Source organism: Crinia signifera, chromosome 5 (genome assembly GCF_055691185.1).
Source record: "Crinia signifera chromosome 5, ASM5569118v1, whole genome shotgun sequence".
Lineage (NCBI taxonomy): Eukaryota > Metazoa > Chordata > Amphibia > Anura > Myobatrachidae > Crinia > Crinia signifera.
In genome coordinates, this window is record NC_139221.1 from 224,370,246 (window position 1) to 224,442,334 (window position 72,089).

Here is a 72,089-nt window from a genome sequence, read left to right on the forward strand (position 1 = left end):
GTTTTGAAAAGATGTCAAAATCAATTATGACATCATCAGTGATGTCACAATTGACATTATCGGTTTTAAAATTACTGTCGTAGATGAAGTCTGTGCCATCCGTGAGTTCAGAAGCGTCAATTTTACAGTTTTGAATAGATGGTTAAAATCAATTATGACATCATCAGTGATGTCACAATTGACATTATCGGTTTTAAAATTACTGTCGTAGATGATGCTCGTGCCATTCGTGAGTTCAGAAGCATCAATTTCACAGTTTTGAAAAGATGTCGAAATCAATTATGACATCATCAGTGATGTCACAATTGACATAATCGGTTTTAAAATTACTGTCGTGGATGATATCCGTGCCATCCGTGAGTTCAGAATCGTCAAATTTACAGTTTTAAAAAGATGGTTAAAATCAATTATGACATCATCAGTGATGTCACAATTGACATTATCGGTTTTAAAATTACTGTCATATATGATGTCCGTGCCATTCGTGAGTTCAGAAGCATCAATTTTACAGTTTTGAAAAGATGTCGAAATCAATTATGACATCATCAGTGATGTCACAATTGACATTATCGGTTTTAAAATTACTGTCGTAGATGAAGTCTGTGCCATCCGTGAGTTCAGAAGCGTCAATTTTACAGTTTTGAAAAGATGGTTAAAATCAATTATGACATCATCAGTGATGTCACAATTGACATAATCGGTTTTAAAATTACTGTCGTAGATGATATCCGTGCCATCCGTGAGTTCAGAATCGTCAAATTTACAGTTTTAAAAAGACGGTTAAAATCAATTATGACATCAACAGTGATGTCACAATTGACATCATCGGTTTTAAAATTACTGTCGTAGATGAAGTCTGTGCCATCCGTGACTTCAGAAGCGTAAATTTTACAGTTTTGAATAGATGGTTAAAATCAATTATGACATCATCAGTGATGTCACAATTGACATTATCGGTTTTAAAATTACTGTCGTAGATGATGTCCGTGCCATCCGTGAGTTCAGAATCGTCAAATTTACAATTTTGAAAAGATGGTCAAAATCAATTATGACATCATCAGTGATGTCACAATTGACATTATCGGTTTTAAAATTACTGTCATAGATGATGTCCGTGCCATTCGTGAGTTCAGAAGCATCAATTTTACAGTTTTGAAAAGATGTCGAAATCAATTATGACATCATCAGTGATGTCACAATTGACATTATCGGTTTTAAAATTACTGTCGTAGATGAAGTCTGTGCCATCCGTGAGTTCAGAAGCGTCAATTTTACAGTTTTGAATAGATGGTTAAAATCAAATATGACATCATCAGTGATGTCACAATTGACATAATCGGTTTTAAAATTACTGTCGTAGATGATGTCCGTGCCATCCGTGAGTTCAGAATCGTCAAATTTACAGTTTTGAAAAGATGGTTAAAATCAATTATGACATCATCAGTGATGTCACAATTGACATTATCGGTTTTAAAATTACTGTCATATATGATGTCCGTGCCATTCGTGAGTTCAGAAGCATCAATTTTACAGTTTTGAAAAGATGTCGAAATCAATTATGACATCATCAGTGATGTCACAATTGACATTATCGGTTTTAAAATTACTGTCGTAGATGAAGTCTGTGCCATCCGTGAGTTCAGAAGCGTCAATTTTACAGTTTTGAAAAGATGGTTAAAATCAATTATGACATCATCAGTGATGTCACAATTGACATAATCGGTTTTAAAATTACTGTCGTAGATGATATCCGTGCCATCCCTGAGTTCAGAATCGTCAAATTTACAGTTTTAAAAAGACGGTTAAAATAAATTATGACATCATCAGTGATGTCACAATTGACATTATCGGTTTTAAAATTACTGTCGTAGATGATGTCCGTGCCATCCGTGAGTTCAGAATCGTCAAATTTACAATTTTGAAAAGATGGTCAAAATCAATTATGACATCATCAGTGATGTCACAATTGACATTATCGGTTTTAAAATTACTGTCATAGATGATGTCCGTGCCATTCGTGAGTTCAGAAGCATCAATTTTACAGTTTTGAAAAGATGTCGAAATCAATTATGACATCATCAGTGATGTCACAATTGACATTATCGGTTTTAAAATTACTGTCGTAGATGAAGTCTGTGCCATCCGTGAGTTCAGAAGCGTCAATTTTACAGTTTTGAAAAGATGGTTAAAATAAATTATGACATCATCAGTGATGTCACAATTGACATTATCGGTTTTAAAATTACTGTCGTAGATGATGTCCGTGCCATCCGTGAGTTCAGAATCGTCAAATTTACAATTTTGAAAAGATGTTCAAAATCAATTATGACATCATCAGTGATGTCACAATTGACATTATCGGTTTTAAAATTACTGTCATAGATGATGTCCGTGCCATTCGTGAGTTCAGAAGCATCAATTTTACAGTTTTGAAAAGATGTCGAAATCAATTATGACATCATCAGTGATGTCAAAATTGACATTATCGGTTTTAAAATTACTGTCGTAGATGAAGTCTGTGCCATCCGTGAGTTCAGAAGCGTCAATTTTACAGTTTTGAATAGATGGTTAAAATCAATTATGACATCATCAGTGATGTCACAATTGACATAATCGGTTTTAAAATTACTGTCGTAGATGATGTCCGTGCCATCCGTGAGTTCAGAATCGTCAAATTTACAGTTTTGAAAAGATGGTTAAAATCAATTATGACATCATCAGTGATGTCACAATTGACATTATCGGTTTTAAAATTACTGTCATATATGATGTCCGTGCCATTCGTGAGTTCAGAAGCATCAATTTTACAGTTTTGAAAAGATGTCGAAATCAATTATGACATCATCAGTGATGTCACAATTGACATTATCGGTTTTAAAATTACTGTCGTAGATGAAGTCTGTGCCATCCGTGAGTTCAGAAGCGTCAATTTTACAGTTTTGAAAAGATGGTTAAAATCAATTATGACATCATCAGTGATGTCACAATTGACATAATCGGTTTTAAAATTACTGTCGTAGATGATATCCGTGCCATCCCTGAGTTCAGAATCGTCAAATTTACAGTTTTAAAAAGACGGTTAAAATAAATTATGACATCATCAGTGATGTCACAATTGACATTATCGGTTTTAAAATTACTGTCGTAGATGATGTCCGTGCCATCCGTGAGTTCAGAATCGTCAAATTTACAATTTTGAAAAGATGGTCAAAATCAATTATGACATCATCAGTGATGTCACAATTGACATTATCGGTTTTAAAATTACTGTCGTAGATGAAGTCTGTGCCATCCGTGAGTTCAGAAGCGTCAATTTTACAGTTTTGAAAAGATGGTTAAAATCAATTATGACATCATCAGTGATGTCACAATTGACATTATCGGTTTTAAAATTACTGTCGTAGATGATGTTCGTGCCATTCGTGAGTTCAGAAGCATCAATTTCACAGTTTTGAAAAGATGTCGAAATCAATTATGACATCATCAGTGATGTCACAATTGACATTATCGGTTTTAAAATTACTGTCGTAGATGATGTCCGTGCCATCCGTGAGTTCAGAATCGTCAAATTTACAATTTTGAAAAGATGGTCAAAATCAATTATGACATCATCAGTGATGTCACAATTGACATTATCGGTTTTAAAATTACTGTCATAGATGATGTCCGTGCCATTCGTGAGTTCAGAAGCATCAATTTTACAGTTTTGAAAAGATGTCGAAATCAATTATGACATCATCAGTGATGTCACAATTGACATTATCGGTTTTAAAATTACTGTCGTAGATGAAGTCTGTGCCATCCGTGAGTTCAGAAGCGTCAATTTTACAGTTTTGAAAAGATGGTTAAAATCAATTATGACATCATCAGTGATGTCACAATTGACATTATCGGTTTTAAAATTACTGTCGTAGATGATGTCCGTGCCATTCGTGAGTTCAGAAGCATCAATTTCACAGTTTTGTAAAGATGTCGAAATCAATTATGACATCATCAGTGATGTCACAATTGACATTATCGGTTTTAAAATTACTGTCATAGATGATGTCCGTGCCATTCGTGAGTTCAGAAGCATCAATTTTACAGTTTTGAAAAGATGTCGAAATCAATTATGACATCATCAGTGATGTCACAATTGACATTATCGGTTTTAAAATTACTGTCGTAGATGAAGTCTGTGCCATCCGTGAGTTCAGAAGCGTCAATTTTACAGTTTTGAAAAGATGGTTAAAATCAATTATGACATCATCAGTGATGTCACAATTGACATAATCGGTTTTAAAATTACTGTCGTAGATGATATCCGTGCCATCCGTGAGTTCAGAATCGTCAAATTTACAGTTTTAAAAAGACGGTTAAAATCAATTATGACATCATCAGTGATGTCACAATTGACATCATCGGTTTTAAAATTACTGTCGTAGACGAAGTCTGTGCCATCCGTGACTTCAGAAGCGTAAATTTTACAGTTTTGAATAGATGGTTAAAATCAATTATGACATCATCAGTGATGTCACAATTGACATAATCGGTTTTAAAATTACTGTCGTAGATGATATCCGTGCCATCCGTGAGTTCAGAATCGTCAAATTTACAGTTTTAAAAAGACGGTTAAAATCAATTATGACATCATCAGTGATGTCACAATTGACATCATCGGTTTTAAAATTACTGTCGTAGACGAAGTCTGTGCCATCCGTGACTTCAGAAGCGTAAATTTTACAGTTTTGAATAGATGGTTAAAATCAATTATGACATCATCAGTGATGTCACAATTGACATTATCGGTTTTAAAATTACTGTCGTAGATGATGTCCGTGCCATCCGTGAGTTCAGAATCGTCAAATTTACAATTTTGAAAAGATGGTCAAAATCAATTATGACATCATCAGTGATGTCACAATTGACATTATCGGTTTTAAAATTACTGTCATAGATGATGTCCGTGCCATTCGTGAGTTCAGAAGCATCAATTTTACAGTTTTGAAAAGATGTCGAAATCAATTATGACATCATCAGTGATGTCACAATTGACATTATCGGTTTTAAAATTACTGTCGTAGATGAAGTCTGTGCCATCCGTGAGTTCAGAAGCGTCAATTTTACAGTTTTGAATAGATGGTTAAAATCAATTATGACATCATCAGTGATGTCACAATTGACATAATCGGTTTTAAAATTACTGTCGTAGATGATGTCCGTGCCATCCGTGAGTTCAGAATCGTCAAATTTACAGTTTTGAAAAGATGGTTAAAATCAATTATGACATCATCAGTGATGTCACAATTGACATTATCGGTTTTAAAATTACTGTCATATATGATGTCCGTGCCATTCGTGAGTTCAGAAGCATCAATTTTACAGTTTTGAAAAGATGTCGAAATCAATTATGACATCATCAGTGATGTCACAATTGACATTATCGGTTTTAAAATTACTGTCGTAGATGAAGTCTGTGCCATCCGTGAGTTCAGAAGCGTCAATTTTACAGTTTTGAAAAGATGGTTAAAATCAATTATGACATCATCAGTGATGTCACAATTGACATAATCGGTTTTAAAATTACTGTCGTAGATGATATCCGTGCCATCCCTGAGTTCAGAATCGTCAAATTTACAGTTTTAAAAAGACGGTTAAAATAAATTATGACATCATCAGTGATGTCACAATTGACATTATCGGTTTTAAAATTACTGTCGTAGATGATGTCCGTGCCATCCGTGAGTTCAGAATCGTCAAATTTACAATTTTGAAAAGATGGTCAAAATCAATTATGACATCATCAGTGATGTCACAATTGACATTATCGGTTTTAAAATTACTGTCATAGATGATGTCCGTGCCATTCGTGAGTTCAGAAGCATCAATTTTACAGTTTTGAAAAGATGTCGAAATCAATTATGACATCATCAGTGATGTCACAATTGACATTATCGGTTTTAAAATTACTGTCGTAGATGAAGTCTGTGCCATCCGTGAGTTCAGAAGCGTCAATTTTACAGTTTTGAAAAGATGGTTAAAATCAATTATGACATCATCAGTGATGTCACAATTGACATTATCGGTTTTAAAATTACTGTCGTAGATGATGTCCGTGCCATCCGTGAGTTCAGAATCGTCAAATTTACAATTTTGAAAAGATGGTCAAAATCAATTATGACATCATCAGTGATGTCACAATTGACATTATCGGTTTTAAAATTACTGTCATAGATGATGTCCGTGCCATTCGTGAGTTCAGAAGCATCAATTTTACAGTTTTGAAAAGATGTCGAAATCAATTATGACATCATCAGTGATGTCAAAATTGACATTATCGGTTTTAAAATTACTGTCGTAGATGAAGTCTGTGCCATCCGTGAGTTCAGAAGCGTCAATTTTACAGTTTTGAATAGATGGTTAAAATCAATTATGACATCATCAGTGATGTCACAATTGACATAATCGGTTTTAAAATTACTGTCGTAGATGATGTCCGTGCCATCCGTGAGTTCAGAAACGTCAAATTTACAGTTTTGAAAAGATGGTTAAAATCAATTATGACATCATCAGTGATGTCACAATTGACATTATCGGTTTTAAAATTACTGTCATATATGATGTCCGTGCCATTCGTGAGTTCAGAAGCATCAATTTTACAGTTTTGAAAAGATGTCGAAATCAATTATGACATCATCAGTGATGTCACAATTGACATTATCGGTTTTAAAATTACTGTCGTAGATGAAGTCTGTGCCATCCGTGAGTTCAGAAGCGTCAATTTTACAGTTTTGAAAAGATGGTTAAAATCAATTATGACATCATCAGTGATGTCACAATTGACATAATCGGTTTTAAAATTACTGTCGTAGATGATATCCGTGCCATCCCTAAGTTCAGAATCGTCAAATTTACAGTTTTAAAAAGACGGTTAAAATAAATTATGACATCATCAGTGATGTCACAATTGACATTATCGGTTTTAAAATTACTGTCGTTGATGATGTCCGTGCCATCCGTGAGTTCAGAATCGTCAAATTTACAATTTTGAAAAGATGGTCAAAATCAATTATGACATCATCAGTGATGTCACAATTGACATTATCGGTTTTAAAATTACTGTCGTAGATGAAGTCTGTGCCATCCGTGAGTTCAGAAGCGTCAATTTTACAGTTTTGAAAAGATGGTTAAAATCAATTATGACATCATCAGTGATGTCACAATTGACATTATCGGTTTTAAAATTACTGTCGTAGATGATGTTCGTGCCATTCGTGAGTTCAGAAGCATCAATTTCACAGTTTTGAAAAGATGTCGAAATCAATTATGACATAATCAGTGATGTCACAATTGACATTATCGGTTTTAAAATTACTGTCGTAGATGATGTCCGTGCCATCCGTGAGTTCAGAATCGTCAAATTTACAATTTTGAAAAGATGGTCAAAATCAATTATGACATCATCAGTGATGTCACAATTGACATTATCGGTTTTAAAATTACTGTCATAGATGATGTCCGTGCCATTCGTGAGTTCAGAAGCATCAATTTTACAGTTTTGAAAAGATGTCGAAATCAATTATGACATCATCAGTGATGTCACAATTGACATTATCGGTTTTAAAATTACTGTCGTAGATGAAGTCTGTGCCATCCGTGAGTTCAGAAGCGTCAATTTTACAGTTTTGAAAAGATGGTTAAAATCAATTATGACATCATCAGTGATGTCACAAATGACATTATCGGTTTTAAAATTACTGTCATATATGATGTCCGTGCCATTCGTGAGTTCAGAAGCATCAATTTCACAGTTTTGAAAAGATGTCGAAATCAATTATGACATAATCAGTGATGTCACAATTGACATTATCGGTTTTAAAATTACTGTCGTAGATGATGTCCGTGCCATCCGTGAGTTCAGAATCGTCAAATTTACAATTTTGAAAAGATGGTCAAAATCAATTATGACATCATCAGTGATGTCACAATTGACATTATCGGTTTTAAAATTACTGTCATAGATGATGTCCGTGCCATTCGTGAGTTCAGAAGCATCAATTTTACAGTTTTGAAAAGATGTCGAAATCAATTATGACATCATCAGTGATGTCACAATTGACATTATCGGTTTTAAAATTACTGTCGTAGATGAAGTCTGTGCCATCCGTGAGTTCAGAAGCATCAATTTTACAGTTTTGAAAAGATGTCAAAATCAATTATGACATCATCAGTGATGTCACAATTGACATAATCGGTTTTAAAATTACTGTCGTAGATGATATCCGTGCCATCCCTGAGTTCAGAATCGTCAAATTTACAGTTTTAAAAAGACGGTTAAAATAAATTATGACATCATCAATATCCGTGCCATCCCTGAGTTCAGAATCGTCAAATTTACAGTTTTAAAAAGACGGTTAAAATAAATTATGACATCATCAGTGATGTCACAATTGACATTATCGGTTTTAAAATTACTGTCGTAGATGATGTCCGTGCCATCCGTGAGTTCAGAATCGTCAAATTTACAATTTTGAAAAGATGGTCAAAATCAATTATGACATCATCAGTGATGTCACAATTGACATTATCGGTTTTAAAATTACTGTCGTAGATGAAGTCTGTGCCATCCGTGAGTTCAGAAGCGTCAATTTTACAGTTTTCAAAAGATGGTTAAAATCAATTATGACATCATCAGTGATGTCACAATTGACATTATCGGTTTTAAAATTACTGTCGTACATGATGTTCGTGCCATTCGTGAGTTCAGAAGCATCAATTTCACAGTTTTGAAAAGATGTCGAAATCAATTATGACATCATCAGTGATGTCACAATTGACATAATCGGTTTTAAAATTACTGTCGTAGATGATATCCGTGCCATCCGTGAGTTCAGAATCGTCGAATTTACAGTTTTAAAAAGATGGTTAAAATCAATTATGACATCATCAGTGATGTCACAATTGACATTATCGGTTTTAAAATTACTGTCGTAGATGATGTCCGTGCCATCCGTGAGTTCAGAATCGTCAAATTTACAATTTTGAAAAGATGGTCAAAATCAATTATGACATCATCAGTGATGTCACCATTGACATTATCGGTTTTAAAATTACTGTCATAGATGATGTCCGTGCCATTCGTGAGTTCAGAAGCATCAATTTTACAGTTTTGAAAAGATGTCGAAATCAATTATGACATCATCAGTGATGTCACAATTGACATTATCGGTTTTAAAATTACTGTCGTAGATGAAGTCTGTGCCATCCATGAGTTCAGAAGCGTCAATTTTACAGTTTTGAAAAGATGGTTAAAATCAATTATGACATCATCAGTGATGTCACAATTGACATTATCGGTTTTAAAATTACTGTCGTAGATGATGTCCGTGCCATTCGTGAGTTCAGAACCATCAATTTCACAGTTTTGAAAAGATGTCGAAATCAATTATGACATCATCAGTGATGTCACAATTGACATCATCGGTTTTAAAATTACTGTCGTAGACGAAGTCTGTGCCATCCGTGAGTTCAGAAGCGTAAATTTTACAGTTTTGAAAAGATGGTTAAAATCAATTATGACATCATCAGTGATGTCACAATTGACATAATCGGTTTTAAAATTACTGTCGTAGATGATATCCGTGCCATCCCTGAGTTCAGAATCGTCAAATTTACAGTTTTAAAAAGACGGTTAAAATAAATTATGACATCATCAGTGATGTCACAATTGACATTATCGGTTTTAAAATTACTGTCGTAGATGAAGTCTGTGCCATCCGTGAGTTCAGAAGCGTCAATTTTACAGTTTTGAATAGATGGTTAAAATCAATTATGACATCATCAGTGATTTCACAATTGACATTATCGGTTTTAAAATTACTGTCGTAGATGATGTTCGTGCCATTCGTGTGTTCAGAAGCATCAATTTCACAGTTTTGAAAAGATGTCGAAATCAATTATGACATCATCAGTGATGTCACAATTGACATAATCGGTTTTAAAATTACTGTCATGGATGATATCCGTGCCATCCGTGAGTTCAGAATCGTCAAATTTACAGTTTTGAAAAGATGGTTAAAATCAATTATGACATCATCAGTGATGTCACAATTGACATAATCGGTTTTAAAATTACTGTCGTAGATGATGTCCGTGCCATCCGTGAGTTCAGAATCGTCAAATTTACAGTTTTGAAAAGATGGTTAAAATCAATTATGACATCATCAGTGATGTCACAATTGACATTATCGGTTTTAAAATTACTGTCATATATGATGTCCGTGCCATTCGTGAGTTCAGAAGCATCAATTTTACAGTTTTGAAAAGATGTCGAAATCAATTATGACATCATCAGTGATGTCACAATTGACATTATCGGTTTTAAAATTACTGTCGTAGATGAAGTCTGTGCCATCCGTGAGTTCAGAAGCGTCAATTTTACAGTTTTGAAAAGATGGTTAAAATCAATTATGACATCATCAGTGATGTCACAATTGACATAATCGGTTTTAAAATTACTGTCGTAGATGATATCCGTGCCATCCCTGAGTTCAGAATCGTCAAATTTACAGTTTTAAAAAGACGGTTAAAATAAATTATGACATCATCAGTGATGTCACAATTGACATTATCGGTTTTAAAATTACTGTCGTAGATGATGTCCATGCCATCCGTGAGTTCAGAATCGTCAAATTTACAATTTTGAAAAGATGGTCAAAATCAATTATGACATCATCTGTGATGTCACAATTGACATTATCGGTTTTAAAATTACTGTCATAGATGATGTCCGTGCCATTCGTGAGTTCAGAAGCATCAATTTTACAGTTTTGAAAAGATGTCGAAATCAATTATGACATCATCAGTGATGTCACAATTGACATTATCGGTTTTAAAATTACTGTCGTAGATGAAGTCTGTGCCATCCGTGAGTTCAGAAGCGTCAATTTTACAGTTTTGAATAGATGGTTAAAATCAATTATGACATCATCAGTGATGTCACAATTGACATTATCGGTTTTAAAATTACTGTCGTAGATGATGTTCGTGCCATTCGTGTGTTCAGAAGCATCAATTTCACAGTTTTGAAAAGATGTCGAAATCAATTATGACATCATCAGTGATGTCACAATTGACATAATCGGTTTTAAAATTACTGTCGTGGATGATATCCGTGCCATCCGTGAGTTCAGAATCGTCAAATTTACAGTTTTAAAAAGATGGTTAAAATCAATTATGACATCATCAGTGATGTCACAATTGACATTATCGGTTTTAAAATTACTGTCATATATGATGTCCGTGCCATTCGTGAGTTCAGAAGCATCAATTTTACAGTTTTGAAAAGATGTCGAAATCAATTATGACATCATCAGTGATGTCACAATTGACATTATCGGTTTTAAAATTACTGTCGTAGATGAAGTCTGTGCCATCCGTGAGTTCAAAAAGCGTCAATTTTACAGTTTTGAAAAGATGGTTAAAATCAATTATGACATCATCAGTGATGTCACAATTGACATAATCGGTTTTAAAATTACTGTCGTAGATGATATCCGTGCCATCCGTGAGTTCAGAATCGTCAAATTTACAGTTTTAAAAAGAAGGTTAAAATCAATTATGACATCATCAGTGATGTCACAATTGACATCATCGGTTTTAAAATTACTGTCGTAGATGAAGTCTGTGCCATCCGTGACTTCAGAAGCGTCAATTTTACAGTTTTGAAAAGATGGTTAAAATCAATTATGACATCATCAGTGATGTCACAATTGACATTATCGGTTTTAAAATTACTGTCGTAGATGATGTCCGTGCCATCCGTGAGTTCAGAATCGTCAAATTTACAATTTTGAAAAGATGGTCAAAATCAATTATGACATCATCAGTGATGTCACAATTGACATTATCGGTTTTAAAATTACTGTCATAGATGATGTCCGTGCCATTCGTGAGTTCAGAATCGTCAAATTTACAATTTTGAAAAGATGGTCAAAATCAATTATGACATCATCAGTGATGTCACAATTGACATAATCGGTTTTAAAATTACTGTCGTAGATGATATCCGTGCCATCCGTGAGTTCAGAATCGTCAAATTTACAGTTTTAAAAAGAAGGTTAAAATCAATTATGACATCATCAGTGATGTCACAATTGACATCATCGGTTTTAAAATTACTGTCGTAGATGAAGTCTGTGCCATCCGTGAGTTCAGAAGCGTCAATTTTACAGTTTTGAATAGATGGTTAAAATCAATAATGACATCATCAGTGATGTCACAATTGACATTATCGGTTTTAAAATTACTGTCGTAGATGATGTCCGTGCCATTCGTGTGTTCAGAAGCATCAATTTCACAGTTTTGAAAAGATGTCGAAATCAATTATGACATCATCAGTGATGTCACAATTGACATAATCGGTTTTGAAATTACTGTCGTGGATGATATCCGTGCCATCCGTGAGTTCAGAATCGTCAAATTTACAGTTTTAAAAAGATGGTTAAAATCAATTATGACATCATCAGTGATGTCACAATTGACATTATCGGTTTTAAAATTACTGTCATATATGATGTCCGTGCCATTCGTGAGTTCAGAAGCATCAATTTTACAGTTTTGAAAAGATGTCGAAATCAATTATGACATCATCAGTGATGTCACAATTGACATTATCGGTTTTAAAATTACTGTCGTAGATGAAGTCTGTGCCATCCGTGAGTTCAGAAGCGTCAATTTTACAGTTTTGAAAAGATGGTTAAAATCAATTATGACATCATCAGTGATGTCACAATTGACATAATCGGTTTTAAAATTACTGTCGTAGATGATATCCGTGCCATCCGTGAGTTCAGAATCGTCAAATTTACAGTTTTAAAAAGACGGTTAAAATCAATTATGACATCATCAGTGATGTCACAATTGACATCATCGGTTTTAAAATTACTGTCGTAGATGAAGTCTGTGCCATCTGTGACTTCAGAAGCGTCAATTTTACAGTTTTGAATAGATGGTTAAACTCAATTATGACATCATCAGTGATGTCACAATTGACATTATCGGTTTTAAAATTACTGTCGTAGATGATGTCCGTGCCATCCGTGAGTTCAGAATCGTCAAATTTACAATTTTGAAAAGATGGTCAAAATCAATTATGACATCACCAGTGATGTCACAATTGACATTATCGGTTTTAAAATTACTGTCGTAGATGATGTTCCTGCCATTCGTGTGTTCAGAAGCATCAATTTCACAGTTTTGAAAAGATGTCAAAATCAATTATGACATCATCAGTGATGTCACAATTGACATAATCGGTTTTAAAATTACTGTCGTAGATGATATCCGTGCCATCCGTGAGTTCAGAATCGTCAAATTTACAGTTTTAAAAAGATGGTTAAAATCAATTATGACATCATCAGTGATGTCACAATTGACTTAATTGGTTTTAAATTTACTGTCATAGATGATGTCCGTGCCATTCGTGAGTTCAGAAGCATCAATTTTACAGTTTTGAAAAGATGTCGAAATCAATTATGACATCATCAGTGATGTCACAATTGACATCATCGGTTTTAAAATTACTGTCGTAGATGAAGTCTGTGCCATCCGTGACTTCAGAAGCGTCAATTTTACAGTTTTGAATAGATGTTTAAAATCAATTATGACATCATCAGTGATGTCACAATTGACATTATCGGTTTTAAAATTACTGTCGTAGATGAAGTCTGTGCCATCCGTGAGTTCAGAAGCGTCAATTTTACAGTTTTGAAAAGATGGTTAAAATCAATTATGACATCTTCAGTGATGTCACAATTGACATTATCGGTTTTAAAATTACTGTCGTAGATGATGTTCGTGCCATTCGTGAGTTCAGAAGCATCAATTTCACAGTTTTGAAAAGATGGTTAAAATCAATTATGACATCATCAGTGATGTCACAATTGACATAATCGGTTTTAAAATTACTGTCGTAGATGATATCCGTGCCATTCGTGAGTTCAGAATCGTCAAATTTACAGTTTTAAAAAGATGGTTAAAATCAATTATGACATCATCAGTGATGTCACAATTGACTTAATTGGTTTTAAAATTACTGGCGTAGATGATGTCCGTGCAATCCGTTAGTTCAGAATCGTCAAATTTACAGTTTTGAAAAGATGGTTAAAATCAATTATGACATCATCAGTGATGTCACAATTGACATTATCGGTTTTAAAATTACTGTCGTAGATGATGTCCGTGCCATTCGTGAGTTCAGAAGCATAAATTTTACAGTTTTGAAAAGATGTCAAAATCAATTGTGACATCATCAGTGATGTCACAATTGACATAATCGGTTTTAAAATTACTGTCGTAGATGATATCCGTGCCATCCGTGAGTTCAGAATAGTCAAATTTACAGTTTTAAAAAGACGGTTAAAATCAATTATGACATCATCAGTGATGTCACAATTGACATTATCGGTTTTAAAATTACTGTCGTAGATGATGTCCGTGCCATCCGTGAGTTCAGAATCGTCAAATTTACAATTTTGAAAAGATGGTCAAAATCAATTATGACATCATCAGTGATGTCACAATTGACATTATCGGTTTTAAAATTACTGTCTTAGATGATGTCCGTGCCATCCGTGAGTTCAGAATCGTCAAGTTTACAGTTTTGAAAAGATGGTCAAAATCAATTATGACATCATCAGTGACGTCACAATTGACATAATCGGTTTTAAAATTACTGTCGTAGATGATGTCCGTGCCATCCGTGAGTTCAGAATCGTTAAATTTACAATTTTGAAAAGATGGTCAAAATCAATTATGACATCATCAGTGATGTCACAATTGACATTATCGGTTTTAAAATTACTGTCATAGATGATGTCCTTGCCATTCGTGAGTTCAAAAGCATCAATTTTACAGTTTTTAAAAGATGTCGAAATCAATTATGACATCATCAGTGATGTCACAATTGACATTATCGGTTTTAAAATTACTGTCGTAGATGAAGTCTGTGCCATCCGTGAGTTCAGAAGCGTCAATTTTACAGTTTTGAAAATATGGTTAAAATCAATTATGACATCATCAGTGATGTCACAATTGACATTATCGGTTTTAAAATTACTGTCGTAGATGATGTTCGTGCCATTCGTGAGTTCAGAAGCATCAATTTCACAGTTTTGAAAAGATGGTTAAAATCAATTATGACAGATGGTTAAAATCAATTATGACATGTGATGTCAGTGATGTCACAATTGACATAATCGGTTTTAAAATTACTGTCGTAGATGATGTCCGTGCCATCCGTGATGTCAGTGATGTCACAATTGACATAATCGGTTTTAAAATTACTGTCGTAGATGATGTCCGTGCCATCCGTGAGTTCAGAATCGTCAAATTTACAATTTTGAAAAGATAGTCAAAATCAATTATGACATCATCAGTGATGTCACAATCGTCAAATTTACAATTTTGAAAAGATGGTCAACATCCGTGAGTTCAGAATCGTCAAATTTACAATTTTGAAAAGATGGTCAAAATCAATTATGACATCATCAGTGATGTCACAATTGACTTAATTGGTTTTAAAATTACTGTCGTAGATGATGTCCGTGCCATCCGTGAGTTCAGAATCGTCAAATTTACAGTTTTGAAAAGATGGTTAAAATCAATTATGACATGTGATGTCAGTGATGTCACAATTGACATAATCGGTTTTAAAATTACTGTCGTAGATGATGTCCGTGCCATCCGTGAGTTCAGAATCGTCAAATTTACAATTTTGAAAAGATGGTCAAAATCAATTATGACATCATCAGTGATGTCACAATTGACATTTTCGGTTTTAAAATTACTGTCGTAGATGAAGTCTGTGCCATCCGTGAGTTCAGAAGCGTCAATTTTACAGTTTTGAAAAGATGGTTAAAATCAATTATGACATCATCAGTGATGTCACAATTGACATTATCGGTTTTAAAATTACTGTCGTAGATGATGTTCGTGCCATTCGTGAGTTCAGAAGCATCAATTTCACAGTTTTGAAAAGATGGTTAAAATCAATTATGACAGATGGTTAAAATCAATTATGACATGTGATGTCAGTGATGTCACAATTGACATAATCGGTTTTAAAATTACTGTCGTAGATGATGTCCGTGCCATCCGTGATGTCAGTGATGTCACAATTGACATAATCGGTTTTAAAATTACTGTCGTAGATGATGTCCGTGCCATCCGTGAGTTCAGAATCGTCAAATTTACAATTTTGAAAAGATAGTCAAAATCAATTATGACATCATCAGTGATGTCACAATCGTCAAATTTACAATTTTGAAAAGATGGTCAACATCCGTGAGTTCAGAATCGTCAAATTTACAATTTTGAAAAGATGGTCAAAATCAATTATGACATCATCAGTGATGTCACAATTGACTTAATTGGTTTTAAAATTACTGTCGTAGATGATGTCCGTGCCATCCGTGAGTTCAGAATCGTCAAATTTACAGTTTTGAAAAGATGGTTAAAATCAATTATGACATGTGATGTCAGTGATGTCACAATTGACATAATCGGTTTTAAAATTACTGTCGTAGATGATGTCCGTGCCATCCGTGAGTTCAGAATCGTCAAATTTACAATTTTGAAAAGATGGTCAAAATCAATTATGACATCATCAGTGATGTCACAATTGACATTATCGGTTTTAAAATTACTGTCGTAGATGAAGTCTGTGCCATCCGTGAGTTCAGAAGCGTCAATTTTACAGTTTTGAAAAGATGGTTAAAATCAATTATGACATCATCAGTGATGTCACAATTGACATTATCGGTTTTAAAATTACTGTCGTAGATGATGTCCGTGCCATCCGTGAGTTCAGAATCGTCAAATTTACAATTTTGAAAAGATGGTCAAAATCAATTATGACATCATCAGTGATGTCACAATTGACATTATCGGTTTTCAAATTACTGTCGTAGATGATGTCCGTGCCATTCGTGAGTTCAGAAGCATCAATTTAACAGTTTTGAAAAGATGTCGAAATCAATTATGACATCATCAGTGATGTCACAATTGACATTATCGGTTTTAAAATTACTGTCGTAGATGAAGTCTGTGCCATCCGTGAGTTCAGAAGCGTCAATTTTACAGTTTTGAAAAGATGGTTAAAATCAATTATGACATCATCAGTGATGTCACAATTGACATAATCGGTTTTAAAATTACTGTCGTAGATGATGTCCGTGCCATTCGTGAGTTCAGAAGCATCAATTTCACAGTTTTGAAAAGATGTCAAAATTAATTATGACATCATCAGTGATGTCACAATTGACATAATCGGTTTTAAAATTACTGTGGTAGTTGATGTCTGTGCCATCTGTGAGTTCAGAAGCGTCAATTTTACAGTTTTGAAAAGATGGTCAAAATCAATTATGACATCATCAGTGATGTCACAATTGACATATCAGTTTTAAAATTACTGTCATAGATGATGTCCGTGCCATCCGTGAGTTCAGAATCGTCAAATTTACAGTTTCGGAAAGATGGTTAAAATCAATTATGACATCATCAGTGATGTCACAATTGACATTATCGGTTTTAAAATTACTGTCGTAGATGATGTCCGTGCCATTCGTGAGTTCAGAAGCATCAATTTAACAGTTTTGAAAAGATGTCGGAATCAATTATGACATCATCAGTGATGTCACAATTGACATTATCGGTTTTAAAATTACTGTCGTAGATGAAGTCTGTGCCATCCGTGAGTTCAGAAGCGTCAATTTTACAGTTTTGAAAAGATGGTTAAAATCAATTATGACATCATCAGTGATGTCACAATTGACATTATCGGTTTTAAAATTACTGTTGTAGATGATGTCCGTGCCATTCGTGAGTTCAGAAGCATCAATTTCACAGTTTTGAAAAGATGTCAAAATTAATTATGACATCATCAGTGATGTCACAATTGACATAATCGGTTTTAAAATTACTGTCGTAGTTGATGTCTGTGCCATCTGTGAGTTCAGAAGCGTCAATTTTACAGTTTTGAAAAGATGGTTAAAATCAATTATGACATCATCAGTGATGTCACAATTGACATTATCGGTTTTAAAATTACTGTTGTAGATGATGTCCGTGCCATTCGTGAGTTCAGAAGCATCAATTTCACAGTTTTGAAAAGATGTCAAAATTAATTATGACATCATCAGTGATGTCACAATTGACATATCAGTTTTAAAATTACTGTCATAGATGATGTCCGTGCCATCCGTGAGTTCAGAATCGTCAAATTTACAGTTTTGGAAAGATGGTTAAAATCAATTATGACATCATCAGTGATGTCACAATTGACATTATCGGTTTTAAAATTACTGTCGTAGATGATGTCCGTGCCATTCGTGAGTTCAGAAGCATCAATTTCATAGTTTTGAAAAGATGTCGGAATCAATTATGACATCATCAGTGATGTCACAATTGACATTATCGCTTTTAAAATTACTGTCGTAGATGATGTCCGTGCCATCCGTGAGTTTAGAATCGTCAAATTTAAAGTTTTAAAAAGATGGTTAAAATCAATTATGACATCATCAGTGATGTCACAATTGACATTATCGGTTTTAAAATTACTGTCGTAGATGATGTCCGTGCCATCCGTGAGTTCAGAATCGTCAAATTTACAATTTTGAAAAGATGGTCAAAATCAATTATGACATCATCAGTGATGTCACAATTGACATTATCGGTTTTAAAATTACTGTCGTAGATGAAGTCTGTGCCATCCGTGAGTTCAGAAGCGTCAATTTTACAGTTTTGAAAAGATGGTTAAAATCAATTATGACATCATCAGTGATGTCACAATTGACATTATCGGTTTTAAAATTACTGTCGTAGATGATGTCCGTGCCATCCGTGAGTTCAGAATCGTCAAATTTACAATTTTGAAAAGATGGTCAAAATCAATTATGACATCATCAGTGATGTCACAATTGACATTATCGGTTTTCAAATTACTGTCGTAGATGATGTCCGTGCCATTCGTGAGTTCAGAAGCATCAATTTAACAGTTTTGAAAAGATGTCGAAATCAATTATGACATCATCAGTGATGTCACAATTGACATTATCGGTTTTAAAATTACTGTCGTAGATGAAGTCTGTGCCATCCGTGAGTTCAGAAGCGTCAATTTTACAGTTTTGAAAAGATGGTTAAAATCAATTATGACATCATCAGTGATGTCACAATTGACATAATCGGTTTTAAAATTACTGTCGTAGATGATGTCCGTGACATTCGTGAGTTCAGAAGCATCAATTTCACAGTTTTGAAAAGATGTCAAAATTAATTATGACATCATCAGTGATGTCACAATTGACATAATCGGTTTTAAAATTACTGTCGTAGTTGATGTCTGTGCCATCTGTGAGTTCAGAAGCGTCAATTTTACAGTTTTGAAAAGATGGTCAAAATCAATTATGACATCATCAGTGATGTCACAATTGACATATCAGTTTTAAAATTACTGTCATAGATGATGTCCGTGCCATCCGTGAGTTCAGAATCGTCAAATTTACAGTTTTGGAAAGATGGTTAAAATCAATTATGACATCATCAGTGATGTCACAATTGACATTATCGGTTTTAAAATTACTGTCGTAGATGATGTCCGTGCCATTCGTGAGTTCAGAAGCATCAATTTAACAGTTTTGAAAAGATGTCGGAATCAATTATGACATCATCAGTGATGTCACAATTGACATTATCGGTTTTAAAATAACTGTCGTAGATGAAGTCTGTGCCATTCGTGAGTTCAGAAGCGTCAATTTTACAGTTTTGAAAAGATGGTTAAAATCAATTATGACATCATCAGTGATGTCACAATTGACATTATCGGTTTTAAAATTACTGTCGTAGATGATGTCCGTGCCATTCGTGAGTTCAGAAGCATCAATTTCACAGTTTTGAAAAGATGTCAAAATTAATTATGACATCATCAGTGATGTCACAATTGACATAATCGGTTTTAAAATTACTGTCGTAGTTGATGTCTGTGCCATCTGTGAGTTCAGAAGCGTCAATTTTACAGTTTTGAAAAGATGGTCAAAATCAATTATGACATCATCAGTGATGTCACAATTGACATATCAGTTTTAAAATTACTGTCATAGATGATGTCCGTGCCATCCGTGAGTTCAGAATCGTCAAATTTACAGTTTTGGAAAGATGGTTAAAATCAATTATGACATCATCAGTGATGTCACAATTGACATTATCGGTTTTAAAATTACTGTCGTAGATGATGTCCGTGCCATTCGTGAGTTCAGAAGCATCAATTTCACAGTTTTGAAAAGATGTCGGAATCAATTATGACATCATCAGTGATGTCACAATTGACATTATCGCTTTTAAAATTACTGTCGTAGATGATGTCCGTGCCATCCGTGAGTTTAGAATCGTCAAATTTAAAGTTTTAAAAAGATGGTTAAAATCAATTATGACATCATCAGTGATGTCACAATTGACATTATCGGTTTTAAAATTACTGTCGTAGATGATGTCCGTGCCATCCGTGAGTTCAGAATCGTCAAATTTACAATTTTGAAAAGATGGTCAAAATCAATTATGACATCATCAGTGATGTCACAATTGACATTTTCGGTTTTAAAATTACTGTCATAGATGATGTCCGTGCCATTCGTGAGTTCAAAAGCATCAATTTTACAGTTTTGAAAAGATGTCGAAATCAATTATGACATCATCAGTGATGTCACAATTGACATTATCGGTTTTAAAATTACTGTCGTAAATGAAGTCTGTGCCATCCGTGAGTTCAGAAGCGTCAATTTTACAGTTTTGAATAGATTGTTAAAATCAATTATGACATCATCAGTGATGTCACAATTGACTTAATCGGTTTTAAAATTACTGTCGTAGTTGATGTCTGTGCCATCCGTGAGTTCAGAAGCGTCAATTTTACAGTTTTGAAAAGATGGTCAAAATCAATTATGACATCATCAGTGATGTCACAATTGACATATCAGTTTTAAAATTACTGTCATAGATGATGTCCGTGCCATCCGTGAGTTCAGAATCGTCAAATTTACAGTTTTGAAAAGATGGTTAAAATCAATTATGACATCATCAGTGATGTCACAATTGACATTATCGGTTTTAAAATTACTGTCGTAGATGATGTCCGTGCCATTCGTGAGTTCAGAAGCATCAATTTCACAGTTTTGAAAAGATGTCGGAATCAATTATGACATCATCAGTGATGTCACAATTGACATTATCGCTTTTAAAATTACTGTCGTAGATGATGTCCGTGCCATCCGTGAGTTTAGAATCGTCAAATTTAAAGTTTTGAAAAGATGGTCAAAATCAATTATAACATCATCAGTGATGTCACAATTGACATAATCGGTTTTAAAATTACTGTCGTAGATTATGTCCGTGCCATCTGTGAGTTTAGAATCGTCAAATTTAAAGTTTTGAAAAGATGGTTAAAATCAATTATGACATCATCAGTGATGTCACAATTGACATTATCGGTTTTAAAATTACTGTCATAGATGATGTCCGTGCCATTCGTGAGTTCAGAAGCATCAATTTTACAGTTTTGAAAAGATGTCAAAATCAATTATGACATCATCAGTGATGTCACAATTGACATTATCGGTTTTAAAATTACTGTCGTAGATGAAGTCCGTGCCATCCGTGAGTTCAGAAGCGTCAATTTTACGGTTTTGAAAAGATGGTTAAAATCAATTATGACATCATCAGTGATGTCACAATTGACATTATCGGTTTTAAAATTACTGTCGTAGATGATGTCCGTGCCATTCGTGAGTTCAGAAGCATCAATTTCATAGTTTTGAAAAGATGTCGAAATCAATTATGACATCATCAGTGATGTCACAATTGACATAATCGGTTTTAAAATTACTGTCGTAGATGATGTCTGTGCCATCTGTGAGTTCAGAAGCGTCAAATTTACAGTTTTGAAAAAATGGTTAAAATCAATTATGACATCATCAGTGATGTCACAATTGACATTATCGGTTTTAAAATTACTGTCGTAGATGATGTCCGTGCCTTCCGTGAATTCAGAATCGTCAAGTTTACAGTTTTGAAAAGATGGTTAAAATCAATTATGACATCATCAGTGATGTCACAATTGACATTATCGGTTTTAAAATTACTGTCGTAGATGAAGTCTGTGTCATCCGTGAGTTCCGAAGCGTCAATTTTACAGTTTTGAAAAGATGGTTAAAATCAATTATGACATCATCAGTGATGTCACAATTGACATTATCGGTTTTAAAATTACTGTTGTAGATGATGCTCGTGCCATTCGTGAGTTCAGAAGCATCAATTTCACAGTTTTAAAAAGATGTCGAAATCAATTATGACATCATCAGTGATGTCACAATTGACATAATCGGTTTTAAAATTACTGTCGTAGATGATATCCGTGCCATCCGTGAGTTCAGAATCGTCAAATTTACAGTTTTAAAAAGATGGTTAAAATCAATTATGACATCATCAGTGATGTCACAATTGACATTATCGGTTTTAAAATTACTGTCGTAGATGATGTCCGTGCCATCCGTGAGTTCAGAATCGTCAAATTTACAATTTTGAAAAGATGGTCAAAATCAATTATGACATTATCAGTGATGTCACAATTGACATTATCGGTTTTAAAATTACTGTCATAGATGATGTCCGTGCCATTCGTGAGTTCAGAAGCATCAATTTTACAGTTTTGAAAAAATGTCGAAATCAATCAGTGATGTCACAATTGACATTATCGGTTTTAAAATTACTGTCTTAGATGAAGTCTGTGAATCCGTGGGTTCAGAAGCGTCAATTTTACAGTTTTGAAAAGATGGTTAAAATCAATTATTACATCATCAGTGATGTCACAATTGACATTATCTGTTTTAAAATTACTGTCGTAGATGATGTTCGTGCCATTCGTGAGTTCAGAAGCATCAATTTCACAGTTTTGAAAAGATGTCGAAATCAATTATGACATCATCAGTGATGTCACAATTGACATAATCGGTTTTAAAATTACTGTCGTAGATGATGTCTGTGCCATTCGTGAGTTAAGAAGCATAAATTTTACAGTTTTGAAAAGATGTCGAAATCAATTATGACATCATCAGTGATGTCACAATTGACATTATCGGTTTTAAAATTACTGTCGTAGATGATGTCCGTGCCATCCGTGAGTTCAGAATCGTCAAATTTACAGTTTTGAAAAGATGGTTAAAATCAATTATGACATCATCAGTGATGTCACAATTGACATTATCGGTTTTAAAATTACTGTCATAGATGATGTCCGTGCCATTCGTGAGTTCAGAAGCATCAATTTTACAGTTTTGAAAATATGTCGAAATCAATTAAGACATCATCAGTGATGTCACAATTAAAATTATCAGTTTTAAAATTACTGTCATAGATGAAATCTGTGCCATCCGTGAGTTCAGAAGCGTCAATTTTACAGTTTTGAAAAGATGGTCAAAATCAATTATGACATCATCAGTGATGTCACAATTGACATAATCGGTTTTAAAATTACTGTCGTAGATGATGTCCGTGCCATCCGTGAGTTTAGAATCGTCAAATTTAAAGTTTTGAAAAGATGGTTAAAATCAATTATGACATCATCAGTGATGTCACAATTGACATTATCGGTTTTAAAATTACTGTCATAGATGATGTCCGTGCCATTCGTGAGTTCAGAAGCATCAATTTTACAGTTTTGAAAATATGTCGAAATCAATTATGACATCATCAGTGATGTCACAATTGACATTATCGGTTTTAAAATTACTGTCGTAGATGAAGTCTGTGCCATCCGTGAGTTCAGAAGCGTCAATTTTACAGTTTTGAAAAGATGGTTAAAATCAATTATGACATCATCAGTGATGTCACAATTGACATAATCGGTTTTAAAATTACTGTCGTAGATGATGTCCGTGCCATCCGTGAGTTTAGAATCGTCAATTTTACAGTTTTGAAAAGATGGTTAAAATCAATTATGACATCATCAGTGATGTCACAATTGACATTATCGGTTTTAAAATTACTGTCGTAGATGATGTTTGTGCCATTCGTGAGTTCAGAAGCATCAATTTCACAGTTTTGAAAAGATGTCGAAATCAATTATGACATCATCAGTGATGTCACAATTGACATAATCGGTTTTAAAATTACTGTCATAGATGATATCTGTGCCATTCGTGAGTTAAGAAGCATACATTTTACAGTTTTGAAAAGATGTCGAAATCAATTATGACATCATCAGTGATGTCACAATTGACATTATCGGTTTTAAAATTACTGTCGTAGATGATGTCCGTGCCATCCGTGAGTTCAGAATCGTCAAATTTACAGTTTTGAAAAGATGGTTAAAATCAATTATGACATCATCAGTGATGTCACAATTGACATAATCGGTTTTAAAATTACTGTCGTAGATGATGTCCGTGCCATCCGTGAGTTTAGAATCGTCAAATTTAAAGTTTTGAAAAGATGGTTAAAATCAATTATGACATCATCAGTGATGTCACAATTGACATTATCGGTTTTAAAATTACTGTCATAGATGATGTCCGTGCCATTCGTGAGTTCAGAAGCATCAATTTTGCAGTTTTGAAAAGATGTCAAAATCAATTATGACATCATCAGTGATGTCACAATTGACATTATCGGTTTTAAAATTACTGTCATAGATGATGTCCGTGCCATTCGTGAGTTCAGAATCGTCAAATTTACAGTTTTAAAAAGATGGTTAAAATCAATTATGACATCATCAGTGATGTCACAATTGACATTATCGGTTTTAAAATTACTGTCGTAGATGATGTCCGTGCCATCCGTGAGTTCAGAATCGTCAAATTTACAATTTTGAAAAGATGGTCAAAATCAATTATGACATCATCAGTGATGTCACAATTGACATTATCGGTTTTAAAATTACTGTCATAGATGATGTCCGTGCCATTCGTGAGTTCAGAAGCATCAATTTTACAGTTTTGAAAAAATGTCGAAATCAATTATGACATCATCAGTGATGTCACAATTGACATTATCGGTTTTAAAATTACTGTCTTAGATGAAGTCTGTGAATCCGTGGGTTCAGAAGCGTCAATTTTACAGTTTTGAAAAGATGGTTAAAATCAATTATGACATCATCAGTGATGTCACAATTGACATTATCTGTTTTAAAATTACTGTCGTAGATGATGTTCGTGCCATTCGTGAGTTCAGAAGCATCAATTTCACAGTTTTGAAAAGATGTCGAAATCAATTATGACATCATCAGTGATGTCACAATTGACATAATCGGTTTTAAAATTACTGTCGTAGATGATGTCTGTGCCATTCGTGAGTTAAGAAGCATAAATTTTACAGTTTTGAAAAGATGTCGAAATCAATTATGACATCATCAGTGATGTCACAATTGACATTATCGGTTTTAAAATTACTGTCGTAGATGATGTCCGTGCCATCCGTGAGTTCAGAATCGTCAAATTTACAGTTTTGAAAAGATGGTTAAAATCAATTATGACATACATCAGTGATGTCACAATTGACATTATCGGTTTTAAAATTACTGTCATAGATGATGTCCGTGCCATTCGTGAGTTCAGAAGCATCAATTTTACAGTTTTGAAAATATGTCGAAATCAATTATGACATCATCAGTGATGTCACAATTAACATTATCAGTTTTAAAATTACTGTCGTAGATGAAGTCTGTGCCATCCGTGAGTTCAGAAGCGTCAATTTTACAGTTTTGAAAAGATGGTCAAAATCAATTATGACATCATCAGTGATGTCACAATTGACATAATCGGTTTTAAAATTAATGTCGTAGATGATGTTTGTGCCATTCGTGATTTCAGAAGCATCAATTTCACAGTTTTGAAAAGATGTCGAAATCAATTATGACATCATCAGTGATGTCACAATTGACATAATCGGTTTTAAAATTACTGTCGTAGATGATGTCTGTGCCATTCGTGAGTTAATAAGCATACATTTTACAGTTTTGAAAAGATGGTTAAAATCAATTATGACATCATCAGTGATGTCACAATTGACATTATCGGTTTTAAAATTACTGTTGTAGATGATGCTCGTGCCATTCGTGAGTTCAGAAGCATCAATTTCACAGTTTTAAAAAGATGTCGAAATCAATTATGACATCATCAGTGATGTCACAATTGACATAATCGGTTTTAAAATTACTGTCGTAGATGATATCCGTGCCATCCGTGAGTTCAGAATCGTCAAATTTACAGTTTTAAAAAGATGGTTAAAATCAATTATGACATCATCAGTGATGTCACAATTGACATTATCGGTTTTAAAATTACTGTCGTAGATGATGTCCGTGCCATCCGTGAGTTCAGAATCGTCAAATTTACAATTTTGAAAAGATGGTCAAAATCAATTATGACATTATCAGTGATGTCACAATTGACATTATCGGTTTTAAAATTACTGTCATAGATGATGTCCGTGCCATTCGTGAGTTCAGAAGCATCAATTTTACAGTTTTGAAAAAATGTCGAAATCAATCAGTGATGTCACAATTGACATTATCGGTTTTAAAATTACTGTCTTAGATGAAGTCTGTGAATCCGTGGGTTCAGAAGCGTCAATTTTACAGTTTTGAAAAGATGGTTAAAATCAATTATTACATCATCAGTGATGTCACAATTGACATTATCTGTTTTAAAATTACTGTCGTAGATGATGTTCGTGCCATTCGTGAGTTCAGAAGCATCAATTTCACAGTTTTGAAAAGATGTCGAAATCAATTATGACATCATCAGTGATGTCACAATTGACATAATCGGTTTTAAAATTACTGTCGTAGATGATGTCTGTGCCATTCGTGAGTTAAGAAGCATAAATTTTACAGTTTTGAAAAGATGTCGAAATCAATTATGACATCATCAGTGATGTCACAATTGACATTATCGGTTTTAAAATTACTGTCGTAGATGATGTCCGTGCCATCCGTGAGTTCAGAATCGTCAAATTTACAGTTTTGAAAAGATGGTTAAAATCAATTATGACATCATCAGTGATGTCACAATTGACATTATCGGTTTTAAAATTACTGTCATAGATGATGTCCGTGCCATTCGTGAGTTCAGAAGCATCAATTTTACAGTTTTGAAAATATGTCGAAATCAATTAAGACATCATCAGTGATGTCACAATTAAAATTATCAGTTTTAAAATTACTGTCATAGATGAAATCTGTGCCATCCGTGAGTTCAGAAGCGTCAATTTTACAGTTTTGAAAAGATGGTCAAAATCAATTATGACATCATCAGTGATGTCACAATTGACATAATCGGTTTTAAAATTACTGTCGTAGATGATGTCCGTGCCATCCGTGAGTTTAGAATCGTCAAATTTAAAGTTTTGAAAAGATGGTTAAAATCAATTATGACATCATCAGTGATGTCACAATTGACATTATCGGTTTTAAAATTACTGTCATAGATGATGTCCGTGCCATTCGTGAGTTCAGAAGCATCAATTTTACAGTTTTGAAAATATGTCGAAATCAATTATGACATCATCAGTGATGTCACAATTGACATTATCGGTTTTAAAATTACTGTCGTAGATGAAGTCTGTGCCATCCGTGAGTTCAGAAGCGTCAATTTTACAGTTTTGAAAAGATGGTTAAAATCAATTATGACATCATCAGTGATGTCACAATTGACATAATCGGTTTTAAAATTACTGTCGTAGATGATGTCCGTGCCATCCGTGAGTTTAGAATCGTCAATTTTACAGTTTTGAAAAGATGGTTAAAATCAATTATGACATCATCAGTGATGTCACAATTGACATTATCGGTTTTAAAATTACTGTCGTAGATGATGTTTGTGCCATTCGTGAGTTCAGAAGCATCAATTTCACAGTTTTGAAAAGATGTCGAAATCAATTATGACATCATCAGTGATGTCACAATTGACATAATCGGTTTTAAAATTACTGTCATAGATGATATCTGTGCCATTCGTGAGTTAAGAAGCATACATTTTACAGTTTTGAAAAGATGTCGAAATCAATTATGACATCATCAGTGATGTCACAATTGACATTATCGGTTTTAAAATTACTGTCGTAGATGATGTCCGTGCCATCCGTGAGTTCAGAATCGTCAAATTTACAGTTTTGAAAAGATGGTTAAAATCAATTATGACATCATCAGTGATGTCACAATTGACATAATCGGTTTTAAAATTACTGTCGTAGATGATGTCCGTGCCATCCGTGAGTTTAGAATCGTCAAATTTAAAGTTTTGAAAAGATGGTTAAAATCAATTATGACATCATCAGTGATGTCACAATTGACATTATCGGTTTTAAAATTACTGTCATAGATGATGTCCGTGCCATTCGTGAGTTCAGAAGCATCAATTTTGCAGTTTTGAAAAGATGTCAAAATCAATTATGACATCATCAGTGATGTCACAATTGACATTATCGGTTTTAAAATTACTGTCATAGATGATGTCCGTGCCATTCGTGAGTTCAGAATCGTCAAATTTACAGTTTTAAAAAGATGGTTAAAATCAATTATGACATCATCAGTGATGTCACAATTGACATTATCGGTTTTAAAATTACTGTCGTAGATGATGTCCGTGCCATCCGTGAGTTCAGAATCGTCAAATTTACAATTTTGAAAAGATGGTCAAAATCAATTATGACATCATCAGTGATGTCACAATTGACATTATCGGTTTTAAAATTACTGTCATAGATGATGTCCGTGCCATTCGTGAGTTCAGAAGCATCAATTTTACAGTTTTGAAAAAATGTCGAAATCAATTATGACATCATCAGTGATGTCACAATTGACATTATCGGTTTTAAAATTACTGTCTTAGATGAAGTCTGTGAATCCGTGGGTTCAGAAGCGTCAATTTTACAGTTTTGAAAAGATGGTTAAAATCAATTATGACATCATCAGTGATGTCACAATTGACATTATCTGTTTTAAAATTACTGTCGTAGATGATGTTCGTGCCATTCGTGAGTTCAGAAGCATCAATTTCACAGTTTTGAAAAGATGTCGAAATCAATTATGACATCATCAGTGATGTCACAATTGACATAATCGGTTTTAAAATTACTGTCGTAGATGATGTCTGTGCCATTCGTGAGTTAAGAAGCATAAATTTTACAGTTTTGAAAAGATGTCGAAATCAATTATGACATCATCAGTGATGTCACAATTGACATTATCGGTTTTAAAATTACTGTCGTAGATGATGTCCGTGCCATCCGTGAGTTCAGAATCGTCAAATTTACAGTTTTGAAAAGATGGTTAAAATCAATTATGACATACATCAGTGATGTCACAATTGACATTATCGGTTTTAAAATTACTGTCATAGATGATGTCCGTGCCATTCGTGAGTTCAGAAGCATCAATTTTACAGTTTTGAAAATATGTCGAAATCAATTATGACATCATCAGTGATGTCACAATTAACATTATCAGTTTTAAAATTACTGTCGTAGATGAAGTCTGTGCCATCCGTGAGTTCAGAAGCGTCAATTTTACAGTTTTGAAAAGATGGTCAAAATCAATTATGACATCATCAGTGATGTCACAATTGACATAATCGGTTTTAAAATTAATGTCGTAGATGATGTTTGTGCCATTCGTGATTTCAGAAGCATCAATTTCACAGTTTTGAAAAGATGTCGAAATCAATTATGACATCATCAGTGATGTCACAATTGACATAATCGGTTTTAAAATTACTGTCGTAGATGATGTCTGTGCCATTCGTGAGTTAATAAGCATACATTTTACAGTTTTGAAAAGATGTCGAAATCAATTATGACATCATCAGTGATGTCACAATTTACATTATCGGTTTTAAAATTACTGTCGTAGATGATGTCCGTGCCATGTGTGAGTTCCGAATCGTCAAATTTACAGTTTTGAAAAGATGGTTAAAATCAATTATGACATCATCAGTGATGTCACAATTGACATAATCGGTTTTAAAATTACTGTCGTAGATGATGTCCGTGCCATCCGTGAGTTTAGAATCGTCAAATTTAAAGTTTTGAAAAGATGGTTAAAATCAATTATGACATCATCAGTGATGTCACAATTGACATTATCGGTTTTAAAATTACTGTCATAGATGATGTCCGTGCCATTCGTGAGTTCAGAAGCATCAATTTTACAGTTTTGAAAAGATGTCAAAATCAATTATGACATCATCAGTGATGTCACAATTGACATTATCGGTTTTAAAATTACTGTCTTAGATGAAGTCCGTGCCATCCGTGAGTTCAGAAGCGTCAATTTTACAGTTTTGAAAAGATGGTTAAAATCAATTATGACATCATCAGTGATGTCACAATTGACATTATCGGTTTTAAAATTACTGTCGTAGATGGTGTCCGTGCCATTCGTGAGTTCAGAAGCATCAATTTCACAGTTTTGAAAAGATGTCGGAATCAATTATGACATCATCAGTGATGTCACAATTGACATTATCGCTTTTAAAATTACTGTCATAGATGATGTCCGTGCCATCCGTGAGTTTAGAATCGTCAAATTTAAAGTTTTGAAAAGATGGTCAAAATCAATTATAACATCATCAGTGATGTCACAATTGACATAATCGGTTTTAAAATTATTGTCGTAGATGATGTCCGTGCCATCCGTGAGTTTAGAATCGTCAAATTTTAAGTTTTGAAAAAATGGTTAAAATCAATTATGACATCATCAGTGATGTCACAATTGACATTATCGGTTTTAAAATTACTGTCATAGATGATGTCCGTGCCATTCGTGAGTTCAGAAGCATCAATTTTACAGTTTTGAAAAGATGTCAAAATCAATTATGACATCATCAGTGATGTCACAATTGACATTATCGGTTTTAAAATTACTGTCGTAGATGAAGTCCGTGCCATCCGTGAGTTCAGAAGCGTCAATTTTACAGTTTTGAAAAGATGGTTAAAATCAATTATGACATCATCAGTGATGTCACAATTGACATTATCGGTTTTAAAATTACTGTCGTAGATGATGTCCGTGCCATTCGTGAGTTCAGAAGCATCAATTTTACAGTTTTGAAAAGATGTCGAAATCAATTATGACATCATCAGTGATGTCACAATTGACATTATCGGTTTTAAAATTACTGTCGTAGATGAAGTCTGTGCCATCCGTGAGTTCAGAAGCGTCAATTTTACAGTTTGGAAAAGATGGTTAAAATCAATTATGACATCATCAGTGATGTCACAATTGACATTATCGGTTATAAAATTACTGTAGTAGATGATGTCCGTGCCATTCGTGAGTTCAGAATCATCAATTTCACAGTTTTGAAAAGATGTCGAAATCAATTATGACATCATCAGTGATGTCACAATTGACATAATCGGTTTTAAAATTACTGTCGTAGATGATGTCTGTGCCATCCGTGAGTTCAGAAGCGTCAAATTTACAGTTTTGAAAAAATGGTTAAAATCAATTATGACATCATCAGTGATGTCACAATTGACATTATCGGTTTTAAAATTACTGTCGTAGATGATGTCCGTGCCATCCGTGAGTTCAGAATCGTCAAGTTTACAGTTTTGAAAAGATGGTTAAAATCAATTATGACATCATCAGTGATGTCACAATTGACATTATCGGTTTTAAAATTACTGTTGTAGATGATGCTCGTGCCATTCGTGAGTTCAGAAGCATCAATTTCACAGTTTTGAAAAGATGTCGAAATCAATTATGACATCATCAGTGATGTCACAATTGACATAATCGGTTTTAAAATTACTGTCGTAGATGATATCCGTGCCATCCGTGAGTTCAGAATCGTCAAATTTACAGTTTTAAAAAGATGGTTAAAATCAATTATGACATCATCAGTGATGTCACAATTGACATTATCGGTTTTAAAATTACTGTCGTAGATGATGTCCGTGCCATCTGTGAGTTCAGAATCGTCAAATTTACAATTTTGAAAAGATGGTCAAAATCAATTATGACATCATCAGTGATGTCACAATTGACATTATCGGTTTTAAAATTACTGTCATAGATGATGTCCGTGCCATTCGTGAGTTCAGAAGCATCAATTTTACAGTTTTGAAAAGATGTCGAAATCAATTATGACATCATCAGTGATGTCACAGTTGACATTATCGGTTTTAAAATTACTGTCGTAGATGAAGTCTGTGAATCCGTGGGTTCAGAAGCATCAATTTCACAGTTTTGAAAAGATGGTTAAAATCAATTATGACATCATCAGTGATGTCACAATTGACATTATCGGTTTTAAAATTACTGTCGTAGATGATGTTCGTGCCATTCGTGAGTTCAGAAGCATCAATTTCACAGTTTTGAAAAGATGTCGAAATCAATTATGACATCATCAGTGATGTCACAATTGACATTATCGGTTTTAAAATTACTGTCGTAGATGATGTCCGTGCCATCTGTGAGTTCAGAATCGTCAAATTTACAGTTTTGAAAAGATGGTTAAAATCAATTATGACATCATCAGTGATGTCACAATTGACATAATCGGTTATAAAATTACTGTCGTAGATGATGTCCGTGCCATCCGTGAGTTTAGAATCGTCAAATTTAAAGTTTTGAAAAGATGGTTAAAATCAATTATGACATCATCAGTGATGTCACAATTGACATTATCGGTTTTAAAATTACTGTCATAGATGATGTCCGTGCCATTCGTGAGTTCAGAAGCATCAATTTTACAGTTTTGAAAAGATGTCAAAATCAATTATGACATCATCAGTGATGTCACAATTGACATTATCGGTTTTAAAATTACTGTCTTAGATGAAGTCCGTGCCATCCGTGAGTTCAGAAGCGTCAATTTTACAGTTTTGAAAAGATGGTTAAAATCAATTATGACATCATCAGTGATGTCACAATTGACATTATCGGTTTTAAAATTACTGTCGTAGATGATGTCCGTGCCATTCGTGAGTTCAGAAGCATCAATTTTACAGTTTTGAAAAGATGTCGAAATCAATTATGACATCATCAGTGATGTCACAATTGACATTATCGGTTTTAAAATTACTGTCGTAGATGAAGTCTGTGCCATCCGTGAGTTCAGAAGCGTCAATTTTACAGTTTGGAAAAGATGGTTAAAATCAATTATGACATCATCAGTGATGTCACAATTGACATTATCGGTTATAAAATTACTGTAGTAGATGATGTCCGTGCCATTCGTGAGTTCAGAATCATCAATTTCACAGTTTTGAAAAGATGTCGAAATCAATTATGACATCATCAGTGATGTCACAATTGACATTATCGGTTTTAAAATTACTGTCGTAGATGATGTCCGTGCCATCTGTGAGTTCAGAATCGTCAAATTTACAGTTTTGAAAAGATGGTTAAAATCAATTATGACATCATCAGTGATGTCACAATTGACATAATCGGTTATAAAATTACTGTCGTAGATGATGTCCGTGCCATCCGTGAGTTTAGAATCGTCAAATTTAAAGTTTTGAAAAGATGGTTAAAATCAATTATGACATCATCAGTGATGTCACAATTGACATTATCGGTTTTAAAATTACTGTCATAGATGATGTCCGTGCCATTCGTGAGTTCAGAAGCATCAATTTTACAGTTTTGAAAAGATGTCAAAATCAATTATGACATCATCAGTGATGTCACAATTGACATTATCGGTTTTAAAATTACTGTCTTAGATGAAGTCCGTGCCATCCGTGAGTTCAGAAGCGTCAATTTTACAGTTTTGAAAAGATGGTTAAAATCAATTATGACATCATCAGTGATGTCACAATTGACATTATCGGTTTTAAAATTACTGTCGTAGATGATGTCCGTGCCATTCGTGAGTTCAGAAGCATCAATTTTACAGTTTTGAAAAGATGTCGAAATCAATTATGACATCATCAGTGATGTCACAATTGACATTATCGGTTTTAAAATTACTGTCGTAGATGAAGTCTGTGCCATCCGTGAGTTCAGAAGCGTCAATTTTACAGTTTGGAAAAGATGGTTAAAATCAATTATGACATCATCAGTGATGTCACAATTGACATTATCGGTTATAAAATTACTGTAGTAGATGATGTCCGTGCCATTCGTGAGTTCAGAATCATCAATTTCACAGTTTTGAAAAGATGTCGAAATCAATTATGACATCATCAGTGATGTCACAATTGACATAATCGGTTTTAAAATTACTGTCGTAGATGATGTCTGTGCCATCCGTGAGTTCAGAAGCGTCAAATTTACAGTTTTGAAAAAATGGTTAAAATCAATTATGACATCATCAGTGATGTCACAATTGACATTATCGGTTTTAAAATTACTGTCGTAGATGATGTCCGTGCCATCCGTGAGTTCAGAATCGTCAAGTTTACAGTTTTGAAAAGATGGTTAAAATCAATTATGACATCATCAGTGATGTCACAATTGACATTATCGGTTTTAAAATTACTGTTGTAGATGATGCTCGTGCCATTCGTGAGTTCAGAAGCATCAATTTCACAGTTTTGAAAAGATGTTGAAATCAATTATGACATCATCAGTGATGTCACAATTGACATAATCGGTTTTAAAATTACTGTCGTAGATGATATCCGTGCCATCCGTGAGTTCAGAATCGTCAAATTTACAGTTTTAAAAAGATGGTTAAAATCAATTATGACATCATCAGTGATGTCACAATTGACATTATCGGTTTTAAAATTACTGTCGTAGATGATGTCCGTGCCATCTGTGAGTTCAGAATCGTCAAATTTACAATTTTGAAAAGATGGTCAAAATCAATTATGACATCATCAGTGATGTCACAATTGACATTATCGGTTTTAAAATTACTGTCATAGATGATGTCCGTGCCATTCGTGAGTTCAGAAGCATCAATTTTACAGTTTTGAAAAGATGTCGAAATCAATTATGACATCATCAGTGATGTCACAGTTGACATTATCGGTTTTAAAATTACTGTCGTAGATGAAGTCTGTGAATCCGTGGGTTCAGAAGCGTCAATTTTATAGTTTTGAAAAGATGGTTAAAATCAATTATGACATCATCAGTGATGTCACAATTGACATTATCGGTTTTAAAATTACTGTCGTAGATGATGTTCGTGCCATTCGTGAGTTCAGAAGCATCAATTTCACAGTTTTGAAAAGATGTCGAAATCAATTATGACATCATCAGTGATGTCACAATTGACATTATCGGTTTTAAAATTACTGTCATAGATGATGTCCGTGCCATTCGTGAGTTCAGAAGCATCAATTTTACAGTTTTGAAAAGATGTCGAAATCAATTATGACATCATCAGTGATGTCACAATTGACATTATCGGTTTTAAAATTACTGTCGTAGATGAAGTTTGTGCCATCCGTGAGTTCAGAATCGTCAAATTTACAGTTTTAAAAAGATGTCGAAATCAATTATGACATCATCAGTGATGTCACAATTGACATAATCGGTTTTAAAATTACTGTCGTAGATGATGTCCGTGCCATCCGTGAGTTCAGATTCGTCAAATTTACAGTTTTGAAAAGATGGTTAAAATCAATTATGACATCATCAGTGATGTCACAATTGACATTATCGGTTTTAAAATTACTGTCATAGATGATGTCCGTGCCATTCGTGAGTTCAGAAGCATCAATTTTAAAGTTTTGAAAAGATGTCGAAATCAATTATGACATCATCAGTGATGTCACAATTGACATTATCGGTTTTAAAATTACTGTCGTAGATGAAGTCTGTGCCATCCGTGAGTTCAGAAGCGTCAATTTTACAGTTTTGAAAAGATGGTTAAAATCAATTATGACATCATCAGTGATGTCACAATTGACATAATCGGTTTTAAAATTACTGTCGTAGATGATGTCCGTGCCATTCGTGAGTTCAGAAGCATCAATTTTACAGTTTTGAAAAGATGTCAAAATCAATTATGACATCATCAGTGATGTCACAATTGACATTATCGGTTTTAAAATTACTGTCGTAGATGAAGTCCGTGCCATCCGTGAGTTCAGAAGCGTCAATTTCACAGTTTTGAAAAGATGTCGAAATCAATTATGACATCATCAGTGATGTCACAATTGACATAATCGGTTTTAAAATTACTTTTGTAGATGATGTTCGTGCCATTCGTGAGTTCAGAAGCATCAATTTCACAGTTTTGAAAAGATGTCGAAATCAATTATGACATCATCAGTGATGTCACAATTGACATAATCGGCTTTAAAATTACTGTCATAGATGATGTCCGTGCCATCCGTGAGTTTAGAATTGTCAAATTTAAAGTTTTGAAAAGATGGTTAAAATCAATTATGACATCATCAGTGATGTCACAATTGACATTATCGGTTTTAAAATTACTGTCGTAGATGATGTCCGTGCCATCCGTGAGTTCAGAATCGTCAAGTTTACAGTTTTGAAAAGATGGTTAAAATCAATTATGACATCATCAGTGATGTCACAATTGACATTATCGGTTTTAAAATTACTGTCGTAGATGAAGTCTGTGCCATCCGTGAGTTCCGAAGCGTCAATTTTACAGTTTTGAAAAGATGGTTAAAATCAATTATGACATCATCAGTGATGTCACAATTGACATTATCGGTTTTAAAATTACTGTTGTAGATGATGTTCGTGCCATTCGTGAGTTCAGAAGCATCAATTTTACAGTTTTGAAAAGATGGTTAAAATCAATTATGACATCATCAGTGATGTCACAATTGACATTATCAGTTTTAAAATTACTGTCGTAGATGAAGTCTGTGAATCCGTGGGTTCAGAAGCGTCAATTTTATAGTTTTGAAAAGATGGTTAAAATCAATTATGACATCATCAGTGATGTCACAATTGACATTATCGGTTTTAAAATTACTGTCGTAGATGATGTTCGTGCCATTCATGAGTTCAGAAGCATCAATTTCACAGTTTTGAAAAGATGTCGAAATCAATTATGACATCATCAGTGATATCACAATTGACATTATCGGTTTTAAAATTACTGTCATAGATGATGTCCGTGCCATTCGTGAGTTCAGAAGCATCAATTTTACAGTTTTGAAAAGATGTCGAAATCAATTATGACATCATCAGTGATGTCACAATTGACATTATCGGTTTTAAAATTACTGTCGTAGATGAAGTCTGTGAATCCGTGGGTTCAGAAGCGTCAATTTTACAGTTTTGAAAAGATGGTTAAAATCAATTATGACATCATCAGTGATGTCACAATTGACATTATCGGTTTTAAAATTACTGTCGTAGATGATGTTCGTGCCATTCGTGAGTTCAGAAGCATCAATTTCACAGTTTTGAAAAGATGTCGAAATCAATTATGACATCATCAGTGATGTCACAATTGACATAATCGGTTTTAAAATTACTGTCGTAGATGATGTCCGTGCCATTCGTGAGTTCAGATTCGTCAAATTTACAGTTTTGAAAAGATGGTTAAAATCAATTATGACATCATCAGTGATGTCACAATTGACATTATCGGTTTTAAAATTACTGTCATAGATGATGTCCGTGCCATTCGTGAGTTCAGAAGCATCAATTTTAAAGTTTTGAAAAGATGTCGAAATCAATTATGACATCATCAGTGATGTCACAATTGACATTATCGGTTTTAAAATTACTGTCGTAGATGAAGTCTGTGCCATCCGTGAGTTCAGAAGCGTCAATTTTACAGTTTTGAAAAGATGGTTAAAATCAATTATGACATCATCAGTGATGTCACAATTGACATAATCGGTTTTAAAATTACTGTCGTAGATGATGTCCGTGCCATTCGTGAGTTCAGAAGCATCAATTTTACAGTTTTGAAAAGATGTCAAAATCAATTATGACATCATCAGTGATGTCACAATTGACATTATCGGTTTTAAAATTACTGTCGTAGATGAAGTCCGTGCCATCCGTGAGTTCAGAAGCGTCAATTTCACAGTTTTGAAAAGATGTCGAAATCAATTATGACATCATCAGTGATGTCACAATTGACATAATCGGTTTTAAAATTACTTTTGTAGATGATGTTCGTGCCATTCGTGAGTTCAGAAGCATCAATTTCACAGTTTTGAAAAGATGTCGAAATCAATTATGACATCATCAGTGATGTCACAATTGACATAATCGGCTTTAAAATTACTGTCATAGATGATGTCCGTGCCATCCGTGAGTTTAGAATTGTCAAATTTAAAGTTTTGAAAAGATGGTTAAAATCAATTATGACATCATCAGTGATGTCACAATTGACATTATCGGTTTTAAAATTACTGTCGTAGATGATGTCCGTGCCATCCGTGAGTTCAGAATCGTCAAGTTTACAGTTTTGAAAAGATGGTTAAAATCAATTATGACATCATCAGTGATGTCACAATTGACATTATCGGTTTTAAAATCACTGTCGTAGATGAAGTCTGTGCCATCCGTGAGTTCCGAAGCGTCAATTTTACAGTTTTGAAAAGATGGTTAAAATCAATTATGACATCATCAGTGATGTCACAATTGACATAATCGGTTTTAAAATTACTGTCGTAGATGATATCCGTGCCATCCGTGAGTTCAGAATCGTCAAATTTACAGTTTTAAAAAGATGGTTAAAATCAATTATGACATCATCAGTGATGTCACAATTGACATTATCGGTTTTAAAATTACTGTCGTAGATGATGTCCGTGCCATCCGTGAGTTCAGAAGCGTCAATTTTACAGTTTGGAAAAGATGGTTAAAATCAATTATGACATCATCAGTGATGTCAAAATTGACATTATCGGTTTTAAAATTACTGTCGTAGATGATGTCCGTGCCATTCGTGAGTTCAGAATCCTCAATTTCACCGTTTTGAAAATATGTCGAAATCAATTATGACATCATCAGTGATGTCACAATTGACATAATCGGTTTTAAAATTACTGTCGTAGATGATGTCTGTACCATCCGTGAGTTCAGAAGCGTCAAATTTACAGTTTTGAAAAAATGGTTAAAATCAATTATGACATCATCAGTGATGTCACAATTGACATTATCGGTTTTAAAATTACTGTCGTAGATGATATCCGTGCCATCCGTGAGTTCAGAATCGTCAAGTTTACAGTTTTGAAAAGATGGTTAAAATCAATTATGACATCATCAGTGATGTCACAATTGACATTATCGGTTTTAAAATTACTGTCGTAGATGAAGTCTGTGCCATCCGTGAGTTCCGAAGCGTCAATTTTACATTTTTGAAAAGATGGTTAAAATCAATTATGACATCATCAGTGATGTCACAATTGACATTATCGGTTTTAAAATTACTGTTGTAGATGATGCTCGTGCCATTCGTGAGTTCAGAAGCATCAATTTCACAGTTTTGAAAAGATGTCGAAATCAATTATGACATCATCAGTGATGTCACAATTGACATAATCGGTTTTAAAATTACTGTCGTAGATGATATCCGTGCCATCCGTGAGTTCAGAATCGTCAAATTTACAGTTTTAAAAAGATGGTTAAAATCAATTATGACATCATCAGTGATGTCACAATTGACATTATCGGTTTTAAAATTACTGTCGTAGATGATGTCTGTGCCATCCGTGAGTTCAGAATCGTCAAATTTACAATTTTGAAAAGATGGTCAAAATCAATTATGACATCATCAGTGATGTCACAATTGACATTATCGGTTTTAAAATTACTGTCAAAGATGATGTCCGTGCCATTCGTGAGTTCAGAAGCATCAATTTCACAGTTTTGAAAAGATGTCGAAATCAATTATGACATCATCAGTGATGTCACAATTGACAAAATCGGTTTTAAAATTACTGTCGTAGATGATGTCTGTGCCATCCGTGAGTTCAGAAGCATCAATTTTACAGTTTTGAAAAGATGATCAAAATCAATTATGACATCATCAGTGATGTCACAATTGACATTATCGGTTTTAAAATTACTGTCGTAGATGATGTCTGTGCCATCCGTGAGTTCAGAAGCGTCAATTTTACAGTTTTGAAAAGATGGCCAAATAAATTATGACATCATCAGTGATGTTACATTTGACATAACCGGTTTTAAAATTACTGTCGTAGATAATGTCCGTGCCATCCGTGAGTTCAGAGGCGTCAAATTTACAGTTTTGAAAAGATGGTCAAAATCAATTATGACATCATCAGTGATGTCACAATTGACATAATCGGTTTTAAAATTACTGTCGTAGATGATGTCCGTGCCATCCGTGAGTACAGAATCGTCAAATTTACAGTTTTGAAAAGATGGTCAAAATCAATTATGACATCATCAGTGATGTCACAATTGACATAATCGGTTTTAAAATTACTGTCATAGATGATGTCCGTGCCATCCGTGAGTTCAGAATCGTCAAATTTACAGTTTTGAAAAGATGGTCAAAATCAATTATGACATCATCAGTGATGTCACAATTGACATTATCGGTTTTAAAATTACTGTCGTAGATGATGTCCGTGCCATTCGTGAGTTCAGAAGCGTCAATTTTACAGTTTTGAAAAGATGGTCGAAATCAATTATGACATCATCAGTGAAGTCACAATTGACATTATCGGTTTTAAAATTACTGTCGTAGATGATGTCTGTGCCATCCGTGAGTTCCGAAGCGTCAATTTTACAGTTTTGAAAAGATGTCGAAATCAATTATGACATCATCAGTGATGTCACAATTGACATTATCGGTTTTAAAATTACTGTTGTAGATAATGTCCGTGCCATCCGTGAGTTCAGAAGAGTCAATTTTACAGTTTTGAAAAGACGGGTAAAATCAATTATGACATCATCAGTGATGTCACAATTGACATTATCGGTTTTAAAATTATTGTCGTAGATGATGTCCGTGGCATCCGTGAGTTCAGAATCGTCAAATTTACAGTTTCGAAAAGATGGTCAAAATCAATTATGACATCATCATTGATGTCACAATTGACATTATCGGTTTTTAAAATTACTGTCGTAGATGATGTCTGTGCCATCCGTGAGTTCAGAAGCGTCAATTTTACAGTTTCGAAAAGATGGTCAAAATCAATTATGACATCATCAGTGATGTCACAATTGACATTATCGGTTTTAAAATTACTGTCGTAGATGATGTCCGTGCCATTCGTGAGTTCAGAAGCGTCAATTTTACAGTTTTGAAAAGATGGTCGAAATCAATTATGACATCATCAGTGATGTCACAATTGACATTATCGGTTTTAAAATTACTGTCGTAGATGATGTCTGTGCCATCCGTGAGTTCCAAAGCGTCAATTTTACAGTTTTGAAAAGATGTCGAAATCAATTATGACATCATCAGTGATGTCACAATTGACATAATCGGTTTTAAAATTACTGTCGTAGATGATGTCTGTGCCATCCGTGAGTTCAGAAGCGTCAATTTTACAGTTTTGAAAAGATGGTCGAAATCAATTATGACATCATCAGTGATGTCACAATTGACATAAGCGGTTTTAAAATTACTGTCGTAGATGATGTCTGTGCCATCCGTGAGTTCAGAAGCGTCAATTTTTACAGTTTTGAAAAGATGTTCAAAATCAATTATGACATCATCAGATTTCACAATTGACATTATCGGTTTTAAAATTAGTGTCGTAGATTATGTCTGTGCCATCCGTGAGTTCAGAAGCGTCAATTTTACAGTTTCGAAAAGATGGTCAAAATCAATTATGACATCATCAGTGATGTCACAAAGGACATTATCGGTTTTAAAATTACTGTCGTAGATGATGTCCGTGCCATTCGTGAGTTCAGAAGCGTCAATTTTACAGTTTTGAAAAGATGGTCGAAATCAATTATGACATCATCAGTGATGTCACAATTGACATTATCGGTTTTAAAATTACTGTCGTAGATGATGTCTGTGCCATCCGTGAGTTCCGAAGCGTCAATTTTACAGTTTTAAAAAGATGTCGAAATCAATTATGACATCATCAGTGATGTCACAATTGACATTATCGGTTTTAAAATTACTGTCGTAGATGATGTCTGTGCCATCCGTGAGTTCAGAAGCGTCAATTTTACAGTTTTGAAAAGATGGTCGAAATCAATTATGACATCATCAGTGATGTCACAATTGACATAATCGGTTTTAAAATTACTGTCGTAGATGATGTCTGTGCCATCCGTGAGTTCAGAAGCGTCAATTTTTACAGTTTTGAAAAGATGTTCAAAATCAATTATGACATCATCAGATTTCACAATTGACATTATCGGTTTTAAAATTACTGTCGTAGATGATGTCTGTGCCATCCGTGAGTTCAGAAGCGTCAAATTTACAGTTTCGAAAAGATGGTCAAAATCAATTATGACTTCATCATTGATGTCACAATTGACATTACCGGTTTTAAAATTACTGTCGTAGATGATGTCTGTGCCATCCGTGAGTTCAGAAGCGTCAATTTTTACAGTTTTGAAAAGATGGTCAAAATCAATTATGACATCATCAGTGATGTCACAATTGACATTATCGGTTTTAAAATTACTGTCGTAGATGATGTCTGTGCCATCCGTGAGTTCAGAATCGTCAAATTTACAGTTTTAAAAAGAAGGTTAAAATCAATTATGACATCATCAGTGATGTCACAATTGACATTATCGGTTTTAAAATTACTGTCGTAGATGATGTCCGTGCCATCCGTGAGTTCAGAAGCGTCAATTTTACAGTTTGGAAAAGATGGTTAAAATCAATTATGACATCATCAGTGATGTCACAATTGACATAATCGGTTTTAAAATTACTGTCGTAGATGATGTCCGTGCCATCCGTGAGTTAAGAATCGTCAAATTTACAGTTTTGAAAAGATGGTCAAAATCAATTGTGACATCATCAGTGATGTCACAATTGACATAATCGGTTTTAAAATTACTGTCGTAGATGATGTCCATGCCATCCGTGAGTTCAGAATCATCAAATTTACAGGTTTGAAAAGATGGTTAAAATCAATTATGACATCATCAGTGATGTCACAATTGACATTATCGGTTTTAAAATTACTGTCGTAGATGATGTCTGTGCCATCCGTGAGTTCAGAAGCGTCAATTTTACAGTTTTGAAAAGATGATTAAAATCAATTATGACATCATCAGTGATGTCACAATTGACATTATCGGTTTTAAAATTACTATCGTAGAAGATGTCCGTGCCATTCGTGTGTTCAGAAGCATCAATTTCACAGTTTTGAAAAGATGTTGAAATCAATTATGACATCATCAGTGATGTCACAATAGACATAATCGGTTTTAAAATTACTGTCGTAGATGATGTCCGTGCCATCCGTGACTTCAGAAGCGTCAATTTTACAGTTTTGAAAAGATGGTCGAAATCAATTATGACATCATCAGTGATGTCACAATTGACATAATCGGTTTTAAAATTACTGTCGTAGATGATGTCTGTGCCATCCGTGAGTTCAGAAGCGTCAATTTTACAGTTTTGAAAAGATGGTCAAAATCAGATATGACATCATCAGTGATGTCACAATTGACATAATCGGTTTTAAAATTACTGTCGTAGATGATGTCCGTGCCATTCGTGAGTTCAGAAGCATCAATTTCACAGTTTTGAAAAGATGTCGAAATCAATTATGACATCATCAGTGATGTCACAATTGACATAATCGGTTTTAAAATTACTGTCGTAGATGATGTCTGCCATCCGTGAGTTCAGAAGCATCAATTTTACAGTTTTGAAAAGATGGTCGAAATCAATTATGACATTATCAGTGATGTCACAATTGACATTATCGGTTTTAAAATTACTGTCGTAGATGATGTCTGTGCCATCCGTGAGTTCAGAAGTGTCAATTTTCAGTTTTGAAAAGATGGTCAAAATCAATTATGACATCATCAGTGATGTCACATTTTACATAATCGGTTTTAAAATTAATGTCGTAGATGATGTCCGTGCCATCCGTGATTTCAGAAGCGTCAATTTTACAGTTTTGAAAAGATGGTTAAAATCAATTATGACATCATCAGTGATGTCACAATTGACATAATCGGTTTTAAAATTACTGTCGTAGATGATGTCCGTGCCATCCGTGAGTTCAGAATCGTCAAATTTACAGTTTTTAAAAGATGGTTAAAATCAATTATGACATCATCAGTGATGTCACAATTGACATTATCGGTTTGAAAATTACTGTCGTAGATGATGTCCGTGCCATCCGTGAGTTCAGAAGCGTCAATTTTACAGTTTTGAAAAGATTGTCAAAATCAATTATGACATCATCAGTGATGTCACAATTGACATAATCGGTTTTAAAATTACTGTCGTAGATGATGTCCGTGCCATTCGTGAGTTCAGAAGCATCAATTTCACAGTTTTGAAAAGATGTCGAAATCAATTATGACATCATCAGTGATGTCACAATTGACATAATCGGTTTTAAAATTACTGTCGTAGATGATGTCCGTGCCATTCGTGAGTTCAGATTCGTCAAATTTACAGTTTTGAAAAGATGGTTAAAATCAATTATGACATCATCAGTGATGTCACAATTGACATTATCGGTTTTAAAATTACTGTCATAGATGATGTCCGTGCCATTCGTGAGTTCAGAAGCATCAATTTTAAAGTTTTGAAAAGATGTCGAAATCAATTATGACATCATCAGTGATGTCACAATTGACATTATCGGTTTTAAAATTACTGTCGTAGATGAAGTCTGTGCCATCCGTGAGTTCAGAAGCGTCAATTTTACAGTTTTGAAAAGATGGTTAAAATCAATTATGACATCATCAGTGATGTCACAATTGACATAATCGGTTTTAAAATTACTGTCGTAGATGATGTCCGTGCCATTCGTGAGTTCAGAAGCATCAATTTTACAGTTTTGAAAAGATGTCAAAATCAATTATGACATCATCAGTGATGTCACAATTGACATTATCGGTTTTAAAATTACTGTCGTAGATGAAGTCCGTGCCATCCGTGAGTTCAGAAGCGTCAATTTCACAGTTTTGAAAAGATGTCGAAATCAATTATGACATCATCAGTGATGTCACAATTGACATAATCGGTTTTAAAATTACTTTTGTAGATGATGTTCGTGCCATTCGTGAGTTCAGAAGCATCAATTTCACAGTTTTGAAAAGATGTCGAAATCAATTATGACATCATCAGTGATGTCACAATTGACATAATCGGCTTTAAAATTACTGTCATAGATGATGTCCGTGCCATCCGTGAGTTTAGAATTGTCAAATTTAAAGTTTTGAAAAGATGGTTAAAATCAATTATGACATCATCAGTGATGTCACAATTGACATTATCGGTTTTAAAATTACTGTCGTAGATGATGTCCGTGCCATCCGTGAGTTCAGAATCGTCAAGTTTACAGTTTTGAAAAGATGGTTAAAATCAATTATGACATCATCAGTGATGTCACAATTGACATTATCGGTTTTAAAATTACTGTCGTAGATGAAGTCTGTGCCATCCGTGAGTTCCGAAGCGTCAATTTTACAGTTTTGAAAAGATGGTTAAAATCAATTATGACATCATCAGTGATGTCACAATTGACATAATCGGTTTTAAAATTACTGTCGTAGATGATATCCGTGCCATCCGTGAGTTCAGAATCGTCAAATTTACAGTTTTAAAAAGATGGTTAAAATCAATTATGACATCATCAGTGATGTCACAATTGACATTATCGGTTTTAAAATTACTGTCGTAGATGATGTCCGTGCCATCCGTGAGTTCAGAAGCGTCAATTTTACAGTTTGGAAAAGATGGTTAAAATCAATTATGACATCATCAGTGATGTCAAAATTGACATTATCGGTTTTAAAATTACTGTCGTAGATGATGTCCGTGCCATTCGTGAGTTCAGAATCCTCAATTTCACCGTTTTGAAAATATGTCGAAATCAATTATGACATCATCAGTGATGTCACAATTGACATAATCGGTTTTAAAATTACTGTCGTAGATGATGTCTGTACCATCCGTGAGTTCAGAAGCGTCAAATTTACAGTTTTGAAAAAATGGTTAAAATCAATTATGACATCATCAGTGATGTCACAATTGACATTATCGGTTTTAAAATTACTGTCGTAGATGATATCCGTGCCATCCGTGAGTTCAGAATCGTCAAGTTTACAGTTTTGAAAAGATGGTTAAAATCAATTATGACATCATCAGTGATGTCACAATTGACATTATCGGTTTTAAAATTACTGTCGTAGATGAAGTCTGTGCCATCCGTGAGTTCCGAAGCGTCAATTTTACATTTTTGAAAAGATGGTTAAAATCAATTATGACATCATCAGTGATGTCACAATTGACATTATCGGTTTTAAAATTACTGTTGTAGATGATGCTCGTGCCATTCGTGAGTTCAGAAGCATCAATTTCACAGTTTTGAAAAGATGTCGAAATCAATTATGACATCATCAGTGATGTCACAATTGACATAATCGGTTTTAAAATTACTGTCGTAGATGATATCCGTGCCATCCGTGAGTTCAGAATCGTCAAATTTACAGTTTTAAAAAGATGGTTAAAATCAATTATGACATCATCAGTGATGTCACAATTGACATTATCGGTTTTAAAATTACTGTCGTAGATGATGTCTGTGCCATCCGTGAGTTCAGAATCGTCAAATTTACAATTTTGAAAAGATGGTCAAAATCAATTATGACATCATCAGTGATGTCACAATTGACATTATCGGTTTTAAAATTACTGTCAAAGATGATGTCCGTGCCATTCGTGAGTTCAGAAGCATCAATTTCACAGTTTTGAAAAGATGTCGAAATCAATTATGACATCATCAGTGATGTCACAATTGACAAAATCGGTTTTAAAATTACTGTCGTAGATGATGTCTGTGCCATCCGTGAGTTCAGAAGCATCTATTTTACAGTTTTGAAAAGATGATCAAAATCAATTATGACATCATCAGTGATGTCACAATTGACATTATCGGTTTTAAAATTACTGTCGTAGATGATGTCTGTGCCATCCGTGATTTCAGAAGCGTCAATTTTACAGTTTTGAAAAGATGGCCAAATAAATTATGACATCATCAGTGATGTTACATTTGACATAACCGGTTTTAAAATTACTGTCGTAGATAATGTCCGTGCCATCCGTGAGTTCAGAGGCGTCAAATTTACAGTTTTGAAAAGATGGTCAAAATCAATTATGACATCATCAGTGATGTCACAATTGACATAATCGGTTTTAAAATTACTGTCGTAGATGATGTCCGTGCCATCCGTGAGTACAGAATCGTCAAATTTACAGTTTTGAAAAGATGGTCAAAATCAATTATGACATCATCAGTGATGTCACAATTGACATAATCGGTTTTAAAATTACTGTCATAGATGATGTCCGTGCCATCCGTGAGTTCAGAATCGTCAAATTTACAGTTTTGAAAAGATGGTTAAAATCAATTATGACATCATCAGTGATGTCACAATTGACATTATCGGTTTTAAAATGACTGTCGTAGATGATGTCTGTGCCATCCGTGAGTTCAGAAGCGTCAATTTTACAGTTTTGAAAAGATGGTCAAAATCAATTATGACATCATCAGTGATGTCACAATTGACATTATCGGTTTTAAAATTACTGTCGTAGATGATGTCCGTGCCATTCGTGAGTTCAGAAGCGTCAATTTTACAGTTTTGAAAAGATGGTCGAAATCAATTATGACATCATCAGTGAAGTCACAATTGACATTATCGGTTTTAAAATTACTGTCGTAGATGATGTCTGTGCCATCCGTGAGTTCCGAAGCGTCAATTTTACAGTTTTGAAAAGATGTCGAAATCAATTATGACATCATCAGTGATGTCACAATTGACATTATCGGTTTTAAAATTACTGTTGTAGATAATGTCCGTGCCATCCGTGAGTTCAGAAGAGTCAATTTTACAGTTTTGAAAAGACGGGTAAAATCAATTATGACATCATCAGTGATGTCACAATTGACATTATCGGTTTTAAAATTATTGTCGTAGATGATGTCCGTGGCATCCGTGAGTTCAGAATCGTCAAATTTACAGTTTCGAAAAGATGGTCAAAATCAATTATGACATCATCATTGATGTCACAATTGACATTATCGGTTTTTAAAATTACTGTCGTAGATGATGTCTGTGCCATCCGTGAGTTCAGAAGCGTCAATTTTACAGTTTCGAAAAGATGGTCAAAATCAATTATGACATCATCAGTGATGTCACAATTGACATTATCGGTTTTAAAATTACTGTCGTAGATGATGTCCGTGCCATTCGTGAGTTCAGAAGCGTCAATTTTACAGTTTTGAAAAGATGGTCGAAATCAATTATGACATCATCAGTGATGTCACAATTGACATTATCGGTTTTAAAATTACTGTCGTAGATGATGTCTGTGCCATCCGTGAGTTCCAAAGCGTCAATTTTACAGTTTTGAAAAGATGTCGAAATCAATTATGACATCATCAGTGATGTCACAATTGACATAATCGGTTTTAAAATTACTGTCGTAGATGATGTCTGTGCCATCCGTGAGTTCAGAAGCGTCAATTTTACAGTTTTGAAAAGATGGTCGAAATCAATTATGACATCATCAGTGATGTCACAATTGACATAAGCGGTTTTAAAATTACTGTCGTAGATGATGTCTGTGCCATCCGTGAGTTCAGAAGCGTCAATTTTTACAGTTTTGAAAAGATGTTCAAAATCAATTATGACATCATCAGATTTCACAATTGACATTATCGGTTTTAAAATTAGTGTCGTAGATTATGTCTGTGCCATCCGTGAGTTCAGAAGCGTCAATTTTACAGTTTCGAAAAGATGGTCAAAATCAATTATGACATCATCAGTGATGTCACAAAGGACATTATCGGTTTTAAAATTACTGTCGTAGATGATGTCCGTGCCATTCGTGAGTTCAGAAGCGTCAATTTTACAGTTTTGAAAAGATGGTCGAAATCAATTATGACATCATCAGTGATGTCACAATTGACATTATCGGTTTTAAAATTACTGTCGTAGATGATGTCTGTGCCATCCGTGAGTTCCGAAGCGTCAATTTTACAGTTTTAAAAAGATGTCGAAATCAATTATGACATCATCAGTGATGTCACAATTGACATTATCGGTTTTAAAATTACTGTCGTAGATGATGTCTGTGCCATCCGTGAGTTCAGAAGCGTCAATTTTACAGTTTTGAAAAGATGGTCGAAATCAATTATGACATCATCAGTGATGTCACAATTGACATAATCGGTTTTAAAATTACTGTCGTAGATGATGTCTGTGCCATCCGTGAGTTCAGAAGCGTCAATTTTTACAGTTTTGAAAAGATGTTCAAAATCAATTATGACATCATCAGATTTCACAATTGACATTATCGGTTTTAAAATTACTGTCGTAGATGATGTCTGTGCCATCCGTGAGTTCAGAAGCGTCAAATTTACAGTTTCGAAAAGATGGTCAAAATCAATTATGACTTCATCATTGATGTCACAATTGACATTACCGGTTTTAAAATTACTGTCGTAGATGATGTCTGTGCCATCCGTGAGTTCAGAAGCGTCAATTTTTACAGTTTTGAAAAGATGGTCAAAATCAATTATGACATCATCAGTGATGTCACAATTGACATTATCGGTTTTAAAATTACTGTCGTAGATGATGTCTGTGCCATCCGTGAGTTCAGAATCGTCAAATTTACAGTTTTAAAAAGATGGTTAAAATCAATTATGACATCATCAGTGATGTCACAATTGACATTATCGGTTTTAAAATTACTGTCGTAGATGATGTCCGTGCCATCCGTGAGTTCAGAAGCGTCAATTTTACAGTTTGGAAAAGATGGTTAAAATCAATTATGACATCATCAGTGATGTCACAATTGACATAATCGGTTTTAAAATTACTGTCGTAGATGATGTCCGTGCCATCCGTGAGTTAAGAATCGTCAAATTTACAGTTTTGAAAAGATGGTCAAAATCAATTGTGACATCATCAGTGATGTCACAATTGACATAATCGGTTTTAAAATTACTGTCGTAGATGATGTCCATGCCATCCGTGAGTTCAGAATCATCAAATTTACAGGTTTGAAAAGATGGTTAAAATCAATTATGACATCATCAGTGATGTCACAATTGACATTATCGGTTTTAAAATAACTGTCGTAGATGATGTCTGTGCCATCCGTGAGTTCAGAAGCGTCAATTTTACAGTTTTGAAAAGATGGTTAAAATCAATTATGACATCATCAGTGATGTCACAATTGACATTATCGGTTTTAAAATTACTATCGTAGAAGATGTCCGTGCCATTCGTGTGTTCAGAAGCATCAATTTCACAGTTTTGAAAAGATGTTGAAATCAATTATGACATCATCAGTGATGTCACAATAGACATAATCGGTTTTAAAATTACTGTCGTAGATGATGTCCGTGCCATCCGTGACTTCAGAAGCGTCAATTTTACAGTTTTGAAAAGATGGTCGAAATCAATTATGACATCATCAGTGATGTCACAATTGACATAATCGGTTTTAAAATTACTGTCGTAGATGATGTCTGTGCCATCCGTGAGTTCAGAAGCGTCAATTTTACAGTTTTGAAAAGATGGTCAAAATCAGATATGACATCATCAGTGATGTCACAATTGACATAATCGGTTTTAAAATTACTGTCGTAGATGATGTCCGTGCCATTCGTGAGTTCAGAAGCATCAATTTCACAGTTTTGAAAAGATGTCGAAATCAATTATGACATCATCAGTGATGTCACAATTGACATAATCGGTTTTAAAATTACTGTCGTAGATGATGTCTGCCATCCGTGAGTTCAGAAGCATCAATTTTACAGTTTTAAAAAGATGGTCGAAATCAATTATGACATTATCAGTGATGTCACAATTGACATTATCGGTTTTAAAATTACTGTCGTAGATGATGTCTGTGCCATCCGTGAGTTCAGAAGTGTCAATTTTCAGTTTTGAAAAGATGGTCAAAATCAATTATGACATCATCAGTGATGTCACATTTTACATAATCGGTTTTAAAATTAATGTCGTAGATGATGTCCGTGCCATCCGTGATTTCAGAAGCGTCAATTTTACAGTTTTGAAAAGATGGTTAAAATCAATTATGACATCATCAGTGATGTCACAATTGACATAATCGGTTTTAAAATTACTGTCGTAGATGATGTCCGTGCCATCCGTGAGTTCAGAATCGTCAAATTTACAGTTTTTAAAAGATGGTTAAAATCAATTATGACATCATCAGTGATGTCACAATTGACATTATCGGTTTTAAAATTACTGTCGTAGATGATGTCCGTGCCATCCGTGAGTTCAGAGGCGTCAATTTTACAGTTTTGAAAAGATGGTCAAAATCAATTATGACATCATCAGTGATGTCACAATTGACATAATCGGTTTTAAAATTACTGTCGTAGATGATGTCCGTGCCATCCGTGAGTTCAGAATCGTCAAATTTACAGTTTTGAAAAGATGGTCAAAATCAATTATGACATCATCAGTGATGTCACAATTGACATAATCGGTTTTAAAATTACTGTCATAGATGATGTCCGTGCCATCCGTGAGTTCAGAATCGTCAAATTTACAGTTTTGAAAAGATGGTTAAAATCAATTATGACATCATCAGTGATGTCACAATTGACATTATCGGTTTGAAAATTACTGTCGTAGATGATGTCTGTGCCATCCGTGAGTTCAGAAGCGTCAATTTTACAGTTTTGAAAAGATGGTCAAAATCAATTATGACATCATCAGTGATGTCACAATTGACATTATCGGTTTTAAAATTACTGTCGTAGATGATGTCCGTGCCATTCGTGAGTTCAGAAGCGTCAATTTTACAGTTTTGAAAAGATGGTCGAAATCAATTATGACATCATCAGTGATGTCACAATTGACATTATCGGTTTTAAAATTACTGTCGTAGATGATGTCTGTGCCATCCGTGAGTTCCGAAGCGTCAATTTTACAGTTTTGAAAAGATGTCGAAATCAATTATGACATCATCAGTGATGTCACAATTGACATTATCGGTTTTAAAATTACTGTTGTAGATAATGTCCGTGCCATCCGTGAGTTCAGAAGAGTCAATTTTACAGTTTTGAAAAGACGGGTAAAATCAATTATGACATCATCAGTGATGTCACAATTGACATTATCGGTTTTAAAATTATTGTCGTAGATGATGTCCGTGGCATCCGCGAGTTCAGAATCGTCAAATTTACAGTTTCGAAAAGATGGTCAAAATCAATTATGACATCATCATTGATGTCACAATTGACATTATCGGTTTTTAAAATTACTGTCGTAGATGATGTCTGTGCCATCCGTGAGTTCAGAAGCGTCAATTTTACAGTTTCGAAAAGATGGTCAAAATCAATTATGACATCATCAGTGATGTCACAATTGACATTATCGGTTTTAAAATTACTGTCGTAGATGATGTCCGTGCCATTCGTGAGTTCAGAAGCGTCAATTTTACAGTTTTGAAAAGATGGTCGAAATCAATTATGACATCATCAGTGATGTCACAATTGACATTATCGGTTTTAAAATTACTGTCGTAGATGATGTCTGTGCCATCCGTGAGTTCCGAAGCATCAATTTTACAGTTTTGAAAAGATGTCGAAATCAATTATGACATCATCAGTGATGTCACAATTGACATAATCGGTTTTAAAATTACTGTCGTAGATGATGTCTGTGCCATCCGTGAGTTCAGAAGCGTCAATTTTACAGTTTTGAAAAGATGGTCGAAATCAATTATGACATCATCAGTGATGTCACAATTGACATAATCGGTTTTAAAATTACTGTCGTAGATGATGTCTGTGCCATCCGTGAGTTCAGAAGCGTCAATTTTTACAGTTTTGAAAAGATGTTCAAAATCAATTATGACATCATCAGATTTCACAATTGACATTATCGGTTTTAAAATTAGTGTCGTAGATGATGTCTGTGCCATCCGTGAGTTCAGAAGCGTCAATTTTACAGTTTCGAAAAGATGGTCAAAATCAATTATGACATCATCAGTGATGTCACAAAGGACATTATCGGTTTTAAAATTACTGTCGTAGATGATGTCCGTGCCATTCGTGAGTTCAGAAGCGTCAATTTTACAGTTTTGAAAAGATGGTCGAAATCAATTATGACATCATCAGTGATGTCACAATTGACATTATCGGTTTTAAAATTACTGTCGTAGATGATGTCTGTGCCATCCGTGAGTTCCGAAGCGTCAATTTTACAGTTTTAAAAAGATGTTGAAATCAATTATGACATCATCAGTGATGTCACAATTGACATAATCGGTTTTAAAATTACTGTCGTAGATGATGTCTGTGCCATCCGTGAGTTCAGAAGCGTCAATTTTACAGTTTTGAAAAGATGGTCAAAATCAATTATGACATCATCAGTGATGTCACAATTGACATAATCGGTTTTAAAATTACTGTCGTAGATGATGTCCGTGCCATCCGTGAGTTCAGAATCGTCAAATTTACAGTTTTGAAAAGATGGTCAAAATCAATTATGACATCATCAGTGATGTCACAATTGACATAATCGGTTTTAAAATTACTGTCATAGATGATGTCCGTGCCATCCGTGAGTTCAGAATCGTCAAATTTACAGTTTTGAAAAGATGGTTAAAATCAATTATGACATCATCAGTGATGTCACAATTGACATTATCGGTTTTAAAATTACTGTCGTAGATGATGTCTGTGCCATCCGTGAGTTCAGAAGCGTCAATTTTACAGTTTTGAAAAGATGGTCAAAATCAATTATGACATCATCAGTGATGTCACAATTGACATAATCGGTTTTAAAATTACTGTCGTAGATGATGTCTGTGCCATCCGTGAGTTCAGAAGCGTCAATTTTACAGTTTTGGAAAGATGGTCGAAATCAATTATGACATCATCAGTGATGTCACAATTGACATAATCGGTTTTAAAATTACTGTCGTAGATGATGTCTGTGCCATCCGTGAGTTCAGAAGCGTCAATTTTTACAGTTTTGAAAAGATGTTCAAAATCAATTATGACATCATCAGATTTCACAATTGACATTATCGGTTTTAAAATTAGTGTCGTAGATGATGTCTGTGCCATCCGTGAGTTCAGAAGCGTCAATTTTACAGTTTCGAAAAGATGGTCAAAATCAATTATGACATCATCAGTGATGTCACAAAGGACATTATCGGTTTTAAAATTACTGTCGTAGATGATGTCCGTGCCATTCGTGAGTTCAGAAGCGTCAATTTTACAGTTTTGAAAAGATGGTCGAAATCAATTATGACATCATCAGTGATGTCACAATTGACATTATCGGTTTTAAAATTACTGTCGTAGATGATGTCTGTGCCATCCGTGAGTTCCGAAGCGTCAATTTTACAGTTTTAAAAAGATGTCGAAATCAATTATGACATCATCAGTGATGTCACAATTGACATAATCGGTTTTAAAATTACTGTCGTAGATGATGTCTGTGCCATCCGTGAGTTCAGAAGCGTCAATTTTACAGTTTTGAAAAGATGGTCAAAATCAATTATGACATCATCAGTGATGTCACAATTGACATAATCGGTTTTAAAATTACTGTCGTAGATGATGTCCGTGCCATCCGTGAGTTCAGAATCGTCAAATTTACAGTTTTGAAAAGATGGTCAAAATCAATTATAACATCATCAGTGATGTCACAATTGACATAATCGGTTTTAAAATTACTGTCATAGATGATGTCCGTGCCATCCGTGAGTTCAGAATCGTCAAATTTACAGTTTTGAAAAGATGGTTAAAATCAATTATGACATCATCAGTGATGTCACAATTGACATTATCGGTTTTAAAATTACTGTCGTAGATGATGTCTGTGCCATCCGTGAGTTCAGAAGCGTCAATTTTACAGTTTTGAAAAGATGGTCAAAATCAATTATGACATCATCAGTGATGTCACAATTGACATTATCGGTTTTAAAATTACTGTCGTAGATGATGTCCGTGCCATTCGTGAGTTCAGAAGCGTCAATTTTACAGTTTTGAAAAGATGGTCGAAATCAATTATGACATCATCAGTGATGTCACAATTGACATTATCGGTTTTAAAATTACTGTCGTAGATGATGTCTGTGCCATCCGTGAGTTCCGAAGCGTCAATTTTACAGTTTTGAAAAGATGTCGAAATCAATTATGACATCATCAGTGATGTCACAATTGACATTATCGGTTTTAAAATTACTGTTGTAGATAATGTCCGTGCCATTCGTGAGTTCAGAAGAGTCAATTTTACAGTTTTGAAAAGACGGGTAAAATCAATTATGACATCATCAGTGATGTCACAATTGACATTATCGGTTTTAAAATTATTGTCGTAGATGATGTCCGTGGCATCCGTGAGTTCAGAATCGTCAAATTTACAGTTTCGAAAAGATGGTCAAAATCAATTATGACATCATCATTGATGTCACAATTGACATTATCGGTTTTTAAAATTACTGTCGTAGATGATGTCTGTGCCATCCGTGAGTTCAGAAGCGTCAATTTTACAGTTTCGAAAAGATGGTCAAAATCAATTATGACATCATCAGTGATGTCACAATTGACATTATCGGTTTTAAAATTACTGTCGTAGATGATGTCCGTGCCATTCGTGAGTTCAGAAGCGTCAATTTTACAGTTTTAAAAAGATGGTCGAAATCAATTATGACATCATCAGTGATGTCACAATTGACATTATCGGTTTTAAAATTACTGTCGTAGATGATGTCTGTGCCATCCGTGAGTTCCGAAGCGTCAATTTTACAGTTTTGAAAAGATGTCGAAATCAATTATGACATCATCAGTGATGTCACAATTGACATAATCGGTTTTAAAATTACTGTCGTAGATGATGTCTGTGCCATCCGTGAGTTCAGAAGCGTCAATTTTACAGTTTTGAAAAGATGGTCGAAATCAATTATGACATCATCAGTGATGTCACAATTGACATAATCGGTTTTAAAATTACTGTCGTAGATGATGTCTGTGCCATCCGTGAGTTCAGAAGCGTCAATTTTTACAGTTTTGAAAAGATGTTCAAAATCAATTATGACATCATCAGATTTCACAATTGACATTATCGGTTTTAAAATTAGTGTCGTAGATGATGTCTGTGCCATCCGTGAGTTCAGAAGCGTCAATTTTACAGTTTCGAAAAGATGGTCAAAATCAATTATGACATCATCAGTGATGTCACAAAGGACATTATCGGTTTTAAAATTACTGTCGTAGATGATGTCCGTGCCATTCGTGAGTTCAGAAGCGTCAATTTTACAGTTTTGAAAAGATGGTCGAAATCAATTATGACATCATCAGTGATGTCACAATTGACATTATCGGTTTTAAAATTACTGTCGTAGATGATGTCTGTGCCATCCGTGAGTTCCGAAGCGTCAATTTTACAGTTTTAAAAAGATGTCGAAATCAATTATGACATCATCAGTGATGTCACAATTGACATAATCGGTTTTAAAATTACTGTCGTAGATGATGTCTGTGCCATCCGTGAGTTCAGAAGCGTCAATTTTACAGTTTTGAAAAGATGGTCGAAATCAATTATGACATCATCAGTGATGTCACAATTGACATAATCGGTTTTAAAATTACTGTCGTAGATGATGTCTGTGCCATCCGTGAGTTCAGAAGCGTCAATTTTTACAGTTTTGAAAAGATGTTCAAAATCAATTATGACATCATCAGATTTCACAATTGACATTATCGGTTTTAAAATTACTGTCGTAGATGATGTCTGTGCCATCCGTGAGTTCAGAAGCGTCAAATTTACAGTTTCGAAAAGATGGTCAAAATCAATTATGACTTCATCATTGATGTCACAATTGACATTACCGGTTTTAAAATTACTGTCGTAGATGATGTCTGTGCCATCCGTGAGTTCAGAAGCGTCAATTTTTACATTTTTGAAAAGATGGTCAAAATCAATTATGACATCATCAGTGATGTCACAATTGACATTATCGGTTTTAAAATTACTGTCGTAGATGATGTCTGTGCCATCCGTGAGTTCAGAATCGTCAAATTTACAGTTTTAAAAAGATGGTTAAAATCAATTATGACATCATCAGTGATGTCACAATTGACATTATCGGTTTTAAAATTACTGTCGTAGATGATGTCCGTGCCATCCGTGAGTTCAGAAGCGTCAATTTTACAGTTTGGAAAAGATGGTTAAAATCAATTATGACATCATCAGTGATGTCACAATTGACATAATCGGTTTTAAAATTACTGTCGTAGATGATGTCCGTGCCATCCGTGAGTTAAGAATCGTCAAATTTACAGTTTTGAAAAGATGGTCAAAATCAATTGTGACATCATCAGTGATGTCACAATTGACATAATCGGTTTTAAAATTACTGTCGTAGATGATGTCCATGCCATCCGTGAGTTCAGAATCATCAAATTTACAGGTTTGAAAAGATGGTTAAAATCAATTATGACATCATCAGTGATGTCACAATTGACATTATCGGTTTTAAAATTACTGTCGTAGATGATGTCTGTGCCATCCGTGAGTTCAGAAGCATCATTTTTACAGTTTTGAAAAGATGGTTAAAATCAATTATGACATCATCAGTGATGTCACAATTGACATTATCGGTTTTAAAATTACTATCGTAGAAGATGTCCGTGCCATTCGTGTGTTCAGAAGCATCAATTTCACAGTTTTGAAAAGATGTTGAAATCAATTATGACATCTTCAGTGATGTCACAATAGACATAATCGGTTTTAAAATTACTGTCGTAGATGATGTCCGTGCCATCCGTGACTTCAGAAGCGTCAATTTTATAGTTTTGAAAAGATGGTCGAAATCAATTATGACATCATCAGTGATGTCACAATTGACATAATCGGTTTTAAAATTACTGTCGTAGATGATGTCTGTGCCATCCGTGAGTTCAGAAGCGTCAATTTTACAGTTTTGAAAAGATGGTCAAAATCAGATATGACATCATCAGTGATGTCACAATTGACATAATCGGTTTTAAAATTACTGTCGTAGATGATGTCTGTGCCATCCGTGAGTTCAGAAGCGTCAATTTTTACATTTTTGAAAAGATGGTCAAAATCAATTATGACATCATCAGTGATGTCACAATTGACATTATCGGTTTTAAAATTACTGTCGTAGATGATGTCTGTGCCATCCGTGAGTTCAGAATCGTCAAATTTACAGTTTTAAAAAGATGGTTAAAATCAATTATGACATCATCAGTGATGTCACAATTGACATTATCGGTTTTAAAATTACTGTCGTAGATGATGTCCGTGCCATCCGTGAGTTCAGAAGCGTCAATTTTACAGTTTGGAAAAGATGGTTAAAATCAATTATGACATCATCAGTGATGTCACAATTGACATAATCGGTTTTAAAATTACTGTCGTAGATGATGTCCGTGCCATCCGTGAGTTAAGAATCGTCAAATTTACAGTTTTGAAAAGATGGTCAAAATCAATTGTGACATCATCAGTGATGTCACAATTGACATAATCGGTTTTAAAATTACTGTCGTAGATGATGTCCATGCCATCCGTGAGTTCAGAATCATCAAATTTACAGGTTTGAAAAGATGGTTAAAATCAATTATGACATCATCAGTGATGTCACAATTGACATTATCGGTTTTAAAATTACTGTCGTAGATGATGTCTGTGCCATCCGTGAGTTCAGAAGCATCATTTTTACAGTTTTGAAAAGATGGTTAAAATCAATTATGACATCATCAGTGATGTCACAATTGACATTATCGGTTTTAAAATTACTATCGTAGAAGATGTCCGTGCCATTCGTGTGTTCAGAAGTATCAATTTTACAGTTTTGAAAAGATGTTGAAATCAATTATGACATCATCAGTGATGTCACAATTGACATTATCGGTTTTAAAATTACTGTCGTAGATGATGTCTGTGCCATCCGTGAGTTCCGAAGCGTCAATTTTACAGTTTTAAAAAGATGTCGAAATCAATTATGACATCATCAGTGATGTCACAATTGACATAATCGGTTTTAAAATTACTGTCGTAGATGATGTCTGTGCCATCCGTGAGTTCAGAAGCGTCAATTTTACAGTTTTGAAAAGATGGTCGAAATCAATTATGACATCATCAGTGATGTCACAATTGACATAATCGGTTTTAAAATTACTGTCGTAGATGATGTCTGTGCCATCCGTGAGTTCAGAAGCGTCAATTTTTACAGTTTTGAAAAGATGTTCAAAATCAATTATGACATCATCAGATTTCACAATTGACATTATCGGTTTTAAAATTACTGTCGTAGATGATGTCTGTGCCATCCGTGAGTTCAGAAGCGTCAAATTTACAGTTTCGAAAAGATGGTCAAAATCAATTATGACTTCATCATTGATGTCACAATTGACATTACCGGTTTTAAAATTACTGTCGTAGATGATGTCTGTGCCATCCGTGAGTTCAGAAGCGTCAATTTTTACATTTTTGAAAAGATGGTCAAAATCAATTATGACATCATCAGTGATGTCACAATTGACATTATCGGTTTTAAAATTACTGTCGTAGATGATGTCTGTGCCATCCGTGAGTTCAGAATCGTCAAATTTACAGTTTTAAAAAGATGGTTAAAATCAATTATGACATCATCAGTGATGTCACAATTGACATTATCGGTTTTAAAATTACTGTCGTAGATGATGTCCGTGCCATCCGTGAGTTCAGAAGCGTCAATTTTACAGTTTGGAAAAGATGGTTAAAATCAATTATGACATCATCAGTGATGTCACAATTGACATAATCGGTTTTAAAATTACTGTCGTAGATGATGTCCGTGCCATCCGTGAGTTAAGAATCGTCAAATTTACAGTTTTGAAAAGATGGTCAAAATCAATTGTGACATCATCAGTGATGTCACAATTGACATAATCGGTTTTAAAATTACTGTCGTAGATGATGTCCATGCCATCCGTGAGTTCAGAATCATCAAATTTACAGGTTTGAAAAGATGGTTAAAATCAATTATGACATCATCAGTGATGTCACAATTGACATTATCGGTTTTAAAATTACTGTCGTAGATGATGTCTGTGCCATCCGTGAGTTCAGAAGCATCATTTTTACAGTTTTGAAAAGATGGTTAAAATCAATTATGACATCATCAGTGATGTCACAATTGACATTATCGGTTTTAAAATTACTATCGTAGAAGATGTCCGTGCCATTCGTGTGTTCAGAAGCATCAATTTCACAGTTTTGAAAAGATGTTGAAATCAATTATGACATCTTCAGTGATGTCACAATAGACATAATCGGTTTTAAAATTACTGTCGTAGATGATGTCCGTGCCATCCGTGACTTCAGAAGCGTCAATTTTATAGTTTTGAAAAGATGGTCGAAATCAATTATGACATCATCAGTGATGTCACAATTGACATAATCGGTTTTAAAATTACTGTCGTAGATGATGTCTGTGCCATCCGTGAGTTCAGAAGCGTCAATTTTACAGTTTTGAAAAGATGGTCAAAATCAGATATGACATCATCAGTGATGTCACAATTGACATAATCGGTTTTAAAATTACTGTCGTAGATGATGTCTGTGCCATCCGTGAGTTCAGAAGCGTCAATTTTTACATTTTTGAAAAGATGGTCAAAATCAATTATGACATCATCAGTGATGTCACAATTGACATTATCGGTTTTAAAATTACTGTCGTAGATGATGTCTGTGCCATCCGTGAGTTCAGAATCGTCAAATTTACAGTTTTAAAAAGATGGTTAAAATCAATTATGACATCATCAGTGATGTCACAATTGACATTATCGGTTTTAAAATTACTGTCGTAGATGATGTCCGTGCCATCCGTGAGTTCAGAAGCGTCAATTTTACAGTTTGGAAAAGATGGTTAAAATCAATTATGACATCATCAGTGATGTCACAATTGACATAATCGGTTTTAAAATTACTGTCGTAGATGATGTCCGTGCCATCCGTGAGTTAAGAATCGTCAAATTTACAGTTTTGAAAAGATGGTCAAAATCAATTGTGACATCATCAGTGATGTCACAATTGACATAATCGGTTTTAAAATTACTGTCGTAGATGATGTCCATGCCATCCGTGAGTTCAGAATCATCAAATTTACAGGTTTGAAAAGATGGTTAAAATCAATTATGACATCATCAGTGATGTCACAATTGACATTATCGGTTTTAAAATTACTGTCGTAGATGATGTCTGTGCCATCCGTGAGTTCAGAAGCATCATTTTTACAGTTTTGAAAAGATGGTTAAAATCAATTATGACATCATCAGTGATGTCACAATTGACATTATCGGTTTTAAAATTACTATCGTAGAAGATGTCCGTGCCATTCGTGTGTTCAGAAGTATCAATTTTACAGTTTTGAAAAGATGTTGAAATCAATTATGACATCATCAGTGATGTCACAATAGACATAATCGGTTTTAAAATTACTGTCGTAGATGATGTCCGTGCCATCCGTGACTTCAGAAGCGTCAATTTTACAGTTTTGAAAAGATGGTCGAAATCAATTATGACATCATCAGTGATGTCACAATTGACATAATCGGTTTTAAAATTACTGTCGTAGATGATGTCTGTGCCATCCGTGAGTTCAGAAGCGTCAATTTTACAGTTTTGAAAAGATGGTCAAAATCAGATATGACATCATCAGTGATGTCACAATTGACATAATCGGTTTTAAAATTACTGTCGTAGATGATGTCCGTGCCATTCGTGAGTTCAGAAGCATCAATTTCACAGTTTTGAAAAGATGTCGAAATCAATTATGACATCATCAGTGATGTCACAATTGACATAATCGGTTTTAAAATTACTGTCGTAGATGATGTCTGCCATCCGTGAGTTCAGAAGCATCAATTTTACAGTTTTGAAAAGATGGTCGAAATCAATTATGACATTATCAGTGATGTCACAATTGACATTATCGGTTTTAAAATTACTGTCGTAGATGATGTCTGTGCCATCCGTGAGTTCAGAAGTGTCAATTTTCAGTTTTGAAAAGATGGTCAAAATCAATTATGACATCATCAGTGATGTCACATTTTACATAATCGGTTTTAAAATTAATGTCGTAGATGATGTCCGTGCCATCCGTGATTTCAGAAGCGTCAATTTTACAGTTTTGAAAAGATGGTCAAAATCAATTATGACATCATCAGTGATGTCACAATTGACATAATCGGTTTTAAAATTACTGTCGTAGATGATGTCCGTGCCATCCGTGAGTTCAGAATCGTCAAATTTACAGTTTTTAAAAGATGGTTAAAATCAATTATGACATCATCAGTGATGTCACAATTGACATTATCGGTTTGAAAATTACTGTCGTAGATTATGTCCGTGCCATCCGTGAGTTCAGAAGCGTCAATTTTACAGTTTTGAAAAGATGGTCAAAATCAATTATGACATCATCAGTGATGTCACAATTGACATAATCGGTTTTAAAATTACTGTCGTAGATGATGTCCGTGCCATTCGTGAGTTCAGAAGCATCAATTTCACAGTTTTGAAAAGATGTCGAAATCAATTATGACATCATCAGTGATGTCACAATTGACAAAATCGGTTTTAAAATTACTGTCGTAGATGATGTCTGTGCCATCCGTGAGTTCAGAAGCATCAATTTCACAGTTTTGAAAAGATGATCAAAATCAATTATGACATCATCAGTGATGTCACAATTGACATTATCGGTTTTAAAATTACTGTCGTAGATGATGTCTGTGCCATCCGTGAGTTCAGAAGCGTCAATTTTACAGTTTTGAAAAGATGGCCAAATAAATTATGACATCATCAGTGATGTTACATTTGACATAATCGGTTTTAAAATTACTGTCGTAGATGATGTCCGTGCCATCCGTGAGTTCAGAGGCGTCAATTTTACAATTTTGAAAAGATGGTCAAAATCAATTATGACATCATCAGTGATGTCACAATTGACATAATCGGTTTTAAAATTACTGTCGTAGATGATGTCCGTGCCATCCGTGAGTTCAGAATCGTCAAATTTACAGTTTTGAAAAGATGGTCAAAATCAATTATGACATCATCAGTGATGTCACAATTGACATAATCGGTTTTAAAATTACTGTCATAGATGATGTCCGTGCCATCCGTGAGTTCAGAATCGTCAAATTTACAGTTTTGAAAAGATGGTTAAAATCAATTATGACATCATCAGTGATGTCACAATTGACATTATCGGTTTTAAAATTACTGTCGTAGATGATGTCTGTGCCATCCGTGAGTTCAGAAGCGTCAATTTTACAGTTTTGAAAAGATGGTCAAAATCAATTATGACATCATCAGTGATGTCACAATTGACATTATCGGTTTTAAAATTACTGTCGTAGATGATGTCCGTGCCATTCGTGAGTTCAGAAGCGTCAATTTTACAGTTTTGAAAAGATGGTCGAAATCAATTATGACATCATCAGTGATGTCACAATTGACATTATCGGTTTTAAAATTACTGTCGTAGATGATGTCTGTGCCATCCGTGAGTTCCGAAGCGTCAATTTTACAGTTTTGAAAAGATGTCGAAATCAATTATGACATCATCAGTGATGTCACAATTGACATTATCGGTTTTAAAATTACTGTTGTAGATAATGTCCGTGCCATCCGTGAGTTCAGAAGAGTCCATTTTACAGTTTTGAAAAGACGGGTAAAATCAATTATGACATCATCAGTGATGTCACAATTGACATAATCGGTTTTAAAATTACTGTCGTAGATGATATCCGTGCCATCCGTGAGTTCAGAATCGTCAAATTTACAGTTTTAAAAAGATGGTTAAAATCAATTATGACATCATCAGTGATGTCACAATTGACTTAATTGGTTTTAAAATTACTGGCGTAGATGATGTCCGTGCAATCCGTTAGTTCAGAATCGTCAAATTTACAGTTTTGAAAAGATGGTTAAAATCAATTATGACATCATCAGTGATGTCACAATTGACATTATCGGTTTTAAAATTACTGTCGTAGATGATGTCCGTGCCATTCGTGAGTTCAGAAGCATAAATTTTACAGTTTTGAAAAGATGTCAAAATCAATTGTGACATCATCAGTGATGTCACAATTGACATAATCGGTTTTAAAATTACTGTCGTAGATGATATCCGTGCCATCCGTGAGTTCAGAATAGTCAAATTTACAGTTTTAAAAAGACGGTTAAAATCAATTATGACATCATCAGTGATGTCACAATTGACATTATCGGTTTTAAAATTACTGTCGTAGATGATGTCCGTGCCATCCGTGAGTTCAGAATCGTCAAATTTACAATTTTGAAAAGATGGTCAAAATCAATTATGACATCATCAGTGATGTCACAATTGACATTATCGGTTTTAAAATTACTGTCTTAGATGATGTCCGTGCCATCCGTGAGTTCAGAATCGTCAAGTTTACAGTTTTGAAAAGATGGTCAAAATCAATTATGACATCATCAGTGACGTCACAATTGACATAATCGGTTTTAAAATTACTGTCGTAGATGATGTCCGTGCCATCCGTGAGTTCAGAATCGTTAAATTTACAATTTTGAAAAGATGGTCAAAATCAATTATGACATCATCAGTGATGTCACAATTGACATTATCGGTTTTAAAATTACTGTCATAGATGATGTCCTTGCCATTCGTGAGTTCAGAAGCATCAATTTTACAGTTTTTAAAAGATGTCGAAATCAATTATGACATCATCAGTGATGTCACAATTGACATTATCGGTTTTAAAATTACTGTCGTAGATGAAGTCTGTGCCATCCGTGAGTTCAGAAGCGTCAATTTTACAGTTTTGAAAAGATGGTTAAAATCAATTATGACATCATCAGTGATGTCACAATTGACATTATCGGTTTTAAAATTACTGTCGTAGATGATGTTCGTGCCATTCGTGAGTTCAGAAGCATCAATTTCACAGTTTTGAAAAGATGGTTAAAATCAATTATGACAGATGGTTAAAATCAATTATGACATGTGATGTCAGTGATGTCACAATTGACATAATCGGTTTTAAAATTACTGTCGTAGATGATGTCCGTGCCATCCGTGATGTCAGTGATGTCACAATTGACATAATCGGTTTTAAAATTACTGTCGTAGATGATGTCCGTGCCATCCGTGAGTTCAGAATCGTCAAATTTACAATTTTGAAAAGATAGTCAAAATCAATTATGACATCATCAGTGATGTCACAATCGTCAAATTTACAATTTTGAAAAGATGGTCAACATCCGTGAGTTCAGAATCGTCAAATTTACAATTTTGAAAAGATGGTCAAAATCAATTATGACATCATCAGTGATGTCACAATTGACTTAATTGGTTTTAAAATTACTGTCGTAGATGATGTCCGTGCCATCCGTGAGTTCAGAATCGTCAAATTTACAGTTTTTAAAAGATGGTTAAAATCAATTATGACATCATCAGTGATGTCACAATTGACATTATCGGTTTGAAAATTACTGTCGTAGATTATGTCCGTGCCATCCGTGAGTTCAGAAGCGTCAATTTTACAGTTTTGAAAAGATGGTCAAAATCAATTATGACATCATCAGTGATGTCACAATTGACATAATCGGTTTTAAAATTACTGTCGTAGATGATGTCCGTGCCATTCGTGAGTTCAGAAGCATCAATTTCACAGTTTTGAAAAGATGTCGAAATCAATTATGACATCATCAGTGATGTCACAATTGACAAAATCGGTTTTAAAATTACTGTCGTAGATGATGTCTGTGCCATCCGTGAGTTCAGAAGCATCAATTTCACAGTTTTGAAAAGATGATCAAAATCAATTATGACATCATCAGTGATGTCACAATTGACATTATCGGTTTTAAAATTACTGTCGTAGATGATGTCTGTGCCATCCGTGAGTTCAGAAGCGTCAATTTTACAGTTTTGAAAAGATGGCCAAATAAATTATGACATCATCAGTGATGTTACATTTGACATAATCGGTTTTAAAATTACTGTCGTAGATGATGTCCGTGCCATCCGTGAGTTCAGAGGCGTCAATTTTACAATTTTGAAAAGATGGTCAAAATCAATTATGACATCATCAGTGATGTCACAATTGACATAATCGGTTTTAAAATTACTGTCGTAGATGATGTCCGTGCCATCCGTGAGTTCAGAATCGTCAAATTTACAGTTTTGAAAAGATGGTCAAAATCAATTATGACATCATCAGTGATGTCACAATTGACATAATCGGTTTTAAAATTACTGTCATAGATGATGTCCGTGCCATCCGTGAGTTCAGAATCGTCAAATTTACAGTTTTGAAAAGATGGTTAAAATCAATTATGACATCATCAGTGATGTCACAATTGACATTATCGGTTTTAAAATTACTGTCGTAGATGATGTCTGTGCCATCCGTGAGTTCAGAAGCGTCAATTTTACAGTTTTGAAAAGATGGTCAAAATCAATTATGACATCATCAGTGATGTCACAATTGACATTATCGGTTTTAAAATTACTGTCGTAGATGATGTCCGTGCCATTCGTGAGTTCAGAAGCGTCAATTTTACAGTTTTGAAAAGATGGTCGAAATCAATTATGACATCATCAGTGATGTCACAATTGACATTATCGGTTTTAAAATTACTGTCGTAGATGATGTCTGTGCCATCCGTGAGTTCCGAAGCGTCAATTTTACAGTTTTGAAAAGATGTCGAAATCAATTATGACATCATCAGTGATGTCACAATTGACATTATCGGTTTTAAAATTACTGTTGTAGATAATGTCCGTGCCATCCGTGAGTTCAGAAGAGTCCATTTTACAGTTTTGAAAAGACGGGTAAAATCAATTATGACATCATCAGTGATGTCACAATTGACATAATCGGTTTTAAAATTACTGTCGTAGATGATATCCGTGCCATCCGTGAGTTCAGAATCGTCAAATTTACAGTTTTAAAAAGATGGTTAAAATCAATTATGACATCATCAGTGATGTCACAATTGACTTAATTGGTTTTAAAATTACTGGCGTAGATGATGTCCGTGCAATCCGTTAGTTCAGAATCGTCAAATTTACAGTTTTGAAAAGATGGTTAAAATCAATTATGACATCATCAGTGATGTCACAATTGACATTATCGGTTTTAAAATTACTGTCGTAGATGATGTCCGTGCCATTCGTGAGTTCAGAAGCATAAATTTTACAGTTTTGAAAAGATGTCAAAATCAATTGTGACATCATCAGTGATGTCACAATTGACATAATCGGTTTTAAAATTACTGTCGTAGATGATATCCGTGCCATCCGTGAGTTCAGAATAGTCAAATTTACAGTTTTAAAAAGACGGTTAAAATCAATTATGACATCATCAGTGATGTCACAATTGACATTATCGGTTTTAAAATTACTGTCGTAGATGATGTCCGTGCCATCCGTGAGTTCAGAATCGTCAAATTTACAATTTTGAAAAGATGGTCAAAATCAATTATGACATCATCAGTGATGTCACAATTGACATTATCGGTTTTAAAATTACTGTCTTAGATGATGTCCGTGCCATCCGTGAGTTCAGAATCGTCAAGTTTACAGTTTTGAAAAGATGGTCAAAATCAATTATGACATCATCAGTGACGTCACAATTGACATAATCGGTTTTAAAATTACTGTCGTAGATGATGTCCGTGCCATCCGTGAGTTCAGAATCGTTAAATTTACAATTTTGAAAAGATGGTCAAAATCAATTATGACATCATCAGTGATGTCACAATTGACATTATCGGTTTTAAAATTACTGTCATAGATGATGTCCTTGCCATTCGTGAGTTCAGAAGCATCAATTTTACAGTTTTTAAAAGATGTCGAAATCAATTATGACATCATCAGTGATGTCACAATTGACATTATCGGTTTTAAAATTACTGTCGTAGATGAAGTCTGTGCCATCCGTGAGTTCAGAAGCGTCAATTTTACAGTTTTGAAAAGATGGTTAAAATCAATTATGACATCATCAGTGATGTCACAATTGACATTATCGGTTTTAAAATTACTGTCGTAGATGATGTTCGTGCCATTCGTGAGTTCAGAAGCATCAATTTCACAGTTTTGAAAAGATGGTTAAAATCAATTATGACAGATGGTTAAAATCAATTATGACATGTGATGTCAGTGATGTCACAATTGACATAATCGGTTTTAAAATTACTGTCGTAGATGATGTCCGTGCCATCCGTGATGTCAGTGATGTCACAATTGACATAATCGGTTTTAAAATTACTGTCGTAGATGATGTCCGTGCCATCCGTGAGTTCAGAATCGTCAAATTTACAATTTTGAAAAGATAGTCAAAATCAATTATGACATCATCAGTGATGTCACAATCGTCAAATTTACAATTTTGAAAAGATGGTCAACATCCGTGAGTTCAGAATCGTCAAATTTACAATTTTGAAAAGATGGTCAAAATCAATTATGACATCATCAGTGATGTCACAATTGACTTAATTGGTTTTAAAATTACTGTCGTAGATGATGTCCGTGCCATCCGTGAGTTCAGAATCGTCAAATTTACAGTTTTGAAAAGATGGTTAAAATCAATTATGACATGTGATGTCAGTGATGTCACAATTGACATAATCGGTTTTAAAATTACTGTCGTAGATGATGTCCGTGCCATCCGTGAGTTCAGAATCGTCAAATTTACAATTTTGAAAAGATGGTCAAAATCAATTATGACATCATCAGTGATGTCACAATTGACATTATCGGTTTTAAAATTACTGTCGTAGATGAAGTCTGTGCCATCCGTGAGTTCAGAAGCGTCAATTTTACAGTTTTGAAAAGATGGTTAAAATCAATTATGACATCATCAGTGATGTCACAATTGACATTATCGGTTTTAAAATTACTGTCGTAGATGATGTCCGTGCCATCCGTGAGTTCAGAATCGTCAAATTTACAATTTTGAAAAGATGGTCAAAATCAATTATGACATCATCAGTGATGTCACAATTGACATTATCGGTTTTCAAATTACTGTCGTAGATGATGTCCGTGCCATTCGTGAGTTCAGAAGCATCAATTTAACAGTTTTGAAAAGATGTCGAAATCAATTATGACATCATCAGTGATGTCACAATTGACATTATCGGTTTTAAAATTACTGTCGTAGATGAAGTCTGTGCCATCCGTGAGTTCAGAAGCGTCAATTTTACAGTTTTGAAAAGATGGTTAAAATCAATTATGACATCATCAGTGATGTCACAATTGACATAATCGGTTTTAAAATTACTGTCGTAGATGATGTCCGTGCCATTCGTGAGTTCAGAAGCATCAATTTCACAGTTTTGAAAAGATGTCAAAATTAATTATGACATCATCAGTGATGTCACAATTGACATAATCGGTTTTAAAATTACTGTGGTAGTTGATGTCTGTGCCATCTGTGAGTTCAGAAGCGTCAATTTTACAGTTTTGAAAAGATGGTCAAAATCAATTATGACATCATCAGTGATGTCACAATTGACATATCAGTTTTAAAATTACTGTCATAGATGATGTCCGTGCCATCCGTGAGTTCAGAATCGTCAAATTTACAGTTTTGGAAAGATGGTTAAAATCAATTATGACATCATCAGTGATGTCACAATTGACATTATCGGTTTTAAAATTACTGTCGTAGATGATGTCCGTGCCATTCGTGAGTTCAGAAGCATAAATTTTACAGTTTTGAAAAGATGTCAAAATCAATTGTGACATCATCAGTGATGTCACAATTGACATAATCGGTTTTAAAATTACTGTCGTAGATGATATCCGTGCCATCCGTGAGTTCAGAATAGTCAAATTTACAGTTTTAAAAAGACGGTTAAAATCAATTATGACATCATCAGTGATGTCACAATTGACATTATCGGTTTTAAAATTACTGTCGTAGATGATGTCCGTGCCATCCGTGAGTTCAGAATCGTCAAATTTACAATTTTGAAAAGATGGTCAAAATCAATTATGACATCATCAGTGATGTCACAATTGACATTATCGGTTTTAAAATTACTGTCTTAGATGATGTCCGTGCCATCCGTGAGTTCAGAATCGTCAAGTTTACAGTTTTGAAAAGATGGTCAAAATCAATTATGACATCATCAGTGACGTCACAATTGACATAATCGGTTTTAAAATTACTGTCGTAGATGATGTCCGTGCCATCCGTGAGTTCAGAATCGTTAAATTTACAATTTTGAAAAGATGGTCAAAATCAATTATGACATCATCAGTGATGTCACAATTGACATTATCGGTTTTAAAATTACTGTCATAGATGATGTCCTTGCCATTCGTGAGTTCAGAAGCATCAATTTTACAGTTTTTAAAAGATGTCGAAATCAATTATGACATCATCAGTGATGTCACAATTGACATTATCGGTTTTAAAATTACTGTCGTAGATGAAGTCTGTGCCATCCGTGAGTTCAGAAGCGTCAATTTTACAGTTTTGAAAAGATGGTTAAAATCAATTATGACATCATCAGTGATGTCACAATTGACATTATCGGTTTTAAAATTACTGTCGTAGATGATGTTCGTGCCATTCGTGAGTTCAGAAGCATCAATTTCACAGTTTTGAAAAGATGGTTAAAATCAATTATGACAGATGGTTAAAATCAATTATGACATGTGATGTCAGTGATGTCACAATTGACATAATCGGTTTTAAAATTACTGTCGTAGATGATGTCCGTGCCATCCGTGATGTCAGTGATGTCACAATTGACATAATCGGTTTTAAAATTACTGTCGTAGATGATGTCCGTGCCATCCGTGAGTTCAGAATCGTCAAATTTACAATTTTGAAAAGATAGTCAAAATCAATTATGACATCATCAGTGATGTCACAATCGTCAAATTTACAATTTTGAAAAGATGGTCAACATCCGTGAGTTCAGAATCGTCAAATTTACAATTTTGAAAAGATGGTCAAAATCAATTATGACATCATCAGTGATGTCACAATTGACTTAATTGGTTTTAAAATAACTGTCGTAGATGATGTCCGTGCCATCCGTGAGTTCAGAATCGTCAAATTTACAGTTTTGAAAAGATGGTTAAAATCAATTATGACATGTGATGTCAGTGATGTCACAATTGACATAATCGGTTTTAAAATTACTGTCGTAGATGATGTCCGTGCCATCCGTGAGTTCAGAATCGTCAAATTTACAATTTTGAAAAGATGGTCAAAATCAATTATGACATCATCAGTGATGTCACAATTGACATTATCGGTTTTAAAATTACTGTCGTAGATGAAGTCTGTGCCATCCGTTAGTTCAGAAGCGTCAATTTTACAGTTTTGAAAAGATGGTTAAAATCAATTATGACATCATCAGTGATGTCACAATTGACATTATCGGTTTTAAAATTACTGTCGTAGATGATGTCCGTGCCATCCGTGAGTTCAGAATCGTCAAATTTACAATTTTGAAAAGATGGTCAAAATCAATTATGACATCATCAGTGATGTCACAATTGACATTATCAGTTTTCAAATTACTGTCGTAGATGATGTCCGTGCCATTCGTGAGTTCAGAAGCATCAATTTAACAGTTTTGAAAAGATGTCGAAATCAATTATGACATCATCAGTGATGTCACAATTGACATTATCGGTTTTAAAATTACTGTCGTAGATGAAGTCTGTGCCATCCGTGAGTTCAGAAGCGTCAATTTTACAGTTTTGAAAAGATGGTTAAAATCAATTATGACATCATCAGTGATGTCACAATTGACATAATCGGTTTTAAAATTACTGTCGTAGATGATGTCCGTGCCATTCGTGAGTTCAGAAGCATCAATTTCACAGTTTTGAAAAGATGTCAAAATTAATTATGACATCATCAGTGATGTCACAATTGACATAATCGGTTTTAAAATTACTGTGGTAGTT